Source organism: Achroia grisella, unplaced genomic scaffold, assembly GCF_030625045.1.
Source record: "Achroia grisella isolate CSIRO2021 unplaced genomic scaffold, CSIRO_AGI_Agris_v1 utg1239, whole genome shotgun sequence".
NCBI classification, from domain to species: domain Eukaryota; kingdom Metazoa; phylum Arthropoda; class Insecta; order Lepidoptera; family Pyralidae; genus Achroia; species Achroia grisella.
The window spans coordinates 436,053-508,141 of NW_026712602.1; the positions used below are offsets into that span (position 1 = coordinate 436,053).

Consider the following 72,089-nt stretch of genomic DNA (forward strand, 5'->3'; position numbering starts at 1 on the left):
TAAAGTATATAGTATTATATACATGTACATACATGTACACTTTTAGTAGGTATCTCACATACTTCTCAATTCACTTAATATTAATTCAAGTTAACATGACATGTTATGTTATTAAAATATCGAAGGACTAAGATAATGACATTCATTAAAGCTAAAAACTAAGACGACATATCATCATTGATGATATGTCGTCTTAGTTTTTAGCTTTCATACACTATAATTTTACCTCCTTACCTCAACTTTCAACTGCAGTGCAGCTGAAATAAGTGAGATACATTCTTCTTGTGATGTAACAGCTTTCCGAATGAGTGGTAGAATAAAAAAATAATTATAGCTACTTAAAAATGCTTTAATTTAAATTTATTTGAATAAAGAATTTTGTATTGTATTCTATTTCTTTCAGACAACTTTGAACAAAGTGACCCGCCAGCTTAAACCGTTAGCTCAGGCGGGTTCACCATATCATTGTGACCCATTATAAAACATTTCATTCGAGCATGTCTTAAAGTAAGTTTGTTTATTTTTAAATTAATCTATACACTTAATTGACTGTACTCGCTGACCGTACAAAATTTAAGTCGAAAATTACTTGACTAAACAGCAGAGGCGCTCCGAAGCCCCAAAAAAGAGCATTTCTTTTCGCAATTTGCCATTGCAATTATGGAAATCGGGAGGTCCTGCCCGCCATATTTTCTGAACATTTCCAATTTCTGACTGCGGAATAAATAACGCACAAATTATATACCATACCTACAAACATTACGTTATATGAAATTATGATAATTTCTGATTTACTTACTTGAAATAAACAAGGTACGACTGTTGGTTTACTTAAGTATTGAGAATTTAGCGAATAATATCTCTGATTGTACCATTTGAGATTATAATAATGACCATATTTATTTACTAATTAATAAATACAACAAAAACATGTCTATACATCTATACTAATATTATGTATGCTAAATTACGTATGTCTGTCTTTATGTTACATTTTTTACGACAAAACGAGAAATGTGGAGTTGCAGAATTTTCTCCCATGTAGATTGTCCAGATTTATTAATTCTTGTTTGTCACTCAATTATACTAAAGTACACTACACCACCGATTAAAATTTCAAACACAGATAGATCAAATTCGAGTAAAACATAGAATATAATTTATATTTACACATTTTAACTTAAAACTATAAAAGTAAAAAAGGCAACACGCAAATATCTTGCTCGTTCTCTTTACTTATTATTTGAAAAAAATATTTTCTATTTATATTAATACAACGACTAAAGCCACGGCCTACAGTTAGTTTTACAAATAATTATCCTATTAAAATGGGGTTCAATCACGTGCACACCTGAATTGTCCAAAGGCGGTACAAATGGGGCCCCAACCGAAAAATATTCGCTTGAACAATTTCAATTTTCTCAGATATCTTATTTAAGGGCGCGACTTATTTTTCATTCCCAAGTACATACGCCCCTCACGCTCTCGTGCCCTCCAACTTCAAAGAGGGAGGGAGGGAACCCCCCTTGTTAACAAACTTCTACCTATCTGCATTTTTATTTAAGTTTCGACAAAAATTCCACCCCTTAATTCAATTTTTTCCGTAGAAAATTAATTAGGGAACACGTTTCGTCTTGTTGATGATGCCCTCGTTAATTTAAAAGGGAATTAGTGGAGTAAATAATGTATTAGGTATGTATGGTGCATTTATTTTATTTAGAAGGAATTAATTATTATAATTTCTCTTATATATAAAGTAACAGTGGTACTTTGACAAACGAGTTTAAATAATTCCGTAACCTTGCTCGTATGTCAAAAAGCAATTTTCCCCATTGAATCTAACTGAAATTCCATTAATCTGTTCCAGATCTAAGAACATCATCTCAGTTGTTTTCTGTTGCTGCTCAGTTCTGCAGCTGGTGTTTATACCCTTTATTGGCTCCTTCTGTTTAAGCATAGTACGTATCATTGACGTGCTAACCCCGTACATCCTCGCCAAGTCAATTGCATACCTTGCTCATGTTTTTCTATGGTTTCACGCTTTAATTCAATAGACATCATCTTCTACAGACTAATGGTTTTAAAAATAAAAGTGATGATGTTTTGTAAATGTACAAAAAGCAAAAAACGCGAATCCAACTTATTAAAAATGATTTGAGCTAAAGAAGCACACAGACTGAGGTCTAGTCTGAGGTGGTAAAAACTGTTAGACGTTAGGTGTAGTGTCCGAATCTTGCTCATCTCAAAGCAAAATATTGCTTGCTCGACAAGTTCTCGAAACACTTGTAATTTCAGAAGAATTGTGAAACTGAAGTGGCAATGAGCAGACCAATGACCATCGTGCGGTAAAGTCCTCGAGTGCAAAATGTAGCGTAGGAAGGCCTCCAGCAAGGTGGACCGACGATCTAGTCAAGATCGCTGAAAAGCATTCGATGGGAGCAGCGCAGGACCGATCGTCATGGAGATTTTTGGAATAGGCCTTTCTGCAGCAGTGGACGACTTCCGGGTTGAAATTATGATGATGACTGTAATCACTTGGATCGTTTTACATCTACCTATAACGTACGACAATCCCCCGCGAGATGTATGATGACAAAATTTTGGCAAAAAATCTATAAGTTCCTATAGACATAATAAACTACATGGAAAAAATGGAAAATCAATTAATTTAAACTTTGTAACCAATTTCCCAATGTTTAATTTCAAAACCTTTGCTATTTATTCTATAATATTGTATAAACTTTAAAAAAGCTATAAAAACTATTCTCTCACAATTACAAATTCAATTCAAAAACCAAAACCGAAAGACTGATCCTCACACGTTTTTATATTTAAAAAACATAAAAAAAACGTAAAAGAGTTTATTTTAAATAAGTCTGTATCGCAAACATTAATTTGAAATTCATCTACCGTGAGCGAGTTAAGTGGCACTCTAAAAAAACAACCCCTAAATTAAAAAAGAAATGATCCCACAATTAAAAATTCAGTTCACACAAGAGATCAAGTACGATGCAATGTAACCATGTCATAAAAAATACAACAAAAAACGTCTTAGACACTAATAATTCCATAAAAAATTGCACGTCCCCTAACTTCCTTAGTTCACGGGTGTAGAGTGCAAAATCGCGTAAACATTGAACGACGATTTTTTACCTGGTTCTTTTTTATTCTTCTCAATCAATAGAAGAAAGGTGTTAATGCATTCAATAATGCAGCAATTTGAAGCACGAGCCAAACAATATGATCAATAGATCAGTTTATTGGGGATTATAAATAGTTTATTAAATGGTAGACATTTTGTGTAATCAGATTAAATACATTGTTATAATTTCATTCGATTCCTCGCACAGTCCAAACACTTGTATTCATGAGTATGATTGTTTGTATCGGTCTGGGTGTTTTCTATATATATTATGTATGTATTTACTAAAAAGTATTTGTGTGTGTATATCAGTTGTTTAGTACCCATTACACAAACTCTGCTTAGTTTGAGATTAGATGGCGCTGTACGCTGAATTGTCTAGGGTTATTATTGTTATAGTGAAGTTATAAACTGTTAGCTGTAGTTATAAAACTGTTTATGCTGTTATACTTACAACCGAAACTAATGAATTTTTAGTAATTACCACATTAGGAATACTATCTGTCAGGTTGACCTCCACGCGGTTCCACCTGGACACCATTATCATCAATTGCTGATTCATCACTATCATCCTGCACTGGTGATATCCTAACACATGTATTACTTCTCATTTGCCTATTAAATTATATGAATTTCATAACATATCTTCGGTTACTTTTGTAACATAAACATTTAATAAGAAATTATTTTTTATAATTATTATGATCTTTATATATTATCACGATCCTTGCCTTGCGTTTGTCCCACTAATAACGGACTGCACAATATATCAAGGAGAAGCAGCAGGTATAAGTTATTATGATTCCAAAAAATATAGTCATAAATATCTATCTATAAATACTTTGATATTTTTTTGTAAATACATACATAATATACATAGAAAACACCGAGATCGATACAAATCATACTCATGAATACAAATGTTTTCACCGTGCGAGGAATCAAACCCGCGACCATAGGAAGTTAGGAGGTAAAGCGATGGGCTATATACGAGTATGTATAGAACTGTAATATAAACATTTCCTACCATATTCGCATCTTCAAACTGTCTTATAGTATAAAAGACCTCAAAACAGGTCCAGCTAACAGCTCTCGAATACTTTGTGCAGTGTTTTTTTAACTGTGCTTTTATTTTACACTTTACAGTTCATGTTTAACTCCCGGTACTCCCGGTACTGTTCGTGAATGGAACGGGTTTTGTGCTGATTTCGCTTTTTATTTGTCAGTTATGCTAATTATAGAATGAGTTTACTGGAACGGTTTATGCGGAGAAAACGAGATATTGCTGAGAAGGATTTATTTCATCGATCATAATGGAATGGTGCACAGCCAGCGCTAACGGTTTACGCTTACGGGGCACCAGTGGAGGATGATAATATGAATATTACGCTGGCGGGGAGCCAGAGGACGATAACAAGATAAGCATGAGTTCAGACAGGTCAAATCAATCAGGTGGCAAATTCACCAGGAATTTATAAAGATAGTTTCCAGGGGGAACCACGTTGAGGTCAATCTAAGATGCTACATTGCTAGCAATCGAGTTACTAGTCCATATTACTAACAATCCTCTTCCCCTAGTAGAAGGATTGTAATTCCAGGATGTGGGCTATTTTTTATTCCAACAAAAATAGACATTGCCGAGAATAGAATAGAATAGAAAATCATTTATTCAAATAAACTTACATTGAAGCACTTTTGAATAGTCATAACATTTTTTTTTAATCTACCGCTCAATTGGAATGCTGTCTCATCACAAGAAAAACAAGCAAGAAACTTGTGTGTTGCTCTTTTAAATAATTTATTCTTACTTACAATTTAAGTTTAAGTGTGTGAATACAAACCACCGATTAGCACTAATTCAATAAAATAGAAAAAACATTCAATATACAACAACTGGTTAAACAATTAATAAGAGAAAATAAGTCATAGTGATTAGAGCAGACCAGTCCACACAAGCGTTCACGAGTATGACGGATGAGCCAGCCACCATTGCGCTCGACCATATTTTAGGGAGCCCAATGACCCGGCCCACCACGCTGCCACAAGTCTAGACATTTTAGTGAGCATGACTACTCAAAACACCAGGCAGAGAAACTAACAGAAAAATATAAAAATAATCATTTTATATCTATAAAGATTACTGTATTCAACTCTTCATTTCATCTGTCCGGAGTTTCACGATTCTTTGGCTCAAAAACTGGCGCATGCTCATACCTTTACCGGATGATCATACCTTTGCTTTTTACCATTCCACCGACCGTCGTAAAATGTTATGATCGCTCAAACATTTGGTATGCCATTCGATCATAACTGCTGTTAATCATCAATCAATTAAGTACCGAAATATCTCATGAATATTCATTTGAGAACATTAAATTTAAGATGCAGCTTTAATTAGATAAAAAGATCGTTTATTTATACTTTTATTATATTTATTAGCGATCCTTTCCCATCTTCGTACGAATGTTTTACAAATCTTTAAATTTCTCGGCTTCTTCTATACTAAACCTTCATATATAATATATATAAAACTTCCTCTTGAATCACTCTATCTATTGCTGAAAACTGCATTAAAATTCGTTGCGTAATTTAAAAGATATTAGTCAACAGACAGTAGCAACAACTTTGTCGCTACTATGTAAAAATTTATGTTTGTATTGAATAATACTTGTGACCGTGATTTTGTACGTGTGAACTTATACATATGTGTGGAGTACCGTCTATTGACAATAAATCATATCCTATTTAATATATTATAATAATAATTGAATAATATTAATATTTAGGATAACTCACACAGCCATCTAATCCCAAACTAAGCAGAACTCGTGTTATGGGTACTAGACAACTGATAGATATACGTAGATACATTTTTGTAAATACATATATATAATATACATAGAAAACACTCATACCAATACAAATATTTGCGTATTGCAAAGAATCGAACCGGCTACTATTGGAAGTGAGGCGGTGTGCTAAACCGCTAGACCACTAGAGGTAATCAAATATATATCGATATTATACATAACGAACTCAGCCCTAATACCGACGTTCATATTAGGTGCATTTATCAATACCTACATAGCAAAGAAAAAAAACTACATAGGGTGATCGACGGCCGGGAAAAAAACGCGAGGGTGGCGCGTTACCCCAAATTTTTCCATCATTTTTTCATCTGCAGGGGTGCCTAATCACAATGACGGTTTAATTCTATGTCTTTATATGTTTATTTATGAGGGCTGGGAGGTCCACCCTCATATTTTTTTATATCCTCTGTGGGATGTCCGATTAGACATTGTCTTTAGAAATCACGCTGTATATACATCATTGTATACATAGGGTGTTATTTAGTGGACAATATATATACTTATAAATATATATAACGTAGTCACTCATTTCGCCAGATTTACGTAATACACAATTTTTGGAACAAAAAATTTGTGGACTTTATACATATTATTATTATTATTATAAACGCGAAATTTTGTGAGTATAGATGAATGAATAGATTAGTAAAAATCACGTGATCTTACCACGTTTTATATTTATTTGCTGAGTTCCCGATATTTCGGTAGTGTTTCAACCGCCATGATCACGGGTGAGATCCCGTGATTTTTACTAATTATATGTATAAATAATGACCGCGTCAAGTTTAAAACAGTATATAGAATGAATAGATATTTGTTATCCCTTCACGTAGAAACTACAGACCACATGTTGAAAGTTTATAGTAATATCATGCTAGTGAAACCGCAGGCACAACTACTATATAGATAGATAGATAGATTTTTTTTTTTAATTCACGTTAAATATATATAATAAATCACGTTAAATATATATATATATATAATAATACAAGATTAAAAATTTTATAAGATCTAGCAAGAAAATATAATAGGTAAATTTTCTTGCTAGTTATTATCAAATGAAATAGCTAAGGAAAGCACAGGGATATCTAGTGATAAAACATGTCGAGGACGTATCTACATAGGTTATTTTAACCTCATAAAATGTACAAAAAGTCGCGCAAACGATTATAATTTATTATATTATAATTTTTCTTTCAAATTAAATGACAGGCTGTACCACGTGTCACCTATAAACATTAACATGGTGGCAGTTGCCACATTTACGCCATCGATTACTAACTACATAAATAGCAAATGAAATAGTTCAATGAGGCGTTAAGATACATATATTTACATATAAATTAAAAATATACGATTAAATGAAGCTCCAATTTACATATAGATAATATATAACATTCTCATGTTGCACCTTGACATTGGCTGTATGATTTGCATAACACCATCATTATCATCATCTTTATGGACTGGCTAAAATGGTAGCTGGTAATAATGATTACATTGTAACTATGACAGTCAAAGTTTTGACAATAACTTATTTTGTTCACCTTACACAGATAAGATAATACTTACTAATATTATAAATGTAAACAACTCTGCTTGTCTGTCTGTCTGTTTCGCTTTCACGTAAAAACTACTGAACGGATTTAAATGGTTAGAAATTTTGTACATAGATAGTCCAGACCCTGAGAAAGGATATTTTCATGCGAAGAAAGGGTTGCAAGAGGTTGAAAAGAGGGATGAAAGATTTAATGGAAGAATCTTCATTTTTGAAGCTAGAAGCTTGAAACTTATTTTTAAGGCTGTTGATTGATTTATGTGGGAATTTGTATCGTCATTTTTGAAGCTAAAACGATGAAACTTTTTTATTTGGCTTTTATTAGGTTAGGTCATTATATATTTTTTAATTATTTACACGGACGAACAGCTAGTATTATATACTTGTACCTACAATTACATAGTTATATGTTAGTATAAAACAGACGCCGGTGTCGGAGAGGTTGAAGAGTAATTGTCTGTCGTGGTGTAGACATGTAATGCGTAGGAATGAAGATAATATTTTAAGGATGGTATTATGAATGTCGATGGTTATAAGGGCAGAAGAATGCTGGAAGAAGAGATGGTTGGACTGTGTGAAAGATGATATGGTAAGAAGGAGAGTAAATAACGAGTTGACTAGGAACAGGGATGCATGGAAGAGAGAAACATACTACGTCGCTCACTAGTAAATATTCTGTTAGCAGACTTAAAAACTACCGTTTCGATGAACTCTTAATTTGAATAAATTCTTTAATTATTTAATTCTTTAACTTGAGAACCACTGGCGACACAGTAATTGTTTTACTAATTATTACATTGTTAGACAAAAAAGTACTGCTAAGTGTAAGCTATTGCATTCGTATGCCATGTATTTATATATAAATAAATATACTTCGATTACTTGTATTAGGTTATGTTGAACACAAAGATCTATATTAAATGGATAAGTTAACTTACAGAGCAGTTAATACTAATCGATTTTTTTAAATATAGAACAAGCTCCATAACTATCTACATAAAATGAAGAAATTTCCTTCTTCATACGTGAAGCAAACATTATGTACCCCTTTTTACAACATTTCGCGGATGGAGGAGTATGACATTTCTCTTAATAGTTTATATAGAAAAGAAGTGTAGAATGCCAGTATTTTTTTAAAAAATGCATAAAAAATACGTTACATCAATAAATAAAATATTACATACACTGCCTATAATGGCCCGCCTATATAACACGATAACAAAACGTCAATGTCAATATTGTTGATTGTCTAATCAGCGAATCGGGGTTTGTTTCTGTGCTGTTAACAAGTAATTTATATGAAGCAATTCTTTGACGATAAAACCTTAATAATGTTCAAACTTATAATATAATAACAATAATATCTTTATTGTCTAATATTTATGAAGTCCCTGAATTCTGAGGTAGGTATAGAGAATACCTGTGTTTCAGAAGTAAGTGTCCTCTTCCATATTGAGGTGTACTTTAAGTGAGTTTGTTATGATATATTACAATTTAAGTAGGTTGGTGTAATCGTAGGAGAGTGTGTGTGTGTGTGTGTGTGTCTTGAGAAATTAGTGATAATCTAGAAACGCCTATAGAAGTGCTATTACCGTATCAATAGTTCTGTCTGTTCATAATCTAGTGTTAATAACCATTTCTTAAGGTTGTTTTTGGCTATATGGTGTGTTTGACAATGAAAATTTATTTCTTTGTTAATTTTATTATATATATATACACACACATGAAAAATTGTTGGCGTCTTGTAAAGGCTGTACGATATTTCATAGGAACGCAAATATTAGTTACAGTGCGTTTTTTTTTTGTTGTCATTTGTATTGTATGGAGTTATGTTATACTGTTTTAAAGTCAGATGAAATATATATAGTTGTCTAATTGTTAGTATCTGACATTTTTCGTATAAGGCCTTTGTAGGGAATCTATAGTGACTGAATATAAATTAATAATGGTCGAATTTCGACTCCTGGGCGACCACTAGTATAAAGAAATGGGGAAACGTTAGTTTACAAGTAATACCCTTGAGAGTAAGTACTACATAATTCCACGAAGACAAAACTAGAAACGAAAATAGGTAAAGGAAAGTCGAAGCCATAAAAATTATGGAAATACAACATACCATAAAAGATGCTAAGAATGTTCACCACATTTCCATCAAACGAAAATCGACAGCGTGCGGGGGTGAACACAAAGATGGCCGCCGCATTTTATCACCCTATTTTTGTGTTCTTGCCCCCCTGCGTACCCCTGTTTATGCATTTCACCCTCCCCTTTTCGTGTAAGTGCAATGTGCCCTTGTTTTAGTTTGTAAGTCGTCGAATGTTCAGCAGTTAATTGGAACTTTTTTAACTTTTGTTTCGCGTCCCGTTATTCAAATATGGCTTTATTATTCATTTTGTTTTAGATTTTATAAATTCTAAATGAAAATGTGTATGTTTTTATATAAACTCCTATATGACGGCCTCGGTGGTCTAGCGGCTTAGTACACCGCTTTACTTCCGTTGGTCGCGGGTTCGATTCCCTGCAAGGTTCAAGCGTTTCTATTTATGAGTATTGTTGTTTGTATCGGTCTGAGTGTTTTCTATGTATATTACGTATGTATTACAAAAATAAAATCTAAGTATTTATATCAGTTGTCTAGTGCCCATAACACAAGCTCTGCTTATCGTGGGACTGGATAGCACTGTTTTAATTGTCCAGGGTTATTTATTTTATTTAAACTCATGATATAAATACTTAACCCTATCAATCATTTTTCAACTGACTTAGAAAACAAAGAAGTTAAACTAAGATTTTATTACTGCAAGTAACCGACATTAATCGTGGAAAGTAGTATGGGACTAACATGATCCTAAACGATAAAGAACATACTATTTACTGTAAAAACGATCATCAAAACCCATTCAGAAATAGATGTATAAATCATAACATATCAAACATGAACATAAAATCAAACTGTAAAATTCATATGCAAGAAAATGAATTTTACAGTAAAAAAAAACACTAGAATTGCATTTGAAAATTTCTATCAATCGACCTGAATTATGTTTAAAAAACACAAGATTCTTTTGAAGCATCGCAATGATTAAGCTAATAGGTTGGTTTAACAATATTGTAAAGGATTATAGACATTCAAGTATTCCATAAAAGATAATAATCAGACCCCGCACAATTACAACCATCATCTAATCCCAAGCTAAGTAGGGTCTAGAGTCGCAGTATGTACACGCCAGGTTGACCTCCACGCGGTTTCCCCTGAAAACCATCGTGGAAAATTGTCAATTGCCATCATCTTGGCAACTACATACATTTTTTATGGTAATGGAATGATCCACCCGCCTGCGCTAACGGTTTACGCTGGCGGGGCACCAATGGACGATGATAAGTTGAACATGAGGTCAGGTCAGTTAGCCCGTCCTGGTAAATTCATCAGGAATTTACCACTGTTACCAGGATGAACCGCGTGGAGGACAATATATGTTATACATTGCTAGCCATGGAGTTATAAGTACACATTACTAAGGATCCCCTTTCCCCCTCAAAAGTAGGGTAAGTAGATACTAGAGTAGAATACTAGCAAATATGAAAAGGATAATTATGAAATCAGGTCAGTTAGTCCATCATGCAAAATACACCAGAAATTAAGCCAAGTTAAGTATTTATTTATATAGACAGTTTTCACCATTAATTAACCTTGATAATTTCCAAACCAACAGTTCCCAATAGTAACCTCCTACCCTCTTTTCTAAAAGTATTATGTTAAAATCAAAAGATTGATGTGTCGAAGTCTCTTCGTTTTAACATTATTGTGCGTTCAAACGAGTATGCTCACTTGACGGGTTTAGTTCAATGAATAACTTAAAGAATTAATATATTATTTAAGCTCTCTATCTATACAAATAAATAAAATTCAAGTGTCCGTTTGTAATTTAAAATTAACAGCTTTTCATTAATTACTAACGTTAATTACATCAAAAAGTTATAAAAAAATTTTGACTGTCTATCTGTCTTATGTATAGGGTAGGTATGGTTTAACATAATAAAATGGATTTAAAAAAATGTTGCCTATCTTACTGTGTGTTTGGTCTTTGCTAATGTCTAAAACGTCTGGACCGATTTTGACGAGACTTTCACATGTCGATAACTAATATTATAAGAATAACTTAGGCTAATATTATTTTAACAAAATATTTAATTTAATAAAAAATGATAAATTCCACGCGGAGGAAGCCGGGAGTTCATGTATATGTATATATAAATATTTATATTGTTAAAATATTACTGATTTATTTGCTAACTTATTAAATAAAATTACAACATATTTTTTTAAATAACGTCAGTGTCTAAATATCCTTTTAACTGTAAATTTAAACAGTGAATTATACTCATGAACTAATCTTGCCCGCGGCTTCGCTTACATTAATTTATCCCCTTAGTGTTGGAATTAATCAAAATCCTTTCTTAGCGGATGCCTACGTCATAACATCTACCTGCATGCCAAATTTCAGCCCGATCCGTCCAGTGGTTTGGGCTGTGCGTTAATAGATCACTAAGTCAGTCACCTTTGAGTTATATATATATGAATACACCCCGCACCCCTAAAGTGCTGCCATTCCGGAATACTCAAGGATCAGGCTTCGATGTTGTATTTTCACTACCATATCTCAATAATCATTAGAAACACAGCTTGGCTTGACTTATAACCAAGCTTGACCATAGAAATAGGTCAGGTACTTGTACGCAGACGACTTTAAACAAAGTCTCTCATGGAAAAATTAAGTAATTTATTTAGTTTTATTTTAATAATAATTAATTTGTAGACAGACGACTTCGAACAAAGTCTCTCATGGAAAATTTTAATAATCTAATTAGTTTTCTTTTAAGAATAATTAATGTCTATATTTAACATTTATTCAACGTAAAAATAGCGAGGGGTAAAAGTGTTTGATTGTCAATCGTTGACTCCATTGCTAGCAATGTACCATGTGAGGGTTTGATGGAGATATTCAGAGGATTACAGATATACAGCAAATATAATTACTAAAAATATAATTACAGATATACAGTAAATATACTTTATTCTCGTTCCGATCAGTTGCACGTTACATATAAACTATTACTTAGTAACATGATTACTTATTTTAAATGTGATGGATTACACTTTTTCTTCTAAAGTCAATAAGCCTAATAGGGTTTCCTTGGAAACCATCTTGATTAATTCCTGGTGAATTTGCCACGATGGGCCTGACCTAACCTTACGCTTATCTTATCATCCTCTGCTCTTGTATACTATTAGCGGAAGTAGGTGCACCATTTGATATTCATATTTAAAGTTATATCTATAATTGTAAAGCTTTCTATAACTTACTAAAATTATAAACACGAAAGTTTGTATAGATGGACATTTGTTACTCTTCCACGCAAAAACTACTAAACGAATTTTGATGAAACTTTGTAGTGATAAAGTTTATACATCAGAATAAAATATAGGCTATATATTTCACGAAGGTTAAACGCGGGTACAGTTTGTACATGATAATATAAATGCGAAAATGTGTCAGTATTTTTGTTCACGACATAACGGATTAAAGAATCTTATTGATATTAAAATAAATGGTATAATGAGGACGGACATATATATACCACTAGCTGACCCGCAAAGCTGATGTAACTTCGTCAGCATAACACTTAATATTTATCATTATATTTCATCCAATTTACAACATTACTTTTTAAATTATAGCCTATATATATATACTACTACTGTACAGTTTTATCAAAATCCGTTCAGAAGTTTTTACGTGATAGAGTAAAAAACATCCATCCATCCATAGTTACAAACTACGTTTATAATATTACTAAGATATTAATTTATTTTTTGATATAATGTATAAAAACTATATTATATGTAAAAAAGAAGTAAGTAATAATATAATAAATTGCTTAATATTTTTGTTCATTTCCGTACAATATTGTAATTACAAATAATATAAAACATTTAACTTGCTCAATGCGAGTACACTGTTTCCAGTTACTGGCTCGTGTGAACGAGGCACAAGTTCATGTTGAGTCGCGTAGGGGATCGTTACCCCCACCGGGGGCGGCACCGACGGGGAAGACACACCCCCCGGCTCGGAGCACGGTAGAGGAGCAAGGGCTGTTCTATTTTTAAATCCATTGAATACGTTTAGTAATAATCGGTTTGTCTGTTTGTGTGTTTGTAGTTGTGTTCATGATGTGTTTTATATGAATTATGCTGTGTTTTTATTTATTTAATTAAAAAAATTTTGAAGTTTTATTCATGAGACGATCTAATAGAATAATAAACTAAGCAGATTTTATACTAAGAGTAACTGATAGTAATATTTAAATACATATAGTATGTGAATTTTGTGTACCCGCGGTTTCAGTCGCATGAAATTTATAGCCTATATATTATTTGATGTATAATCTATATTAGTGTAAGGTTTCATCAAAATCCGTTCAGTAGTTTTTACGTGAAAGAGTAACAAACTTCCATCCATACTCGCACATTTTCTCGTTTATAATATTAGTAACTTATTTAGGTACACACAATAAATAGAAAAACCATAAACCAATAGAAATAGAGCTTCAGGAATGACTTAGTAGTATAACCAAGATTTATATACAAATCGCAAACAGAATCTTGAAAATCAAAATTTAATTCATCATCAAAGAAAATTACAAGGCAAACCACGGGACTGTACTAGTATAACACCTCTACCACACCCCGAGCCTTCCTTTCTCTACAAACTGCGGGGGCGAACCCTATTTTTTATTTCCAACATTTTTCGGTCGCCATTTTTACCACGCACGCGCAACCCACCCTAAGAACATCGATTTATCCCAATGCGACGAGAGTAAATAAAATCGGGGGTGTGTAGGGTGCAATGTAGACTTGCGGTAGGTTATTTTTAATAAGTCACCTTTGTATTGATTTCTTGACGCCAATTTATGATGCAATCCCTACCTTACTAAAGTTATAAACGTGGGAGATTTTGAGTGTGGATGCATGATTGTTTGTTACTCTTTCACGCGAAAACTACTGAATGTATTTTAATGAAACTTTACAATAATATAGGTTATACATTAGAAAAACACATAGGCTATAAATTTCATAGCTATTTAATAAAATATTGTGAAAATAAGTTTGTTTCTTATTTATTAATTTGATGTATAGTTGTGTTATTTAGTTACTAGGTAAAAATTTAGATTAATTTTTATGCTGATAATGAATGTGCCGTAATCACGTGGACAATGTCGCAGTTACATTTATTATATGTTTTTGTTACACCATTTTACCAAACTAGGTAAAATAACTGTTTACATAGTCATTACATACAGTTAGATGAAGTGTATTTTATAATAAATTTAAATCTAATGAAGAATATTTAATTTAAAACACAGCTTTAGTTAATTAATTCAAGTATGGTAGAACAGTTAATTTAAGTTTTTTTATATGACTTTTGTAAGTTACTTTGCCATGTTTACCTACAAATAATTGTATATTTAGATCATAAACTATCACATGTAAATAAATAAATTTGTATGATTTTATCAGCTGTTGGTGCTGCTAAAAAAATAAAAAAAAAACAAACACTTTTACAAAGAAGAATAATCGTATTTCGAATACTTACGTAGAGAGAAATATTCGAATTTCAAACAAATCAAGCAAAAGATTCAAATTTAGAATATTTTTTTGATTTAAAAAAATATGAACTGTCCGTTCATATTATTCGTATTTTAAACTATGGAAAATGCAAAACGTCATTCTAAAACGAACATATAATAGACTAGACAGATGCAGAGACATCTTAAAAGATATGCCATAGACCAATATTAATAGACTAAATATATTACAACTGTAGTTTTATTGTTGTAATTTGTATTCTTGTCAATTCGTATCAGATGGTCTCTATTTATTAATACATTTCAAACTTCTTTTTAATATTAAGTTTATTTAGTGTACTTTTATCATATGATAATGCCAGTCCTACCACCCTATGGGACTGGCATAAAATGATATAAAATCTTATTCCAAATCTTATCTCCTGCAATGAAAATAAAAATTTTGCTGGCGATGATACAGGGTGTGATAATTTCAAGCTTTTAATTTTGTTCTTTTCTTTAGTTTTAATTCAGTTTATAATAATCTAGAATAATAATAATAATTACCTCAGGATAATTTACACAGCAACATCTAGACCCAACATAAGCTAGCTAAAGCTATGGGTACTAGATAACTGATACAAATACATAGATATATTTCTTCGTAAATGAATACATATTATACATAGAAAATACCCAGATCGATACAAATAATCATACTCATGAATACAAATGTTTGTACCGTGCGAAGAATCGAACCCGCGACCATCGGAAATAAGGCTAGACCACCGAGGCCGTCAAATTTATTAGTAGAAAAGAGTAGAATAATATGTGTGTGTGCCAGCCCTAAAGGTCAGGGTTGGGCACAGAACGTTAGGTTCGTAACACGCAGTGTTAAACTTTCAGGTTACGAATACAAATACGTTTATTATCATCCCTTACAGAGGGTAAAATGTGAAATATATACACGCTATAAATAATCTTATATATAAAATTCTCGTGTCACAATGTTAGTTAGAAATTCTATATGCATATTCAGTAGGTCTGAGAATCGGTTACTATCTATTTTTCATACCCCTAAGTGGTAAGGGATAGCCACCTCTAAATATATATTTTTCATTTTTCGACGTAATATTTTATTTTCATTTTATTATTATTTAGGATCGAAAAATACATACAACCCTAAATTTTCACCTTTCTAGCATCAAGTTTTCATCCTTCTAGCGTCAACCCCTATTTTTGAATAGCGATTTTAATTTATATGACAACACAACGTTTGCCGGGACTGCTAGTATTATGTATTTATAAATATGATTGAATAAATAAAAAGACTTTTACAAATTACAAAATTGATTTAACACCAAAAAAATATTTCTGATAATTAAAGAAAAGACATATTTTGAACTATTTTTTTTTTCTTTTTACGGTTTGGTAATGAAGAAATCCTACAAATTTATGTTTTCTTTTTCTTTGTTGATATTACAACTGTATCATTTTTAAACATTAAAATTAATATAGGTACAGGCAGCAAATATATTCAACATAATTTTTTTAACAATCCTAAAACTATAAAGGGCATTAATTGATTATTTTTGTTTGTTTATATTTGTAATAGACAAACTCAAAAAGTTAATAAATAATCACACTTGTAGACAAAAACGTCATCAGCGAGTATTGTAGACTGTTATTCCAAGCATCGCCGCGAGATCCAACTAGTGCAATCCATTCGTTAAAAGTTTGTTTTTGAGTATTCATATTTATAAAATACTCGCGACTTCCCCCGCGTAGTATTAAACTATATTAAATTTCTAAAATCACTAGACTAAGTTACTTACTCGTATTTATCATCACCTATCTGTGAGTGGTAACAGGAACACAAAGGTAGATAGACAGACATTTTTTTTTAATTTGGATGTAATTAGCGTATGTTAATTTCATATGCATTTAATGTAAAGCTATTATTTTTAAATTACAAACAGACACTTGAATTTTATTTATTTGTATAGATAGAGAGCTTAAATAATATATTAATTCTTTAAGTTATTCATTGAACTAAACCCGTCAAGTGAGTAAACTCGTTTGAACGCACAATAATATTAAAACGAAGAGACTTCGACACGTCAATCTTTTGATTTTAACATCATACTTTTAGAAAAGAGGGTAGAAGTGCTTGTGACTATAAGAATAAAGTATTTATCCTTGATAATTTTTTTTTCATTGCACAGACACAAAGTCCGTGCTCTTATTATGTTAATCTTTTACATTTCTGTTTAACTTAAACTTTAAATTTTTTTACTTAATTTTAATAAATATTTATTATTGTTTTATTTTTTATTTGTATATAAAAAATAAAACAATAATAAACACAATTAAATAATAAATCAGCCATATAATAAATTAACTTACAATTAAAATTAAATAATAAATTAAGTTGCAATTATAATCAAAATAAATACTAAATTATACTGTTTTTCAGGTTTGAGTGAATATATACTTGGCAACAACTTCGTGTTGTACCAGGGCCATCCTGCTCTTTGATAATATTATAAATGCGAAAATAAATCTATCTGTCTGTCTCGCTTTCACGTCAAAACTATTTAACTGACTTTAGTGCCCAAACACAAGCTTTAGCCAGCTTAACTTGGGTTTAGATGACGCTGTGTGAGTTCTCATGAGAGATTATTATTATTATTATGTAACATTTGGTACAGAAATACTCTAGACCCTGAATAATGACATTGGCTACTTTTTAATGCGAAAAATGACCTGTAAGGGTAAGGGGTCGAAAGGGGAGATGAAAGGTTGGAAGTATAGTCATTTTTAAGGCTAACTTAAAACTTATTTTTTTAACCTGTTGATTAAATATAAATATATTCAAAGATTGTAAAAATTTTAAACTTAAGGAGTTAAAATAAATTAGGGTTTTCATAGAAATTCATCATTGTTGAAGCTAGAATGGTGAAACTTTTTCCTTTGACTTTTTTGAAATAATTTTCTTTTTTTATTCAGTTGGTTAAAGTCACTACTCAACACATATACCCCAAACAATTACAATGAAAATTTAATACAGTAATAAAGATTTCATTTAGATTTTTTTAATTTATAGTGTGAATTGACAAACTTACAGATATTTTGGCTTATAATATGAGTCCATCAGACGTCGGCAGGGGTGCCAACTGACAATATCCGGTGCGCGGGCCCGGCGGCAATGCTGCCGACATACACTTCCGCTCCAACTTAATTGCTATTGGTATTTCCCATTAACATTTTGCCAAAAGAGACTATTGCGATTTATTAGCAATATCAATGTAGAGACGTGAAATTGTTTTTAACCGACTTCATAAAAGGAGGTTTATAAAAATTACCTTTTTTTTTCTATCGTAATGGCACTAATCTGTTTTATAATATTATTACATTAAAAAATTTGATCACAAATTTCTCGCCTTCAAAAATTTTATGTTTTTAAATGTCTTAATATAACCTGAGTCCTAATATAATTGGAGTATTTAGTGTTATAATAAAATTGTGAGTAATGTCTAAATATTCATTTTAAAGATTAAAGAAAGAGCGTTTCTGAATTTAATGACATTTAATAGTTAATTAAACAAATCTTTTACATATAATATGAATACATATAATACATGTTATAGTATGAACTGAATACCTAAATACATATGTAATATGCTCATGAATACAAATCTTCGCAATATCCGAGGAATCGAACCCGCGACCATAGGAAGTATAGCGGTGTGTTAAACTAGATCATCGCCTCCAAATAGACCATATAGACGGTTCCAATTCACCATCAAGTAAGCCTTCTTACATCTACGGTTACATAAAAATAGAACTGAAAAATAGCAACTTTACTTATTACTTAATAATATTTTCTGCCGTCCGCTCAGTTTCTTTCCAAGGTAATATCATTTCCGCAGGTTCAAAAGGCCTGTAGCACAAAACAGGTTACACGTTAACTAATTGGGTAACTTGACCCTACGTACCTTACGGCCGGGCGGAAATTTGTCACTAATTAATTCTATTAAACGAGAGGACAGCACCTACATATAACTTTCATTTTATGTACTTGGCTACACTATAAATACTTATCCCGTGTTTTGCCTCCTTAGAGGTGAAATTTCTAATATGCAATGATCCATGACACGCTTGACCTCCACTTTCTTTCTTTGACCTCCACGCGGCTCCCTGGAGAACGTTGATAAATTCCTGGTGAATTTGTAAGGAGAGGCTAACTGATCTGACCTCGTTCTTCAATTTCTTATTGACTTCTTCTTATTTATATATATATATATATTACTAGTTAGGTCCGCGGTTTCACCCGCGTTAAATTTTAATAGATAAATTTCAATGAAAAATATAGCGTACCTATGTATTATTCTGATGCATAAGCTATATTACTATAAAATTTCATCAAAATCCGTTTAGTAGTTTGTGCGTGAAAGACTAACAGACATCCATACTTGCAAACTTTTGCGTTTATTAAGATTAAGATTTTAATAGGTGATGATGATGGACCCTGCACTAACGCTATAAACTGGGGTACTAGTGGAGTAACAACATGGCGAATTAACTACGATAGAACGCAGTGGGCCCACGTGAAATCAACCTCTCTTGGTACATGACTAGCAACGGGCCACTAACCCCCATTACTCAAAACCCTATGACCGGAAAGTAAAAAAAATATATATACAAAATTGTTAGATATCGACCACATTCGAACTCAGACTCTTTTGTTCGAATCGGAGCAGTAAACCACTACGCCACGACGCTCTCACACACGTCCACACATTAGTTACGCACAAGTAATAGTTACAAGGAATCCCAGAACCCCTTCTCGAAATTAAAACCCTTCAAAATGGACCCCATTATAAATACTCGAATGAACACTGAAAGAACCACTTGAACCATTTCTTTTCACATAAGGCCAATATTCTTAGAGAATTCGTTAATTTCCACACGAAATACCCCTTTTCTAGACCGAAAGTTCCCTCGGACCTTATTAATTTTCACTATAGACCAATGACTTGAGAATATGGGGTTCATTTAACACGAAATGCTCATTATGTACCTATTATTATTTTCTTTAACGTGCACCTAAAGGAAAATTTCGAGGGTACATTTATATAACAGGCAGTATTTAAACACTGGTTATGTTTACGTAGTTTAAATTATATTCTATTCTGAGAATATTGGGTGATAACATATATTTATTCATTCAGTTTTTTTTAAGAGGTTAATAATTAATCAATGTTTCCCCTTTAGTATTTATAACTTCCACCCACCTTTTTACCAATTTATTGATCCCGTTCTGCCAAAAATCGCTCGGTCTGGTATCTAAGACGTGGTTGAGCCAGTTTTTAGGTCATCTTCATTGGCGAAGGTAACATCTCTCATATAGTTTGACATGGAGTGGAAAAGATGATAAAAGGTTGACACAAGGTTCGGAGAGTATGGAGTTCAGCACTCGGTTGAAGAATATCCCATTAAACTCTTGGATGGCTGTTTTGATGAATAATGAAGAATAATGAATAATAATAAAATTAAAAAAACAAATTCTCATAGTACCACATTTAAGAACATTTCAATTAATATGCATATTAACCATAATATCTCAGTACAACTCACAAAACGCTATCTAATCCCACACTAAGCAGAGCTTCTGTTATGATTACTAGACAACTGATATAAATATACATATTCATTTTTTTAAACATACATAATATATATATACAAAATACTCGGATTGATCATACATCAAACAAACAATCATACTCATGAATATAATTTTTTGTACCGTGACAGGAATCGAACCCGCTACCATCAGAAGTAAGGCGGTGTGCTAAACCGCTACACTACCGAGACCATCATTATTGTTATATATACCTAAAATCTAACAGAAAGCTCTCAGTTTTTATGGAAAAACTGTTTGTTTATCACTTCATTTGAATATTCAAGGCGACGTCTACGCCTATTTGCCAAAAACTCACCCAAAAAGAAAATCCCAGTAGTATCCAACACCCCTGCAAAGATCCCCAGTGTACTCCACACTTTTCCTTATTAACAGGATTGCATACTCCGATCAATCAATTTTGATACATCGCATGCTTTATATAAAAAATATTAACTCTAAAATTACATACATTGGAAAAAGGACTTTAATGTTTTGTATTATAGTGGAATTTCCAAAATTTATAATTTTTGAGTTAATGTAATTTACTACTAAGTATACAATGTGTCAAATTATGATGCATCTATAATGCCTCTATTTTTTTCATTTGACTTATTGACAAACAATTTACGGCATTAGACAATATATCTGTTGTCAATACATCTAATGAAAGATTTTCAAATTACCGGCTTACAGGATGATGATTTGAACAAAAATATTAATGGTAACTTTGATAGTTAGCTATATTTTGTTGTATTAATAGATACAACAATTATTCGGTTAAAACACTTCAGAAGCATACAATACATGGAATGGCAGAAGACTTAATATTCACACAGAGATTAAATCATAAAATATAATTCATTGTATCTTTTTATTTTCCTATTTGTTCTCGTACTTAGTTAAGCTTTGTGTCTAGTGACTTACGCCACTGTTTTCAATATACAAGCGTCAGGCGTATTAATTTCTTTAATACTAATAATATAGCGATATTGTAAATTGTAACTGCCTGTAGGTATCCTACATTATGCTAAACAGATCGTAATAAAAATGGCCGTAGAGTATATTTTCTGATTAGAGATTAATAAAAGAATTCCAAGTTATATTATTTATAATTTCAATTTATTCTTGTACTAATATATTGTTTATACTTTATTTATTTTTCTAGCGACTTATAAACGCCACTGGTTTCGTAATATTAATGATACAAAAGCGAAACTGTAACTGCCTGTTTATATCCTTTATCAAGCTAAAACTATCTTAATGCAAATGGCCATAGAGTATATTTTCTGCTTAGTGATTTAAAAATTCAAGTTATAATATAAAATATCAAAACTCTTCAGTTGCGGTACACAGACGCCCCATATGGTAGGCTTGTTTCTTTTTGGCAGTTCGCCGTCCGTACATAATGTAGCTAAGTGTGCAGAACGGTGCAAGTTTGATGTCGTTTCATCATCGTCTAGTCTCAACGATACATCCACCACCGCCATCTGCAAATGCAAAGATATTTAGTGCTTTATACAATAGTATATGTTACATATATGTGATGTGAATGGCAAATGAGCTGATCGGTCACCTGATAGTAAGAGACCTATATACTTACATGAACCGCAAAGGACATTACATTATCATGTAACGTGATAAGATGTCATGCCTCTTATCCTGATATTTCACTGCTTCATATTGCTCAACCGAAACACAGCTTAGTTAGAGTAAGTTACTTAGCATCCTAAATAGGTGAGACTGAGGTACCTATCCTTACAGACGACTTTTTAATAAGTCCTCCAGTAATTTTTTTTTTCACTATTTCATTGTCAGACTATTAAGTATATGGTGTTTTTTATATATGTATTTCTGTATGTATATGCATGTACTTACTTTTAGTATATACTTTTTAGGACATATTGTTTCAAACCTTCCTCTTGAATCACTCTATCTATTGCTAAAACTGCATTAATCCGTCCGTATCATAGTTTAAAAGATCTAAGCAAATAGACAGCGGTATCGACTTCACGATTCACGATACTACATCAAGTTTCCACAACTCAGGAACAGGTACTCGTTATTTTTAATAACAGTTGCAATAATTACACGCGTGAGTCAAATTGTATGGAAGCGTCTTTTTTTATATCCACAAAATTATTTATATTTACCATGTCGTATATTTTTACTTTAATTACGTACTTACACAATAATTTATGTCTTATTTCATTTTTTAACATATTGAAGTGAATATAATTATATTATATGATTTTCGTGTTTTACTGTTTACAGGCATGTTCGTTACTCATTACCTGTTTGGAAAGTTGGTTCATGATATAGTGATGTCAATATTAATGTGAAAGTAAGTTACTTTCTGACTCAGTTTTATGAAGAAATACTATTTTTTATTTCCTATTATACTAAATAAATTATTGGTAATCGTGCTTAACTTACAAAAATAAATTATAAATAATTAAGAAACATTTTCTATTCAACCTTTATGCATAATTATGCATAACTTTCTGAATTGGACATATATAAAATGAAATTATTTGCAAACACTTCGAATCCCAACTCGAAATTCTAACTAAGGGGATGTGAATTGTTAGTAATATATATTTGTTAGTTATAGACTGATGACCCCATTCCTGGTAAAGAACCATGTCAAGTTGACCTCCACGAGGTTTCATTATATTAAATTCCTGGTAATTTGCTACAATGGGCTAACTGACTTGATGTTCATCTTATCCTTCACTGGTGCCCGCCAGCGAAAACCGTTAACACAGGTGAGAGAACAATTCCACTACTTTTCACCTCGAAAAAAAAGCAGACGACGAATAATAGAATCTAATTTACAATATCTATTAAAGTTTAAAAAGAAAACACCAACAATACCTTCATATAATGTCGTCATGATCTCAGCCAGGAAGACGTCCACTGCTGGACAAAGGGCGCTCCCAAAGATCTCCACGTCGATCTGTCCTGCGCTTCTCGCATCCATCGCCTTCCAGCGATCTTGATCAGATCGTCGGTCCAACTTGCTGGAGGCCTTTCCACGCTGCGTCTTCCAGTCCGTGGTCGCCACTCGAGGACTTTACTGCCCTAACGGCCATCTGTCCTATGAGCTATGTGCCCTGCCTTTTGAAACTTCAGTTTCGCAATTCTTCGGGCTATATCGGTCACTCTGGTTCTTCTGCGGATCTCCTCATTATATATTCATATAATGTACCACCGTTTAATTTAACTCGACTTCTCGAGTGACTCGAGACAAAAGTGTAATAAAGTTTCAAACGTCTCAGTTACCTCCTCAAAGGTACTTGAAGCGCGTGTCTGGACCCGGAGTGGACCTTTATCTGCCACTTAATCACGTCAAAGATTACCTTTATCCTTTTAAAGTGCACAGTATATTGTCTAGCCTTTCACGTACTACAAATTTGCAGTGAAATATCTAGAAACGCCTTGTTAGGGTTTCTTGTTTAAGGTTTGCTGTATTTATTATATGAATGCATTTCTATGCTTTGACTCAAGTTGTACTAACAATGTAATTACATTAATTATTTGCTTTATTTATGTCTTCATGCCACATCTCTTATTGTATAGACAGAGAGACAGTGTCATTTGTAAGGATAAATATGGAATGGTATACACCAGTCTGTTTTAGTGGTATACCCATACGGTTTACTATTAGAGGACAAGCGTCAAAATCATTGTAGTTGAAATAATAGAGCGTTGGTTTCCAAGGAGGAATTCGTGGATATATTATTATCTACAGGTTTACCAAATTACAGAGCATGAATGCATGGCATTTTAGTTCTTCAGAATAGCAACCAATAAGTTGGGCATGTGATAACATGATATTGTGGTGTTGTTGATGTATATAGGTGACGGTTTCCATCAAATAGGCCATTTAGCTTGTCATCCAGTTACTTAAAAAATGCAAGTTTAAACAAATAATAATAATATCGTTCGACAATTCAAGCAAAGCACCATCAAGTCCCATGCTAAGTAGAGCTTGTGATATGGGTAGTATACAACGGATATATGCAAGTATTTATATCATACACACCTTTTTTTATAAATACATACACAATATAAGCATAGAAAACACCCAGACCGACACAAATAATCTGACTCGTGAATACAAATGTTTGTACCATGCGAGGAATCAAACCCGCGACCATCGGAATTAAGGCAGTATGCTAAACGGTTCGACTACCGAGACCGTTATAAAGTTTTTAAGAAAAAAAAATGAAATAACATCAAGTAGTTACTTAGTTATAGACAAAGTTATAACAACCTTTGACTAATTGGAATATTTTTTATAACGGAATGTATTTCACAATATTTCATGATTAAATTGAAAGAAGAAGTTGGCTCGCTGTTTATATCGAGTAACACCGGTAGGTTTATAATAGTTTCTATGTTAACTACCAGTAAATATACACTTTAAGTGTCATTCTTGGAAATAAATTGATATCAACTAGAGCTGGTTCACTGAGTAGAAAAGTAACGGGTTCTGAACTCGTAACTTTAGTTTTTATACTTTAGTTACGTTGTCGTTACTTTGGCATTATTGTAGTTACTTTGGGACTGTAATTACACTATGACTGTATCTTTGTTATTAATAGTTTATCATTACTTAGTTACAATAGGTACCTAGTTACTGTACGTATTTAGTTACTTAAACCAAATCAGATAAGACTTAATAACTGCTGGCGACATGAATAAAAAGATTATCGGTTTCGAAATCCAAAATAATAACAAATGAAATCAGACAGTACCCAAAAAATTCGGAACGCAAATAACCTGAATTGACATAGGAACTTAATAAGTAATTAGTAACTTACCGTAACGAAACCGTAGTAACGACTACTAAATCGATCAGTCACTGACGTGTAGTTATATGTCGTTACTTTTACAGCTCTAACATCAACTAATCTAGTATTCATGGTACTCACCTGCTCTTTTGTGTCGTAACAACGAGTTTTATTAACAAGTGACGTAGTACTTGTCATGCGTTATCGCCGACATTTGTCTCAATAAATTGAACAGAAATAGTTGTTGCAGTTTTTTTCTTTGTAATAATAACACGTAACTAAATAATAGATTACCATTAGTGTCTATCAGAAACGTATTATGATATTATTTTTAAGGCTGTGCATTCACTTGGTCTTCGGGTAAAATATATTTTTTATAGGTACTACTAGCTATATATTTTATAGGTTACTAACTAGCTGTACCCGCGATTTCGTCCGCGTGGAATAGTGACTTTAGACAGCATAAAATATTTAATAATCTAACTCCATAAAAGCCAAAGAAAAAAGTTTCATGGTTCTAGCTTCAAAAATGACTAATTTCTACACAAAAGTTTTATACCCTATCTTATTTTACCCCTTAAGGGTAAAGTTTTTACAAACTTTGAATGTCTTACTTATGAATATATAATTATTTAATTAACAGCCTATAAAATAAGTTTCAAGCTTATAGCTTTAATAAAAGACGATATTTCTATACAACCTTTCATCCCTCCTTTTAACACCTCACAACCCTTTGTTCGCATTATAAAATAGCCTATGTCCTTTCTCAGACTAGACTATCTGAGTACCAAATTTAATTTATATCGGATCAGTAGTTGCGTTAAAGCGCGACAGACAGACGGACAGATAGCGTTACTTTCGCGTATATAATATTAGTAAGGATTCCAAACAAAGCTGATGTTTTTTTTGTCCTAATCATAGGTATCTAAAATACTAATTCATGCTCAATGCATCCTTTATGATAGGATTGAAAGATCACCCCAAAACGGTCAGCAGAATAATGATTGCATTCAAATGAGACCAGGTGCCCTGTAGTTACAACAAAAAAATTCAATGGAACATTGTCAGAAAGATTTCTTCGCTGACCCTACTTTATCCAACCAGTAGTGAAATAACTATTATTCCATTGTAATAACGACCTTGTTCGATGAGATTAAGATTGATTTTTGATATTCAATGTAGGTATAAGGGGGTTTCGCTTGTCCATTGTGAAGTCCTGACCCTTTCAGTTAATATTGACACTAATAATAATAAGTTTGTACACTTAAAACAGTTGTGCGACGAGAAAAGCATTCAGGTCAACAGCTGCTCGATCTCTATTTGTTTTTATTAACATTCTGACCTTAGTTTAGTTTCTATTGCGGAATAAAGTTTTCACTTAAAATAATTAACAATACACATCGTTTAGGAGTATTATTAAGAAGTAGCTTTGGGCGGTTTCACCGACGTGAAATATATAGCCTATGTATTATTCTGATATATAATCTATATTACTGTAAAGTTTCATCAAAATTCGTTCAGTAATTCCTGCGTGATAGAATAATAAACATCCATATTTGCATTATACAGAAAGAGTAAATTATCTCTTTATATGTATTATATTAAATTATCACTGAAATATTTATAACGGCACGGAATCTATCGATATAGTTCTAAAATACTTGAAAACTACAATAATAAGGAAAGATAAATTATTTTTTCTATATGTGTATATACAGATAATAATAACATCTTATTGGTGGTGGTTTACGTTGTGGATTGAACCTGTTTTTCCTTCAAGACACCATTCTGCTGCATAAAATGTATCCGTACGTTTTTTATTTACTTTACACAAATCTATAATCGAAAATTCTGGACTAGTCTAACTAATAATTAGTATTAAAGAAGGAAATCCATAATTATATTTTAAGTTATAAAACTTGGTAATTAATACAATTTACTATAAATTATAAACAAAAGAAAAGGTTTTTTGGACTGATAATTACAAAATTTTAATTATTATGACATAATTATATTTTTTGAAAGAATTACTAATGCCATCTACATTATAGTTGTGTGTAATTAAAAATGAACACCGCCATCTAGCGAAGCATTGCTCCAACTTGTCATGTAACAAAAATAAGCACGCATAAGCATAGTATAAGTAGTTATAATAATTATGTGTTGCAAAAGATGGCGCTACCTATCTCTTATTGGAATAATATACTTAAACAGTTACGATGTTAGCAAACCATTATAATAAAATAAGTATTTAAAGATAAGTGTAATCAATACCTAATTTTCAAAGTCCCTGACTTATTTAATCAATTTAAACATAATTATGGGCTTATTATATGATATGTCCCCATTTCAAAAAGTCTAATGTAATAGAAATGTCTTTCATAAATAATGCCATAGCTTAATTCTATGGTAATTTGTAAAAAATATAATATTTATATATTATAAATTGTATATTCTTAAATTGTATTATAATATATATCTACAGTAATGAGAAATTACATAAATCGATATTTTTTTTTGTACACCACAATTCTAGAAACTACTATATACTTTCCGTACATTAATGTACTAGTTTTTACCTGAGATTACGCCTGCTTTTTAGTCAAAACATTCACATGTTTGTTGTTGTCACACTGTCTTCACTGTAAATAAAGAACAGATTTTGATGAAACTTTACAGTAATACGCTTATGCATTAGAATAATACATAGGCTATATTTTATATTGAAATTTATGAAGTATATTGAAAAGTAGAAGTATATTGAAGTTTAACGCGGGTGAAACGGCGGGCACAGCTAGTGTATTTGTTTCAGTTGATATACTTCCTAGTTGGGATATATGATCAGGTCAGATCTGCTTTTTTAGTCACAATAAACCATTTATATACAATAATTCAAAAATTTAATATTCTGTTATGCATAATTAAACAAAAAGACAATTAAAAACAAAACAAACAAAAAACATTTACGATTAAACAACAATAACATCTTCCTTATTCATTTGCTTTAACAGATTTGAAACCGGTTCAAATTCTCTCTTCAAACCCTTCTCACCCATATAATAAGGATAATTATAGTCTGCAGCCAAATAGAATATGCCATGCTTCGTCTGATCAACGTTGGGTCCGAGTAGATTGGTGACCATTGGTGTCCTGTCGTAACAATTCATATCCCGCGCCTGCTGTACTGAATCACATTGCATTGCTATAAAGCTGTTTGGATTCCGCAGTGCTGAATACCATATTGTATACACCTTAACATGGCTACAGAGTAATTCACAAGGTATCCAATAAAGATCAGATAGTTGATATTCCCCTCCATTGATGTAAAAATTAACATGGCCCACTGGAGCAGCCATTCCTAAACCATCTATGTTAGTGCTTACCACTTCCACGTAATCGGCATCACTCTGGTCCAGTCTTTGATCAGGACCTAAATTTCTAAAGCACGGCCCCGTTGGGTCTAATGCAGTAAGTTTGCTTAACTTAGTACCCGATAATTCCTTGAAGGATTTAGCTATGAAGCTGATGGTTTCACCACCGAGACTCAGACCTACAATTTCGAGGTTTTTAGGGTTGAACCCGACGTTTTCAAGAGTCAGGTTGTATAACATTTCACCAACACGTCTTCCAGCGGAAGGGACAAAACGTGCGACTCTGAAATAAAAATTTAGGATAACATTTTGGTACCTAGTATTATTTTTCTATTTATGTTGCATAAAGCATTGATACAAAAGAACACATCAGATGTCGTCCTGCCCGGAACAGCAGATCTACCTAGATATATATCACATTTAATTGTGTTTACAATCCACCCAGAAATCTATTGTATGTGTATAATACACACAAAAATGCATCTAAATGTATCAAGTCGATTAGGAGCATTTAGGAGAAGATGTTCTAGATTTTGCTAAATCATTTTGTAAAGAAGTAACATTTAGTTAGATTTTCAATATTTATAATGGATAGATATTTTATGTAACATTGAAAATAATAACAAATTACACATTTATTAAACGTTATTGATTTTCTGGAGAACAAACGTAATAATAATATGTGCTCACTTTTGGGAGTAAAAATTTTTGCAATTTACACTCTTCGATATTGATGTCCTCTATAAAACTGTAGTACCTCACTTTAGACGTACATTAGAATTATGTATTATTATAATTTATATAGATAATACTTACTCTGGAAATTGATAATTTACAAATTGATAAATATCTATCAACCAGACATTATAACCTAAATTCCGGTAACTACTCTCCAAGATCCTGGAAGGGGGTAAATCTGGATTATCAAAGTAACCACTTATGAATATTACTGTTTTCCGACTGTAATCCATTGTGGGGTCTTTAGCCATCTGCTTTATTTGATAATATGTGTACTTCCTCCTTACTGAACGTGGTGTTGCTTTAGCTCCTATGACTTTAATACGAATATTCTTCAAAGATTCTTTCGATATCAATATTGGATTCTCTTTACCAGGACCTGTAAATGTTAACTAATAAATAAAGTTCAAGAACGGTAGACTTTTTTTACGTAATCGTAATGGCAAACAAAGTAAGGGCTCACCTGATGGTAAACGGTAATCATCGACAAGAACAGCACTGCGGATATCAAGTTATCGTATGCAGAGGGCTAAGCATACCTCGTATCCTGTAATTTTACTGTCTAGTCGTATTCTATATCGTAGACTAAAACACAGCTTACTGTTTGGCAGCCAAAATAAGTGAGACTAGTTCTGGCAGTAGGGTGGAAAGAGGATTGTTAGGTCATATCAGGTTGACCTCCACGCGATTCCCCCTGTAAACCATCGTCATAAACTCTTGGTGAATTTGTCACGATGGGCTGACTTGCCCTCATGTTCATCTTATCATCCTCCACTGGTGCCCCGCCAGCGTAGACCGTTAGCGCAGGCGGGTGCACCATTTCATTATCATCCATAAAAAAAAAGTTCTGGTACAAGGTACTACTTTTTGAGATGTATTGTGAGTGTGTTTTGGTTGAAGAAGATACGGTAGTGGATTTTCAGAATACGAGGGCATAAAGTCTTCAAGAATGACAACATATGGGTGTATCTATGGACGTTAAGTGAAGACGTGATGGCCGTAGTAACGTTAATATCAGCAGGTGACGATGACCATTTTCTATCAGGCATTGTTCACTGTACATTGTTACGATAACATCATTTCATATGCTTTGTTTTGTTAAGTTATAGCTGTCTTTGAATTGGTTTAGTTTATTATTATTGTATACTTTATCACAACTGAACATACTCAACTTAAAACAAATCCATTATCTGCCTAAAAATTACTTTGATTAGTTATACATGTATAGCTTAATAATATAGAAATGTATATACATATTCATAATTAGAACATATTAAAAAATATGTAAATATTGTTGTAGTACTTACAGTCTGAAAGGAAGCCAGAATGATATCCTTTCACTAATTTTGTATCCTGCACAGGTCCTGTATTCACAAAGCTAAATAATATTGGCGCGCAAATCAAATAAAGAACGACCTCCATCTTTTTAGACTAGCTATGTTTGCAAATTTAATTATAACTGTATATATTTTTAGTCTTTACATTGTCTTCTAAAATGGACGTCACGCGCATACTAAATTTTTTAACGATATGACATTATATTTAAAAGATCTCTATTTTATTACACGTATCTAGAATTCATTGAGTGATCTGTGTACCCTTTGGATGACCTCATGAGAATTTTAAGTTGGCGAATGAATGACGAATTGTTAAAATCTTAAATATATAACCTGAAAATCATTGCATGTTATATGAACACACGAAACACATAAATATAATCTGAGTCCTCTCTACCTGATTGTCTTGATGATGTATAATAAAATTTAGTTTAGTTATTTTTAAAAAAATTAATAATAAATAAAATCATTGTAATTTAATTAAGTTAATTTGTGATCACCAGTCGGAATGGTATGTTACATTTATTGATTGATCTACTTCAAATTACAGATTAAAAATTCTTAAATGAATTCTGTTTAGGGAGATCATTAGGAGGATTTTATTGACCACTGTGACACGTACATAAAATGTATATTTATACTTTTACAAATTTCTCTTTGTGTTTTTTTATTTATTGTTCGTTCTTCGTTGGTCACTTACTTCATTTTGATCTTAATTTCTGGTTTTGAACGGTTTGGTTTTGGCATTTGGATTGGATTGTGTTTCTTATACGTATCTATGATTATTTTTTGTTATTACTCGTTGTATATTAAGTCTCTTGTTTTTGTGTTTCGCGTAAGTACATGTTTATTTTTTTTATATTTTTCATTTTTACAATTACTGCTAAATATAGAGACAATATTTAGCAGTAATTAGGTAAAAATAGAATATAGTAACATTTATTACTATAAATATAAAAAATTGTGGTAGATATTTCAGTGCATCCTGCCTTTTTTCTAAGTTCATTCATTCAGCGCTCACACGTGCTGAATTCAGATTGTTCATAAAAGTTTTCAATTAAATTGACATTTAAATGAAGCTGATTTCCTAACATTAGGTAATGAAGTCGTTGTTGAGGTTAGAGAGCACAAACCCACTGACAAAACATATTATTGGTATTGGCTTGGTATATCCATTATAACTAATCTCTGAATAAGTCGTATTTACTTATCCAATAATAAAATAATTTTGAATTGCATGTTACGATTATTGCGCTAGGTACATATTTATGAATTAATCAAAATCGGTTGAAGGGTTAAAAAAATTATCTAATATTACTAATAAACGATAACATAAAATATTTTATTTATAATTAGAAGTTAACAATTTAATTTATACAACAATAACGTCATCTTTATGCAATTGTTTGAAGAAATTAGCAAAAGGTTCCAATTCTTTTTTCAGTCCATTCTCGCCCATATAATAAGGATATTTATAATCTGTTGCTAAATAAAATAAACCGTGTTTTGTTTTATCTACGTTCAGGCCAACCAGATTTGTAACCATTGGTTGTCTATCGTAGCATTTTCTATCTCTGGCTTGCTGTACAGAATCACATTGCATTGCGATAAAGCTGTTTGGATTCCTTAACGCCGAAAACCATATCGTATACACTTTTATATGACTGCAAAGTAACTCACAAGGCATCCAGTAAATATCTGATATTTGGTACTCCCCACCGTTTATATAAAAATTAACATGGCCGACTGGTGTGCCTATGCCTAAACCATCCATATTAGTGTTTAAAACCTCCACGTAATCTGCATCACTCTGGTCCAGTCTTTCGTCTGGCCCCAAGTTTCTAAAGCAAGGTCCTGTTGGGTCCAATGCTGTGAGCTTGCTAAGTTTAGTACCCGATAGTTCTTTGAAGGCCTTGGCTATGAAGCTGATGATCTCACCGCCAAGACTCAAGCCAAGGATCTCAAGTTTCTTAGGATCGAAACCAACGTTTTCAAGTGTGATGTTATAAATCATTTCACCGATACGTCTTCCAACAGTAGGCACGTGTCTGGTGACTCTGAAATTAAATGGCAGATTTTAAATATACACTAACTGGTATAAGTAAAGATAAAGAAGTAATAGGATATTGTCACTACAATATTGTAACTAATGCGGTTAATCCGAGTTGCTTATTGCTAATTAAAATAGGATTATTGCCATATTATCATGGCCAATGAGAGATAACATGACTAATCGAGCGATTTACTGTATGAAGAGTCGTGACTCATTAAGAGAGAAATTCAAAGAGGCAAATATTCTCACCGTTGCTTCTCAATTTATATATTCAAATATCCTATATGTTCATAAAAATCTTGACTTATTTCCAAAAAACAGCAATATTCATAATATTAATACTAGATTTAAAGACAAACTTGCTGTCTCCAAGTATCGTTTAGAAAAAGTCAATAGGTCTTTTATGGGAACAGGTATAAAATTTTACATTAAGATACCAAAGGATTATTTGGTATCTTATTGTAAAAATAAATTCTTAATATATCTTCTTAAATAAATTCAAAACATCTGTTAAATTATATTTACTGAGCAAGGCCTATTACTCACTAAACGATTACTTGAATGACGAGCGTGCATGGCAATAGTTTTTATGTTCGGGATTTTCATTTAATGTTAGACATGACCTATATAAATACCTATGCATTGTAAATAAACTAGATTTAAAAAAAAAGTAATTCAATTGAGTTTCTTGCCAGTTCTTCTCAATTGGATCTATGTACCGAACTGGACGGTAGGAAAAAAAAATTATAATGTAAAACTTGACGTTCATAAGCGGCTAAAATATCCTACATGAATAAATGATTTTTGAATTTGAATTTGAATGCAACACTCGTTATCTCCACATCTTGCAGACTATTTTTGAATCGAACGATGCGGGAAGCGGTGTTATAGTTTAACTTGTTTTTGATGTTTCTATTACCGAAGAGTTTGTTCGAAATGTAACAAAAGTTTTTATAAAAATCTTTGAGTGGAATTGCAAAATGGAACTCACGCCTTTTGGAGTTCATGACCCAGGTTAACAAAGTCCTACGAGTATAATTCATATATAATAGATGTTTTTTTATTCTACTTCACAATATCTGATACCTACATCCTGTTATATACATTACATCTATCGAAATATATATAACTCAAAGGTGACTGACATAGTGATATATCAACGCACAGCGCAAACCACTAGACGGATCGGGCTGAAATTTGGCATGCAGGTAGATATTATGACGTAGGCATTCGATAAGAAAGGATTTTAAATAATTCTACCTCCAATGGGATAAAATAGGGGATGAAAATTTGTATAAAACTTTGTGAATTTTAAACCGATCTGGCTGAGACTTTGCGTGCATAAAGCTATTATGACGTAGGCATCCCCTTAGAAAGGATTTTGATAAATACCACCCCTAAGAGGATAAATTAACGCGAGCGAAGCCGCGAGCAAAAGCTAGTTATTCCATAAAATTTGTAGCTTATGTGTTATTCTAATGTATAAGCTATATTACTGTAAAGTTTCATCAAATCCGTTTAGTAGTTTTTGCGTGAAAAAGTAACAAACAGCCATCCATCCATACTCACAAACTTTCGCGTTTATAATGTATGTAAAAAGTAAGATATAAACGAAATATTTATTAGGATACTATTATTTAAGAACTCCGTCCGATACAATCAAAGAATGATGAAAGAAGCAATTAATATTTATAAATATCAAAATTTCAATAGATGTTTCAATTTCTCCAATACATCATTTCAAGGATCAGTGTTAAACTTAAAGTCAATGTGTTTTGTCGTGGCTATCAAGTGTTTTCCAGTAGAAATCGTGACGATAAAGACTATGAAAGACTGGATGAAAGGAGGTAACTGTTCGTCATAATTGTTTACATCCTCCACCATCTACAGTCGTGCCATGACCTAGACTTTTGTAACAGCATCGAACTATCGGAAACTGTTGACTAATAGTATCTTAGTAATCATTTCGTTTATATAATAACTACAATTGTAAACATTGTTAAAAGGGTTAAAACACTATATCTTTTATAAGTAATAGATGTAGTGTTTTAAAGAATTGTAAGCAATTGTAGTAAGTCCATATTCTGGAATAGGATTGTTTTGAGCAATTACTGAATCTTTATTATAATTTATTGTTACAAATATAATGTTATTTACTTTTGGTATATTTTTGGCTGATTAACTCCAGTTATATTTCTAACTTGTTAATGCATGTTAAATGTATTTTGGAATGTACATGACATTTTCAGTTAGCGACATTAATGAACTTTCAATAACATTCGAAAAAGTACATCAACAATCGTACAGTATGCAGAAAAACAGATTTTTTTTCTCTGTTTAAAATTTTGCTAGAATTTTTAATGTATGTTCAAAAAAATACATTAAAATTCAAGTTATAAATAGCCATTGCAAAATTTCAAACTAATAAGTTTTAGTAGGAAAGGAACCCTAAATGTACTGTCATATCCATACGTATAAATAAAATTGAAGTGTCTGTTTGTAATATTGAAATAACCGTTTTATAGTACATGCATATGTACATTCAACAAAATAACATGTTTTACAATTTTTGTCTGTCTGTTTGTTCCGGCTAATCTCTGAAATAGCTGGACCGCTTTTGGCGGGACTATATTTGGCAGATAGCTAATGTAATAAGGAGTAACTTGGCTACTTTTATTTTAGAACAATAAAGTTGAATTCAACGCGGACAAAGACGCGGGCATAGCTAGTAAAATATAAATCTACGAATCCGACAATACAATTTTTTAAGTCACGCATTACTCTCAAATGGTATTTACCAAAAGTATACAAAAAATATTACCTACAGTTGATGTGACCTGGGATTTACGTCAAAGAAACGTGTCATTGTTTTACCAAAAGAATAATAAAAAATAATATTAACATAAAAAGTGTTATTACAAAAATTCTTTTTCTTCATTCGTATTTTTGTAATAACACTATTACCTGCTGCTTTTCACGTTTGCTAAGAAATAATAAATATTATTTATTTATTTACTTGCTATATGGTACAGTATTGGATTATACAAAATATTTTAAGTACATGCCATGCAGCACCCCGTAGTGGTGTGCAAATAGTGAAAATGACATCATAATTAATTCAATATAAAATTATATCATTACATTTCTAAATATCACTTTACTACAAATACTCACAAAATACATGCATTTTAATAATAATACTAATAATAATCTCAGGACAATTCACACAGCGCCATCTAGTCCCAAGTTAAGCTAGCTAAAGCTTGTGTTATGAGCACGAGATAACTGATAGAAATATATAGATAACATCCAGACCGATACAAACAATCATACTCATGAGTACAGTTTGTGCCGTGCGAGAATTCGAACTCGCGACTATCGGAAGTAAGGCGGTGTGTTAACCCGTTAGACCACCCAGGCCGTCATTTAATATTTATATTAATTAATTAAAAATTATAATGAAGATAATAATAAAAGTAGCCTAAGTTACTCCTTATTACATTAGCCACCTGCCAAAAAAAGTCCCGTCACAATCGGTCCAGCCATTTCAAAGGACATGGACAGGAACAAACAAACAGACAGTCAGACAGACAAAAATTGTAAAAAATGTTATTTTGTTGTATGTACCGTATTTATGTTCAAATGCATGTAATATAAAATGGTTATTTCAATATTATAAACAGACACTCCAATTTTATTTATATGTATAGATAACAATTTATAGATAGACAAATATATATTTGTCCTCCATTTTGCATATAAAATAATCTTTCAATGAATAAAAACATTTATTTATCAGCCATTTCATTAGTTTGTCTTTGAACCATTTTAAACAGAGATTTGTAATTTATTATGGATATTTATATAGAAAAAACCTTTTAAGTTTTTATCTAAGCTATACAATTAAAAATTAAGTTCATTTCTTAGCAAATGGATCTTCGTACGTATGAAATTACAGGATAAGAGACATGACATTTTAGTCCTCCATTAGCAAAGTATAAGTGGTATCACGGTTGTCACATGATAACGTGATGTCCGTAGTACAGTCCATGTATTAAGGCAACGATAGGTTATTATAACGCTTTGACTATAGATAGATAGAAATAGAATAGAGATAATTAATTCTTTTTGGGAGATTTATATTTTATGAACTAATAAGTTGAAGCAAGTTATCACTTCATTAGTACCACCTGTAACCCTTCTTTTCTCGTTTTAGTAGCTAATGTTATATTATTTAAATATATATATCCTGGGAGAAAGGCAGTGTTAGGAATGTGGATTAATATCTCCATTGCTAGCCATGTACCATGTCAGTTTAACCACCACGCGGTTCCCCCTAGATACCATCATGATAAATTCCTAGTAAATTTGTCAGGATGGGCTAACTGTCCTGACTTCATATCATCTTATCATACTCCACTGGTGCCCCGCCAGCGTAAACTGATAGCGCAAGCGAGTGCACCATACCATTATCATCCCTTGAAAAAAAATATCTACATCTTACTTACATTGGAAATGGGTCGTTGACAAAATTTTGAACATCCACCAACCAAACATTATAGCCCAACGTTCTGTAACTGCTCTCAATAATTCTGGATGGTGGGAAATCTGCATGGTCGAAGTAACCACTTATGAATAGTATGGTCTTCCTAGCGTAGTCCATGGTGGGATCGTGTGCCATGTCTCTCGATTGGTGGTAAGAGTACTTCTTTCTTACCGAGCGTTTTGTTGCTTTGTATCCAATGACTTTCAAGCGGATTTTTTTCAATGTTTCCTTCGTGATTAATAAAGGGTTGTCTCTGCCAGGACCTGTAAATAAGAGTATGACTGTTATCAAATCTGGGATATATTTTATCGAATCAAGCAATTTTGCGGGAGTCTATTTCATTATTTATATTATTTTGTTTATTTCTACTACCGCATGCTAAGGCATGTGTGAGATCATAAATATTTTGGGCGGAAGTCTGACCACCGGAAGCGTTACAACCTTCTCTATTGGTGCTCAAATTCCGATCGTTATTGAATCTACGCCCAAACAGCGACAGTTTGGTTACCAAATAGTCTCTATATATTCCCTAATGATGCTATATTCTAATTCAAATTCAAATATCTTTATTCATGTAGGTCTATTATAAACACTTATGTCAAATCTACCGTGAGTTCGGAGTGATTTCGGCTGAGTTGAAAGGCGAAATACTTGTCGCGGTATAGCTATAGATTCAAAAAAGGTCGGAATTTGATCACCAATAGAGAAAGGCTCGTCTAGCGGTGGTCAGATTTCCACACTATATAATTGTGATCTCATACACACAATGGTAGCGGAATTAAACAAAATAATATAAATTTAATAAGCCATCTGGGATAGTCAAAAATCGACATTTGATTTGCGAACTGAGTCTATTTGAATGACTTTGACAGGGGGAAGGTAATCATTAGCAACAAGGCATTATGAGCTTATTGTTGGAAATATATTAGGTGTAACGCAGTCACTCCTGGAGACCATTGTGTTTACTTCCTGAACCACCTTCAGTAGGGTTTATTAAATTTAATACATGTATATAGGTTACCTCTGTCGTATGCTTTGTTCAGCTCTGTGAAATCGTGGATCGCTAGTAACTTTACGTAGTATAAAACAAAGTCGCAACAGATTGTATGCTGTTCAGCAATATATAGTGATGCAAGATGAAGATTTATATGTAATACATGCATCTTATAGTGTAGAACAAGCCGAGAAATTCAAAGATTTGTAATGCATCCATGCGAAGTTGGGAGGGGTCGCTAGTGTAGTATATAAAATAGTCTATTGTCACTTACACTCTGAGAGAAATCCAGAATTGTATGATTTCACTGAATTTGTATCATTTATTGGTACATTTGTCACCAAGCCAAATAGGATTGGCGCGCAAAGCAAGTACAATACAGACAACATTATTTTATTTATACTGGACGATTTAAATTTAACTTTTTATTTATTTTTTAATAACTTAATATGGACGTCCCACATGCGTTGGATTTTTTACTAATCTAATATTTTTTTGAAACGGATATACATATATTTCATTTGAATAAATAGAATTCATAGAATCTTGTACTACATTCCCGTCAAGTGACCTTACAAGTTTATGTTACCGAACAAGTTACAAGTAAGTAAAAATGATCAAGTCATGTTAATTTTTACATGGCAATGAAAAATTTCCGAAAAGAAGAACGAAATCATGTAAGTAAGGAATATTTCAGTTATAAGGTAATTCCTTCTATGACTGTATATAATTAATAAAATTCCTTTTCTGACTGTATATATTGGATAATTATCACATTTTCACTAATTGAGCTAGCTAGTGAAAACACTGTAATTTTCTTTTATTGACTCAAAGTGACAAACCATCTAGCAGTTTATTTGATGACGAATGATTAGCTCTTTTCTTCTTAATATAGTATAATGGTATGGTGCACCAATATGGGCTCACGGAATTCTAGTGGAAAGTAGGTCAATTAGCCCATCATCATTTAATATCTAGGAACCCATGATGATGGGTTCCTGGTTTATGCATTACCAGATATTTACTTTTTTAGAGTTAGTAAACCTACTATTATGTAATAGTCATTGTCGCCTTTATGGTAATTTTTTGTCAAGCCCATGTACTTGTAATACTAGGGCAATATAAGTGTTACTGAATATTAGGACGTAGGTAGGTTCAGGAGATAAAGTTTAAGAAAAGAGAGAGCAGATTGCATATCTAGATTTTCACAGCATGCGAAATGTCCATAGCCCAAACCATGAGCTTCATAATTGCTATAAAACCGATAGTTTTAGCTCATCAATACATACACTATGAATACACTAACATCGCTAGAAGAAACAGGTTTCTTACCGAGGTAGACTTTGAAAAAGTAGTCTGCGTGGGTACTTTAGTATTTTCAGGTATGTAGATTTCAGGTTGGCTTGGTTTATTTCAGTTGATGATAAGGCATTGAAATTACAGGATCAGAGTCATGGTATCTTAGTGCTCTAGATCGACAACGCTTGAGTCGTAAAACGCGTGTAACTTGATAACGCAACGGTTACCATTTCTATGTCTGTGGACCTTCGATATGTTTGCTTTTCAGTCATTATTTTACGATTTTAAGTCACTGGAACGGCAGACGAGCTAATGATTATATCTGTTTATGCAATATGTACAAATTGTAAATAACTTCAAAATTGTTTTTTTAAGTTAAGTAACTACCAAATAAGTTCTAACAAGTTTTTTCCCCAACCCCTAAAGGAGTTATTCATTAACTTCTAATGGGATCGCATATTTAATGTGCAGCCAAGGTATTTAAAATATGTACCAAGGCATAACAAAATTTAATTATAACAATGCACTAAATTGAATAAATTAAAGTTGTTAAATAAAGAACGTGATGGAATTTCTAATTACGTATTTAATTTAGACTTAATAATATATGCCATAAGGTACATTTTCACACAATAAAAGATTTAAGACAAAAGCTATAGTGTGATAAACATAACTAGGTAAAGGAATAATATTAGAACTACTTGTTTTAATATTGTTCCTTTACCATTACATAATCGTTTATAAGTACAGAGTTTTATAGCAAGAATGCATAATACATTATTGTTATTCAAAATAAAAAAAAACAATAACCTTTATAACAGCTACGATGTGGGATTAAATAGAAATAATCTACCAAATTGTTTACTAATTTAACATTTCTTATTAGATTTAAATGAAATAAAAATCAAAATATTAAAAAAGTAAACAAGATAAATGTAGTATTAAGAAATTCTTATTAAAGGTTGTTCCCAAATTTAGGACTTTGTAGCAGGTTTACACGAAAGTATATATTTTATTCACAATAAATACAACTACAATTAGAAAATACAAAAGCAAAAACGTAAAAATATGTAATAATTAAAGAAATAATGTAATGTAAATTTTAAGCAAAACAAAATTTTAGTTTATTGACGTTAAGAATTATATTAAAAACTATATCACAAAATATAACTATTGCATATCAATATAATATAAAAATCTGTTTACATAAAATCTTGCCTAAATATACAGAAAATAATATGTTTTAAAGTAGCAAGTATTCGGGATTTATATTCCTTTATCACTCTAGGGAATGATAGAAAAAACTGACAGTCTACCTGTAAGAAAGTGATTGAAGTCGGGTGGAATATCTTATTACTGTACATCACTCAGTTTTTAAACTACTAATGGAAAGAGAGGAGCGAATTCATGGTAATTTGTTCGCTATAGAGGCGCCATAACGCACAAATTACCATGATTTAAATTATTTTAATGAATGAATACAGAAATTATTGTAACTTAGCATAAAAATCACTTATGCATTATATAAACTAGATGTTTATCGTATTAATATTATTTATAAGCTTATTTATGTACCAATACAGTGAAGGAAAGGCACATAATCAACTAGATTTCTATAAAAAGGGCCTTCCCAACTGAACTTGGTATGTTGATTTCAGTATTACAATAAGTTCTACGTAAACTGAACTATTCAGGCAAGAATCAAATCAGACCGATTTACTTTAAAAATATTAAATTCTATCTAGTTATTACTTAAAACTAATGATTTATTTAAAACTACATACAGAACTTCATACTACAATAACATCCCGTTTATTAGATTCACCTAATATACTAGCAACAGGTTCATTTTCCCTCTTCAATCCCTTCTCACCCATATAGTATGGATAATTATAAGTTGTCGCTAAATAAAATATACCATGTTTCGTCTTATCCACTTTGGGACCGAGCACATTAGTAACTAATGGTTGTTCATCATAACAATTCTTGTCCCTAATCTTCTGCATAGAATTACATTGCATCGCGATGAAAGAATCTTGATTCCGTAGCGCTGAATACCAAATCATAAACACCTTGACATGGCTACAGAACATTTCACAGGGCACCCAGTAGAAATCAGATAGTTGATATTCTCCTCCGTTGATGTAAAAATTAACATGGGCGACTGGTGTAGCTAAACCTAATCCATCTATGTTAGTACCTATTAGTTCTACATAATCAGCGTCAGTTTTGTCTAATCTATGTTCTGGCCCAAGATTTCTGAAACAAGGTCCTGATGGATCCAAAGCCGTAATTCTGCTAATTTTTACACCTGATAACGCTTTGTAATACTTGGCTATAAAGCTAATAGCTTCTCCTCCAAGACTTAAACCCAACAGTTCAAGTTTCTTAGGATCAAACCCTACATTATGAAGAGTCAAATTGTACAACATTTCAGCAGTATGTTTCCCAATAGCTGGAAGATTCCGAGTCACCCTGAAACAAAAATATTAGAAATTAGTAAAATTTATCATTAGTTTATTTACAAGTAGTTTAAAATAAGTCGTAAAAGAATGTGCGGCTATTTGATTTTTAAGCATGTAAGGTTTGGACATATATTTGGAAATAGAATATTATTTGAGCACACTTTTCAAGTTAAATCTGAGCATAACTGTGATACTTGCACAAGTCCTGTAATAAGTAATATGAGCGTAAATGTTTAGAAAATATGTCTATCAGGAACATATTTAAGAAAGGTATTTCAGCTTGATCTTGTTGTGACAAAACTTAAAAGTAAATTGATTATTCCTAATGCTACGCTAATAGACTAAGCTATTCTAAATTGGCACCATTGCTTTAATGGTGCCAATTTAGAATAGCTTAGTCAGTCAAGTCAAAAACAGATTCAAGAAATTATATGGTCATTGAAATACTTACGATGGATATTCATGCTCAACAAATTTGTGCATATCTAACAACCAAACGTTATAACCCATTGTTCTGTATGTGTATTCCAAGATTCTAGAAGCTACAAAATCTGGATTGTCAAAATATCCAGATACAAAAAGTAATGTTGTTCGATTGTAGTCCATTGTGGGATCCTTCGCCATCTCGTTCACTTGGAAATACGAGTACTTCCTTCTTATCCAACCCGATTTGGTGTTAGCTCCAATGACTTTGATGCGTAGTTTTCTCAAACTTTCCTTTGTCATCACTACAGGTTTTTCGCTACCAGGACCTGTGAATAAAGTAATAAAATACTATACATTAAAAATTCTTACACATGATACTGTTACTATCTTATAACCCTTATTATTATATATTTAGCACCCCGCATAAACAGATGCACATTTTGTGTTTTATTATATTCTAGCGACCCGTTTAGGACTTCGTACATGTGCATTATGATATTTATGATCTATAATTTAGATTTTTATATTAATCTCTTTTTTCTTTATGTCTTTAGGATATTTATATACTAAGTCAATAAATTAGTTATATACTAGTTGAGTATAACATATGAACATAAAGTACATTAATTCAAATATCTATTTTTAGTAACTAACTACGTATTGTATAATGTAATAATTTCCAACGCCCTACCAAGGTTCAGAACTTGATATATTATATAACATATTTTGTAAATTCTTGATGCAATACATAAACATACAATCATAAACGTTCATTATAATGATGATATTCTAAAAATTGTATTCCAAGTCTATTGCTTTTTCTGCTTAAATTTAAAAAATTGAAAAGTTTTAATTATTATAAATGTATTGAAATCGAAAATAGTGTGAAGAACACTCTTAACCACAAAGCAAATAAAGTATGACGAAATGGACAATTAAACTAACTATATATTAATTCAAGGTCCTTTTTTTGCAATTTAAGAACTTCTCACTAAATATTCATCCTGTAAAAAAAATTACAGAATTGTTATTTGCAAATTCTGCATAATGTATATTTAGTAGAAACAATGTGTAGGGTGATTACATGCCTCCAGAATTTTATTTTGTTTTTTAATAAAATGTGTCATTTTATTGTCTGCTTGCAAGTTCTTTGAGCCCCACAATTTATTTTATTTTCATCTAGCGTTATCAGATTCACATTGTACTTGAGTAAATGTGGACCTAATAATACTACATGAAGTTTAATTTTTAGTATTTTCCTTATCTTACATTTTATTGTTTTATTTTTTGGTATTAGACCAAGTAAAATGGAGTGGATTAAAGTTATTGTTTTTAAAATCTATATATTATTATATAAGTATATATTTATATACCTACTATAAAGATTGAATGGGTCACTGGCTATGATGGCTATGAAATAGTAATAAATTTAAATTCGTTTTCTTCTATAATTTTTATAATTAATAGAACATTTCTTATTTTTCAGATCTTGAGGGATCGAATATTCCGTACTTAAATGAATTTATTAATATTCAATATGCTGAATTAATTACTTTTAGAATCAATGTCTATTTATTTGCAGTCATGACGACAAACTTTCGTGATATTGTAGAATTTTGCAAGTATTAGATCAATTACATATTTCTGATAATTTTTTCATCAAGCAGCAATCAATCGCTTGATGAAAAAATGAAATAAATAACCCCTGTACTTTTCGAAATTGGAGAGAAATCCCAGAGGCCTTTGTCTATTGAGTAGACAAACTATCTAAAGAAATATGAGTTGTTGCAAAGGCTTCCTGATTCATGTAATTTTACTAAACAGTAGAAAAATATAAAAGTTATTAAAGTGGGTACAAAATAGATTCGCGCGAGCAATGCCGCGTGAAAAAGTTGGTTATAAATATGTAAGAGTTTTTACTTACAGTCGGAAATAAAGCCAGACACGTATCCAGCCACAGATCTCGGATGCTCTTCTGCCACAGAAATCACAATGCTAAGTAGAATTGGCGCGAAAAACAAATAAATCACTGACACCATTTTGTTTTCAATTCTATTATTTTTGAATTTCGAATCAAAAGCGTTCTTGATATTAATTAAATGGTTCAATATATTCTCGGACACAACACAAATTTGTTATTTTTTAATCCGTTTGGATTTATGTGATCTCGACTTGTACAATTCGTGGAATGAGCTGAAATAAAAAATTAAATTTAAATGATTTGTAATCGACGTGCCCGTGTCGTATTGTTGATCGAAGTACCTACTTGAACTTATGGGCTTCTTTTGTTATTTTTATACATAATATTTTGGCTTTGTACTGATTGGCGACGTCATAATTATTTTATTGTTTAATTATTAAATTGTTCATTCGAATAATTTATTTATTATAAAGGAGCATGTATACTTGTTTTACGTACGGTACGAATTGTCGGCATTTTGTAAATTGTAATTTGTACAAATGTATGTTCTCCTTTATTTACTCAAATTATTCGATCTATCTTAAATGTCAAATCTAATTTATACACAAATGTCAATACTTTTGACATTAATTAGAGTAGTGATATTAGAAGGTAATATAATTTTTGTTTCATCATTGCATATATGAAACTCATTCGCAATACTGAACTTACAAATTTGGACCATAGTAATTTTCCACTCTAATAAGAGAATAAAATATTTTATTTCAATAAAATGACTACCTAAAACCTAAACTATTTAAATTTTTATATGTCCAACAATGTTCTAAGTTTGTCTGCCTTTTTGGTATTTGTCGACTAGATGCGTTAATCAATTCTACATCGATTACGATGATTGTTTATGCAATAACATATAAAATGGCATGTGTGCCTTACTTATTTCTTTGTGTGCTGTATAGTTTTTGTACTACTATATTTCATATAATGATTATAATAACATAAATATTATCATATATAGTTTTATTTTACGCTACGGTTAATAACAAACTTAATTACCTCAAATAAGCAAATTTTGGAAAATCGACTTTAAACTTAAAACCATTGAAGTCCAATTCTCTAAATTTGTAACTTTGGACTTAATACATTTTAGTATTCTCCGTGCTATATGTAGGATTACTGTCATGTATCTCTTAAAATTATTACTTGAAATTGCCTCCGATCGATCCCTCGACTAATTCAAACGAGGATCGAAATTATGACGGCCTGATCCGAGGTTCGAACCCCTAGTTGTGTCCTGAGACTAAAGTCGTATACGTCTGGCGGGTATTGGCCTTCAGCCGCTTCATAAGTCCTTCCGCGGGTTAGAAGTGCCATCTGCACTCGCCCCCTATCATCTGGTGAAACTGTAAAGGCCAACAGTGACCAATAGCACCAATAGAGTCGTCCGAAAAAAAAACTTAAACTTAAAATTACATCTTTATTGTACAACACCTTTAATAACTGTGAATATGTTTACATTATTAAATCTATAAACAGATTCGAAATTTGATATAAGTAGTACATATAAATAATGCATGTTTTGAAATAAATAAACATACGCAGATAAATCCGCGGGTACAACTAATACTTTCAGAAAATTGAGAATGATAGTATCAATGGTATATAATAGTTCTGTTATGCCAAGTCAAAAGCCAAGAAGCTAAGTTACTACCGCTTGGTGCTTGAATGACACATCAAGGAGACCAAAGGACAAAATTCCATTAAAAAAATAACTAATTACTATTCTCATATGCGAAGAAACTCGCAAGTTACAAGTAGTAAAGAATAATCACTTAGAATTATATGCAAAAAAATATTCGAATATTATTTTAATTCTTTGACGTCAAAATATTAAAAAATAGACGAATAAGTATTGACGGTCGAACAATGCAAATCTACGTAACAATAAACAAAAACGTCAATGTCAAAAAGTATAAAATACAATAGATTATATAAGATTTGTGTACTGACGAAATATTATTATTCAATATCCGACATATTGTCGATTTAAAAAATAACAACACAAAAACGTCTAGCCATAAATCCTAAAAAAATATCTACACACCTTCTAAGACATAGTCTATTATTTGTTTGAAACTTGAATGGCAAACAAGTTGACAGTAAATTAAATCAAATCAAGTCAAATCGAAATTTTTATTCATGTAGTACATTTTAGCCACTTACGAAAGTCAAGATTTTTGTACTAATATTTTTTCCCTACCATCCAGTTCAGTATACAGATTCTATTGAAAAGAGCTGACTAGAAACTCAACTGAATTTCTTTTATTTTAAAAGCCAGTTTATTTATATGATCTTAATAATATTATAAACGCAATAGTTTGTGAGTATGAATGAATGTTTGTTACTCTTTCACTCAAAAACTACCAAACGGATTTGGATGTAACTTTAAAGTGATATAGCTTACACATCAGAATAACACATAGGCTATAATTTACAAATATATTATGTAAATTGGGCGAAATAAATGTCAAGTATGTGTGACGCAGACGAAGTTGCGCGAGTCAGCTAGTCGTGTAGCTACTCATGTAGGTGTCTATGTCTAACATTAAATGAAAATCCCGTTCATGAACAACTATTGCCATTTACGTGGTATACCACGTGTAGGTGACAATTGCCACTTACCATCAGGTATACCTGATGGTAGGTGACAATTGCCACTTACCATCAGGTATACCTGATGGTAAGTGGCAATTGTCACCTACATACATGAACTGCACCACATCGCCTATATACATGTCACGTGACGCCTCTCACATCAAGCTATCTCACTGCTCAATTGCTTGGTTTCAGAGAGACAAGAGATCTATATTTTCTCGATAGCATTCATAAGTTTATTGAGTACTAGAATTACACCCACATGAAATTTATAGCATGTGTTATTCTGATGTACAAGCTACATCAGAGTAAAGTTTTAACAAAATCTGTTCAGTAGTTTTTGCATGAAAAAGTAACAAACATCCATCTTATAGTCACAAACTTTTGCGTATATAATATTAGTCATCATCATCATTGCCTTGTCTTTATCCCATTATTTGGGGTCGGCGCAGTATGTCATTCTCTTCCACTGCTCTCTGTCGGTCGTCATATCGAATATGATAATACGTTTATAATATTAGTAAGTTTGTTTATTGTTTGTTATGTAATTACGCTATTTGTTATTAAATTATGTCATTGGCTTATTATACGCTTTGGATTAACTGTAAGTATGATGAGAAAATCTTAAATAAATAACCAATATGTATTTGCAGGTGACGAGACACTGATATTTGTATAAAAAAATGTTAATACTGTAACCCATGTAGTTAAAGGCGAAGAAACGAAGGGGCTGCGAGAGACTACAAAAGTATGAGATTGATCGTACGCCGCATATTCAGTCATTCTCCTTCCGGCTACGTATTTGAGAGGAGATCGGTCTCCGATAGACTTACATTGAACACACTTACAGACTTACAGCAAAATTACAGTAAAGTACAAGGTTTACAGTAAAGTTTGTGTAAAATCAGTCTGCGGCCCCATATATAGTAGTCTGTAGTGGGTTCGATTCCATGCACGGTACAAACATTTGTATTGCTGAGTATGATTGTTTATTTCAGTCTAGGTGTTCTCTATATATGTATTTACAAAATAAATGCATCTTTGTACTCATATCAGTTGTCTAGAACCAATAAGACAAGCTCTGCTAAATATGGAACTAGATGGCGATGTGTAAAATGTCCACAGATATTATTGTTATTGTATACAAACAAAATACCTATACTGTTAACTTTTTTTCCGAACTACTGTAGTGCTCTTGGTCGCAGCTGGCCTTTACAGCTTCACTGGACGATAGGGTAGCCCCCTATGTGTAGGTGGCACTCCAAACCCGTAGAAATTATGGAACGGCTGAAGCCCAACACCCGCCTGATGGATACGATTTTAGTCTGAGTGTACTGCTAGAGTTTCAATTTGACCCAAGCCTCCGTAATTTCGATCCCCGTTTACATTGGACAGGAGTTCGATCGAAGAAACTTAACATTTATTCTATGGCTTTGTCCGTTTGTGTTTTTGCGGGTTTCAGATAAATATTAGGCACGATACTTTAGTCTCAATAAAAAGGTTTGGCAACGCACGAAGAGTATCATTCTGCAATAGATCCAAAAAAAATATTACAGCATAGTTGCACTGAGTAATTATACGGCCTATCGAACTACACATGCTGTGATGACCATAATATACATAAAGCGAGCATAATAAAATTGACTTTACCGTACTACACATTGGAGATAATCACATTTGTTCGTAAAAATGTATCGTATTTTAATTTTAAAACTAATATAACAGACTTAAGCCAACTAACTAACTGTGGTCGCTAACTATGGGCCCCATCAACAAGCTCAGAGTCGCTCAGAGTCACTCAGAGGGCAATGGAGAGGGCTATGCTCGGAGTTACTCTGCGTGATCAAATCAGAAATGAGGAGATCCGCAGAAGAACCAGAGTGACCGACATAGCCCGAAGAATTGCGACTTTGAAGTGGCAATGGGCAGGGCACATAGCTCGTAGGACGGATGGCCGTTGGGGCAGTAAAGTCCTCGAATGGCGACCACGGACCGGAAGACGCAGCGTGGGAAGGCCTCCAGCAAGGTGGACCGACGATCTGGTCAAGATCGCTGGAAGGCATTGGATGCGAGCAGCGCAGGACCGATCGTCGTGGAGATCTTTGGGGCAGGCCTATGTTCAGCAGTGGACGTCTTCCGGGCTGCGATGATGATGATGATGATGAAGCCAACTAACACTCTTAAAACCCAAAATAGATATGTTTATGTTAAGTATCTACTACTGATCAACTTTAGTATATAACAAAACCCCCAAAAGCACAAAACGAGAAGAAGTTATTTAAAAATGACTTATAGAATTATTCCCTATAAAGATTTGTTATATTGTAAAAGAATTTTTAGAATAAGTACTGTACGAGCTAAGCAGATGCTACAGCAGACTTAAATTTCATTTAGTCGTAACAAATTGACAGACGTTCGGACGCTTATGGCTACTTTAAAATATGGAAGACTCATCTACGAAATTTCTACACTCTTTAAGCATCGTTATTTCATATGTTTAATGTGTATTGTTAATTTATTATGTTGTAAATTTATTGTATATACATGTGCAATTTTAAATAAAACACCTGCATAGAGTCAACATTTGAATTTCTCTTACCATGCACTCAGTTTCTTTATTTGAAATCAATTGTTTATCGAAAATTTACTTACTAAATATTTTTTTTGTCCTTCCGCCAGCGGTTCAATAACCAGCGTCACAATATAGTTTCAAAAACGGTGATAGTTGCCACTTTCCACCATCAACTTGTTCATGGCTGCAGTAACATAAATATATTGTAACATTCAACATATACATGAACTGGAAAAACTCACTTTTTTATATGTAATACAATCAAAAACACTTTCATATAAGTATTAAAATATAAGGAATATGGTCAAGCCTCGCATGGCAAATGAATAGTAAAAAGTTTAGTGATTCACACGCAAATATGGTGTTTTTTTTTAATTTATTACTGAAGCGCAAATTTATCTGTTCTTAGCAATTGTACACACAATTGACATATTTAAATTAGGAGACTAAATTGTAAATTTATAATTATATTCTGATACTTGTTACTTACACAAAAATTAAATATTACTTTAAAATTTGATATAAATAGATATTCACATTAAATTAATGTAATATTGTCAGTATGTACAAAAAAATATGAAATAACCCAGAACAATTCACACAGCGCACTCTAGTCCTAACGGAAGCATGGCTTGTGTTATGGGTACTAAACAACTAATAGAAATATTTTGGATGTACATGGAAACACCCAGTCATGAATATTGTCTGTATATGGCGTGGAATCGAACCCGCGAACATCGGCAGTAATGCGGTATGCTAATCCACGAGATCACCGGGGCCGTCGTATTATAAATGTAGAGTTTTTGCAAATATTTGTCCATGTTAGTTGCTACGATTTAAGATTATCCTCAAATAGGGAACATAAAACATTATCTACATTCATAAGTAAAATTATTTCCTTTCCTGTACGGAAAATTATATTTTAAAATTTATTTCAAACGATATATAAAACACTAATCTTTGCACGTGCTTCCGCTTTCTGGAAACACAAACATACTAACTGACTGCATTAAAAAAATAACTTACGAAATAATTATCAGGTCTCCAATTACATATCGCCCAAGAAATAAAGTGGAAGTTTGAAAACAGTTTTTAAAACCTGCTCTGTTCTGTGATCAATTAGATATGTAATATTGACAATTAATTTTTTAAATTTCAACATTGTTTCTTGGAGGGTTTAGTTACATTAGTACCTATATTACCTGGTTTCTCTTTATGCCATATAAAATAACTACCAAATATTGCCTTCATTTGTTTTCATAATTACTGTTACTCTATTATTATTACTAATCATTGAATTAAAACAAAATGGCGCCTATTTTCATTGTATATTTTTCTTTTTGCTTAGCTCCTAGTCGTGCTTTTTAGTAATCGATAAGTCCTAAAGTAGAGGTCTAAACATATTTTTATAGCCAATTAGTAGTTACAAAGATTAGTGCTTTCAAATAAATAACTAAACTATTTTATTTAATATAGATTTTTTGTAGACCTTATTTACATCATTCAGATATTACAGTTTATAGACCTATATGCCTATAATGCTCCGTTATAGTAATTTATAGTATAATACACTATTGACAACCCCAATATAATAAGTATAATTAGTTCTTAGATATATAATTGTGTCCATGTATAAACTTATTTATAATTATAAGATGTGTTATCTACACTTATTGTAAACGGCGAATTTTGTGAGTTTTAATGTTCGGTGTAATCAACGGTACCGGTTATCAATTTTGAAAATTCTTCCGTTATGTGTCGTATTTATCAAGGAAGGCTCTAAGCTAAATAACACTACAACTAATAGAAGCGAGGCTGCAATGAAACATTTTTCAAAAACGGGGAAATATGACGCAAACAAAGTGGCGCTGGTCGGCTAGTTTGAGATAAAAGCATAATCTCTCTACGTAAGAGGAGAATTTTAGTCTACTATCACACTAGTGACTTGATATAGGATTATATTTCAAATTTCTCCTACTCTAAACTGATATACGTAGTTATCGTGATCACTTTTTATTATATCGTAACCAAAAAAAATGTATGGATTATTAAATATTACATTTCAATTTGAGACTCCAACCATTTATTTTTTAAATTTTTTTTCATTATTTTATTAAACAAACATTTCTTCTAACCTTCTGTGGCCATTAAGATGCTATATGTTTAGTATTGTTTAGGGTAAATGAAAGAAAAATGAAACATCAAACGGTTTGATATATTTTTTATTGTATAAAAAAAAGTGGCAACACTTATTATTTACAAATCTCTTAAAGATAAATTCAGGAAGAGGAGAGCACTCAGGGAAAGGAATTCTGGAGAATTAAAATATGGTTGGTAGTTAATTATTATTTTTTATAATATTACACATACTATTAGAAATATCAAAAGGTATCCCTCAATGATATTCTTGAAGTATTTGTAGAAGATTATTAAACAGCACTACATATTAATCACATGGGGGGAAAGTATGAGATTAGGAGAACACCGAACAACGCAAAGTAACATGTATGAAATGATATTGAATTAGAAGTAGATGGTGTATAATTTTATTAAGAATTAAAGTAGATGGTACAAAAATCAATAAAGAAATATATCCTTCATAGAAACTCAGAAAAATTTTGACATATTGATTGCTTGTACTATTTATTCTACTTAGTTATCTATAGATAGCCGTTCAATTTCACAAATCTCTTTTCAAAAATTGATCGATGAAGTTTTATTACTGTTTCACGTTAATACTTCTTGACTGATTCTAATGAAGTTTCGTGCACAGATATATATTTTAGATTAAAACCTAATACATTTTACTCAATTTCTTAAGGGCCACACCTCCAACTGCTGTACTTACAATATTTTCAGACCTTCTGGATTCAGTGACTTTAAATCATTATAAATTGGTTCATATTTCCTCTTCACACCTTTTTCACCCATATAATAAGGATAAGTGTGAGTTGTCGCTAGATAGAATAGGCCGTGTTTCGTCTTATCAACATTGGGACCGAGTAAATTTGTAACTAAAGGTTTTCTGCTATAACAATCCTTGTCTCTCGCCTGCTGTACCGAATCACATTGCAACGCTATAAACGAATTTCGATTCTGCAATGCTGAGTACCATAAAGTAAAGGATCTCATATGGCTACAAATCATTTCGCAGGGCACGAAGAAAACATCGTGAGCTTGATGTTCTCCTCCATTAACGTAGAAATTTACATGACCTAATGGTTCTGCGATTCCATACCCATCTATATTAGTTCCTACAGTTTCTACAAAATCAGCATCTTCTTTGTCTAATCTATGTTCAGGTCCTAAATTCCTAAAGCAAGCACCTATTGGGTCTAAACCGGTGAGTCTGCCAATTTTAATGCCCGATAGTTCTTTATAAGATTTGGCTATAAAACTCATGGTCTGTGCGCCAAGACTCAAGCCCAATATCTCTAATTTCTTGGGGTCGAATCCAACGTTTAGGCGAGTCAAGTTGTATAACATTTCACCAACGTGCTTCCCAACAGCTGGTGCTACTCTAGCGACTCTGAAATGAAAAATCTACTATTATTATTAGGGTTTTATTAATAAACAATGTTACATGGACTCTTACTTATGACTATTTATATATTTTGGATTCTACCACTCATTCGGAACGCAAACTCATCTCAAGAAGAACGAATAACTAGTGTGATGCTCTTATCAAAAATTTTGTCAACAATACATTTTTAAGATTTTGTTTGAATTAAATTTGTCAAATAGCAAAATTGACATACATATTACAGCGCAGCTACTCCATAAAGTGTGATTATTAGCAGATCTATGAAACAAACATAGCAATAATAATACTAGGCAGGTATTTCGCTAATCCTTCGCAACTGAAGAATTACCTGAACTAAAAATTGAGATTGAAATCATCAACGCGACGATTGGCTGGTGCTATGCCATCAGGCAATAATTCCGCCATATATACAATTTTGTGTGCAATAGAATAAATAAATAAATTATTACTACATTAATTTATACTCACACAGTGTACTCCATGGTCACAAATTTATACATATCCAGCAACCAAACGTTGTAACCTAAATTTCTGTAACAGGTCTCTAAAATTCTTGCTGTAGGGAAGTTGGGGTTGTCTTGATATCCAGAGACAAATAGTACGGTCTTCCGACTATAGTTCATGGTAGGGTCTCGGGCCATAGATTTCATTTGGTAGTATGAATAAGTCTTCCGGGCCGACGTGGCCGTTGCTTTGGCTCCTATAACTTTAATACCGAGGTAATTCAAACTCTCCTTTGATATGATTGCTGGCTTAGTGGATCCAGGACCTGTGATCAGTAAATTTTCATTTATAAATAAAAACTTCAATTTTCAGATTCAAATATTAGAAACTATAGAAACGATTTTTATACGTGTTACAACAGACTGTGTTTAAGTGTATTCGTTAAGATTTTATGTACTTACATAAAACCTTACGAAACCGGGACGGGCCTACTACTCCTAAATTCTAAATAGATAAAAAAGATATGTACAATCTCTTAAAAGGTTTTTTAATAACTTAAACGGGAAAGAAATGTTCGAGCGTACTGATGACGAGTTCCTGCATAGCACTTCAATGTGAATTAATAAAAAAATATATGTAAGATTTGAAGCATTCGGTTCTTTCTGTCTACCCTGTATAGGATCTGATCTAAAATCTATACATAAATATATTATTGTAAAAGTTTAGTTTATTTAAATAAATAAGAATATATTGTATATCGTGTTTAGAATAGTACTTATTACTACTTCTTGTAAATCGGAACAGATATTGATATTGGTATCACCTTTTTTTTTGAAAATTACATAAATACTAATTATCTCGGAATTATGTTTATCCATACTTTATCCCAAAAAAAGCAGAAAAAAGCCCATTTCAATCTCGCCTAAAATGATTAAATATTCATCTACACTTAAGTTACCAATATGTACTAATATAATATAAAACTGCCAAAATAGAAAAATGTATTTATTACTTACAATCGGAATAAAAACCAGCTGAATATCCTTCATTAATTTGTGAACGTTCTACAGTTGATACAACACCTATTAGAATTGCCGCGAAAAGTACAGACGTCAGTCGCGCCATTGTTACTTTTTTTAAATTTAGTACATTAATTTTATTTTTTATTTTTTAAGCACGCGTCGTGCACTTGCCACTTTGTCTGTTATTCTGTTTATTTCTCCAGCCAGTCTTATATTTTTACACAATTAAGAACAATGTTCAATGATGACGGATACGCGAGACAAACAGTAAATATTTTTAATGTAATCTTTAATTTTTTATTTAATATATTTACTAGTCATCTGAGTCCTATAACTTTAATGTGAACAAAGTTATATTACATATTTGCATGATGGTTTTACCTAGTTTTCTTTATGGGGAAATTAGAACCAAATTTGAATCGATTGTTTTAAAATTGTAATCCTTAAATATTGCTCATACATAACTAACGACCCACCCCGGGATCGGATGGGCGTTATGTAACTTCACAAAAATATGTCTTGAAGTTTCTCGACTTTTCTATACTACAAGACTGTAGCAGTCGCCTAGACAAGACACAAAAAGAGTATATTATATATGCGTTTATCTGTAAAATACATGTTAATCTGTGTAAGGTTTTTTTATTGATTTAATGTATTTTTTATGCACAATTTTAGAAAAATATTACCTTTCAGCACGCCTTCTCGGCTTTTCTATGCTATAATATGCATTTATTAGACATAAAAACTTTGCTCTTAAATCTAAGATTAAAAATCTAGTACATATAGAGTTAACGGGAGCGACTTTGTTTTATCTTATATATAAAATTCTCGTGTCACAGTTTTCGTTCCCATACTCCTCCGAAAAGGCTTGACCGATTCTCATGAAATTTTGTTAGCGTATTGAGTAGGTCTGAGAATCGGCCAACATCTATTTTTCATCCCCCTAAATGTTAGGGGTAGTCCAACCCTCATTTTTTTTTTTATTTTAAGGCAAAACAACGTTTGCCGGGACAGCTAGTATTATATAAAAATGTCAATGTTATTTTGTATTATTGGCTTGGTTGGTTGTTTTGGTTTTTTGGTTGGTTTTTATTATTGGCTTGATACCTATTGGCACCTTAGCGATTTATTGAATTACATGACGGACAATTTATTTATAATAAACTATTCAATACAGAAATGGCAAGTTACAGCCATTGCGTCGCCTACATACAAGAATAGCACAAACATGACGTCATCATATGACGCACGATGTACCCCATGCGCTTCCTCTTCGGAAGACTAAGATCATACTTCTGTAAGATACATTATTATACATGTCTACAACGTTGTGACTCTGACCGTCACGTATTATGTGGTATAATTTCACTAAAGCCATCTATGTTTAAAAAATTTCAGAGTTGTATATGTGTTAGCTTCAATACATAAAGAACACTCAGTTGACTAGTTTGGTACTTACATTTCAAATTTGGAACAATAGTGAGTCACGTGATGTTGGTGGCGTCACGATCATGCCGCCACCAATAGTGGTAGATATAAAGAGGCCGGGAACAAGGAAGTAGGGGGCTGATCGCTCTCTTTTCGAGGCGACCGAGAAGACCACACGTGAATGTACAGCGACGCAATTTATATGGAGTGTAATATGAAAAAAAGGAATAAAATAAAAGTACTGCTGCATCGACGTATTATTTCTGAAACTTCCCAATATAAGAGATATTTTTAAATACTATAAATCAATGGAATGCACAACTTTTATACTATACTGTGACCCTATCCGTCATGTGTTATGTGGTATAATTTCACTAAAGCGGTCTATGCTTATAAAATTTCAAAACTATATAGGAGATATTTTTAAATGCTATTAATCAATCTTTTATACATTAACAACTTTTATACAACATTAGAACCCTATCCGTCATGCGATATGTGGTATACATAATCACTAAGGCGGTCTATCCTTATAAAATTTCAGAATTTGGGATATTTTTATATACTCTAAAAACAAAGGAATGAAATACTTTTAATAAAATAATTTTACATTCTTTGCAAGTTAAAGTCGCCACTTGAAGTACCAATAAAAGTTTTTTTTTATTAGCACAGTTTTCTATATGTTGGAAAATGTATATTAATTAATAAAACATTTTTAAAAATCATCTTCCTTATTTTATTATATAATGTTTATTTAAATGCTACAAAAGCAAAATAAATTGCTAATTACATTTTTAAATAGATGTGCTATTGTTATTCAATTTAGATGTTTATTATTTTATTAATATTTTTTTTGTTATTTATTTATGGGTAATAGATGGCGTTGTATATATGCTTTATTTCTTTTCACCATTTAATGATCGGTAATAGATAGCGTTGTATAAATACTTTATTTATTTTTGCCCCTTGAATATCGTAATAGATGGCGTTGTATATATGCTTTATTTCTTTTCACCATTTGATGATCGGTAATAGATAGCGTTGTATAAATACTTTATTTATTTTTACCCCTTGAATATCGTAATAGATGGCGTTGTATAACTGGTTTAGTTATTTTTGCCATTTGATTATCAGTAATAGATGGCGTTGTATAACTGCTTTAGTTATTTTTGCCATTTGATTATCAGTAATAGATGGCGTTGTATAACTGCTTTAGTTATTTTTGCCATTTGATTATCAGTAATAGATGGCATTGTATAACTGCTTTAGTTATTTTTGCCATTTGATTATCAGTAATAGATGGCATTGTATAACTGCTTTAGTTATTTTTGCCATTTGATTATCAGTAATAGATGGCGTTATATATCTGCTTTAGTTATTTATATCATTTGATTATCGGCAATAGATGGCGTTGTATAAGTGCTATGTTTATTTTTCCATTATTCGGCATATCTCTATCATATATATATTAATATAGAGTCGATTAATGCAGTTGCAGGAGAAGTTGCTGACAGCACTAGTTGTCAAATAAATATAAGATATTAGATACTACCTATTATCCGGGGTTTCGTCTGCTTTTTTGAAATTTGAATCTTGGACGGCCTCTGTAGTCTAGCAATATAGCATCCGATTGTCGCGGGATTCTATTAAGACTTATACAGCCGATTATTTTTGAAAAGTAACAAACAACAGATTCTTACATTTATGATGTTAGTATTAATTTCTCCTAATCATCCTCTTCTTCTGTATATCTTCTTCTTTCTTCCATATAAATTGACCTATAGAAGAATGTAAAACCGAGAGTAAATGAAAGTGCTTTAGCCCGACTTAAAACGATAGATAAGTTAAATAATGGCAGATGACCAAAAAAACTCTGTATGTCAATTTATCTATCTATCTATATCATACATATCTATATTATATCTGTATCTCCTATGATGATAAAACAAACCACATTAATCCGAGAGACTTTAAAATGCATGGTACATTAAATATAAATACAAAATTAAGTAGCTTCGTCATTGACGAAGTATATGTATGTAGTAATATGTATGTATATTATTGTTTGCTTTATTTGAAATATATTTATAATATCATTTATTACCTGTTTCCTGTTTACTAATTTTCAAATTAGATAAATCATAGTCGTAATCAACTTATGTTACTTGGAAACAAGTTTGCTCAGACAATTAATAATAAAATAATGTACTGTAAAAATAAAAATTTTATGCGTTATTTAAAAAAAAAGTCACATCTTATAAATGTGAAATGCATTTATAAGATGTGACTTTTTTTTTACAACTACAAAGAAGATTTTTTTTCTATTTATTTTGACTTAGTCTTTATAAATAATATAAAAGCTATATCTCATCCATTTTTTCGCCAGCCTTTAACAATAAATTAATGAGCTCTTTTAGACATTTCTCTGTAGCTCGAGCCCTGTATTATATACACATAGAACCTACACATCTTTATTGAGTTCATTATAAAAAGTTATTTTATAAAATAATTGTGTGCTCATTGACTGAAATAAAATTACAACTCTTTTCAACAATGTTAGAAACGATGTAATTTTATTACTACAATAGAATTTACATATCCTTTCATTTTATTTTCTGTATCCTTGTAAGTCATATATTTCCATATTTAAAAGTAAAAAAAAACATTAACAATTTTTTTTTTAATATGTATTAATATTCTTTACGTATTGCATTTTTAAAGACATGTACATTATAGCTTTATGTATACATGTATATATTTTTATATGTGTGTTATTTAAAGAACTATTCTAATGCTTCTAATGGTCAACTTTATTGAACGAAAATGTAGAAGGCACTCCAAATCCGTGGAAGGACTTGTCTGAATGACAACTTCTCCCTCACGGATATGACTTTAGTTTGAATGCACCTCTAGGGGTACATACTTTGGATCTAACCAACATAATTTCTATCCTCGTAGATATAGAACATGATAACGGGTGTAGGAGAAATTTAATTTCGTTTACATTCATTTAAATCGAGTACAATAAATAAAATAGACACGATATTATAGACTTTCGATCTGAGAACAGACATGTACATTTTTCTTAGCGGATTATACTAAATGCAATCGTAATGCGATTATTTTAAAGCGGATTTTATCTTCTTTATTTTAATGAAACTATTATCATATTACAAAATGTATCCTTCAGGTTGATATATGTAGAGTAACATTAACATAGGCATAAATTGAAATATTATTGAAAATAGATGGGGGAAATGTTGGTATATTCAATATGGCACAGTGAGGTTATGATCATTATTAGAATTTATTGTAGGAAAATAGGAGGTAGGAAGAGAATAGAAGAATAAGAAGAAGAATACATACATAATTCTATGATGGAGATTAAGTATAAAATTGGAGTCATGTCATATCAACAATTAAAGAGAATGACGGAAGAGTCCACGAGGAAAGTGGCAATAAGTGACCTGATAAGAAAGAAGAAACAAATTCTTGTCTGTTTTTAATATCAAATGAACTACTTGCCGAAGTTTTCTCGAGAGACTATAGTACGTGGTTTTTCAAGAAGGGTATATTAAGCTTTCTTAAGGGTCAGTAACGCGCACGAGACATTTTTCAGGCGTCATACTTGTTTGCCACTTACGTAGTATAAAAAAAACAGCTTTACCCTAAATGCATATGAATGTATTACAATACTCATATGACAAAGATAATTTAAAAAAATTTCATCTATCTGTCTGTTCGTTCTGGCTAATCTCTAAAACGGTTGGACCGATTTTGACGGGACTTTCACTCGCAGATAGTTAATGTTATAAGGAGAGACTTGGCTACATTTCTTTTAGAAATTTTATTTATTTTATAACAGCTAGTACTTAATATAATAGTTACACTACCATTACAGGATCGGCATTCATTTCCTCTAACACAGTGAAATATGGATCGTATTTCCTTTGCAATCCCTTCTCGCCCATATGATATGGATAATAGTATGTGGCCGGCAAATAAAAAATGCCTTCTTTTGATTTATCAACGTTGAGTCCAAGTAGATTAGTTACTAACGGTTTCCGATCGTAACAGTCCCGGTCTCTCGCCTGCTGTATTGAATCGCATTGCATTGCTATAAAGGAGTTTGGACTCTCCAATGCTGAGTACCAAAATATGAACACTTTCAAGTGGCTGCACAGCATATCGCAGAAAGACCAAACCAAATCCCCATGTTGGTATTCACCACCGTTGATATAGAAATTCACGTGACCGATCGGCGCAGCTATCCCAAAACCATCGATATTTGTGGCTACTATTTCTACGTAGTCAGCATCAGTTTTGTCTAGTCTTTGGTCGGGACCTAGGTTCCTGAAGCAGGGGCCAGCTGGGTCCAATCCCGTAAGCTTGGCTATCTTCATGCCTGTCAAAGCTGTGTATGTCTTCGCCATATAACTCATGGTTTGCGAGCCAAGACTCAAACCCACTATCTCTAGTTTCTTCGGATCGAAATTACTGTTATGTCGAGTTATATTGTGTAACATTTCACCAGCGTGCCTGCCCGCAGTCCGTATCAGCCGCGAAGCACTGGAACATATAAAATCAAAGTTTATTTATGAAGTTCTAGAAAACTCTTATAATATATTTTTTAACATTTTTAATATTATAATATAGGAACTAATAATAATAAATAATATCAGTGACATGTTTGCGAATTTACTCGCGTATTCATATAAAAATTTACCTCACAGACGATTTCAATGAAAACTATGATATTAGTGATATGATGAAATGACCTGCGTTATACGCGAGTATACTGACGTTTACAGTGTATTTAAGATAAATACTTTTGAATAGTCACTTTTTTGTTCTACCTTTGTCCTTTGTAAGTATCCACATCTTATGTGGTTGTACCCTACACATGCATAAACGAAATATCTCCTTTGAAAAGTACACACTCTATCATGAGGAGATAAAAACCATTTCTCCTAAGAATATACTTCAATTCTTTTCTTTCACGCATCTAGATAACTTTGAAAAAGGGCGAGCACAATAGATCTATGCAAGAAAAATATAATAAATAGCAAATGGACAATTAACATAGACTGATACTGAACTGATATAAATAGATATTTTTATTTTGTAAATACATATATAATATACATATAAAACACCCAGACCGATGAAAACAATCGATGACCGATGAGTTGCTCATCTTATCATCTACCACTGGTGCCCTGCCAGCGTAAACCGTTAGCGCAGGCGGGTGCACCATTCCATTATGATATACAAAAAAAAAAAAAAGTCGCAGTGTTGCAGGTGTTAATACCTGACAATAGCCCAAAATACCCACTACAAAGAAAACAATTATCTAAATTAAAAAAATATTTCGTTGTAAAATAAAGTCGTTTTGACGTAAAATATAATGCACTTTAGTCCTCATTATATTCGCTTTTTTAAATAATAAATTAAAACGAATACTATCTTAAGTGACGTATTTTTTATAAATGCGTCAAACCATCTTAAATGTTATGCCAAATATATATGTATTATGTATATTTGACGACCTTTGTGATGTAGGTTTTTACCACGGTGCCTCACCTTCCGATGTTCGCGAATTCGATCCCCGTGTAATACAAACATTTTGTATTCATGAGTTTGAATGTTTATATTTTAGTAATATTATTTGTCTATGGCTTGTTTTAGGGGTTATCTTAAAGGAACTTCACAATTTATAACATTTCTTCTTGGAAAAACAAGATAATGTCAACTATATAGTTGGTACTCATTTTTCGTATTTTAAGGTTAGGTTCCATTAAGTAGCGGTACCAGAAATATAAATAATAATAATAATAATATCCCTGGAATTGTCCAGGGTATTACTGTGGTGATGGAATTGTCCAGACTAAATGGTACTGTGTACTAATTGACACAGCACCATTTAGTCCCAAATTAAACAGAGCTTATGTTACGGGTAACTAATAAATAAAATAATATACACAGAAAACACTCACATTAATACCAACAATTATACTCATGAAACGTTTGTACCGTGTGAGGAATCGAACCTTCAACCACTGAAGGAAAGCGGACTGCTTTCGATTAGGGTCGCTAGTTATTAGTTAGTCGCTAGATTCCTTGTATGATGTAAACATTTGTATTCTCAAGTATGATTGTTTGTATAGGTCTAGGTGATTTCTATTGTATTATATATTTAAAATCTCAGTATGTGTTTCAGTTGTCTAGTATCCATAACACAAGCACTTACCTTGGGACTAAATCGCGACTGTTATTATTATAATTTCTATTTGTCTGGTACCGCCATTTAGAAAGTCTTCTATCTTAAAATACGAATTAGGTATACCAACTAGATGACGTTGTGTGAATTGTCCTGGGTTAAAAAAACTTATATTATATATTATACTTACATTGGATATGATACAGTGACAAATCTGTTGGTATCCATTAACCAAACGTTGTACCCCAATCTCTTGTAGGTAGATTCCAATAGTTTTGCCAATATAAACGTTGGGAAATCAAGGAATCCACCTACGTACAGCATGGTTTTCTTGCTAAAATCCATAGTGGGATCGTTTGCCAACTCTCTCATTTGGTAATATGTGTATTTCTTCCTTTTTGCATTTGGTGAACTTTTTGCTCCCAATGCTAAGATGCTTAAATGTTGGAGGCTCTCTCGTGATATAATGGAAGGCTTTTCTGAACCAGGACCTGTAGCAGAAAGCGTTTTTATATATATAATTCTTCTGTTCCTATGTTTATGACGACTGAATCGTTTTGTGTGAAATTTTGTATCCATATTACAATAGGTTCCTAGATGGTTTGAAATCATAATTATATCCATTCAATACATATTAAAAATATTATAATTAGTATATAATGTGGTTATTTCATAATGTTTATAAATGTTAACGCATAAGATAAATTAAAATTATAAACAAATTTGAAGTGAAAGTGAAGTGGTCTTTTTTTATTTATATTTAAGAAAGAATTATTAAATTATGTTCCTCTATCTATATTAATTAATTAAGTATTGAAGCTACCAATCATAAACATTAAATTGAAATTGAACGTGAAATAACATCTTACATTAGGCATATAGTAAAGTAATATAATAATAAAATTATATACTTGTAAGGGCAGAGATCCATATCGCATGCTAATATAACAACTGGTATTATAACTATGTAAGTTCGTTTGTCACACTTTCACACATAAACCCCCGATTCGGTTATGATTAATTTTGTAACAGAGCTAGATGCGACACTGAACTCTATTATAAACTAATTTTGGTCTCGAACGTAAAACTTGATGGGGTGAAATAGGGGATACAAGTCTGTACAGAGAGTTAACAATTTCTCAATTAAATGATTTAACACTAACAGTAATCTGACAATAGTATATTAATAAATATAGATACAAAGTTCCGAGAATATCCAGTGAAATATAAACTTACAATCTGAAAGAAAGCCCGTATAGTATCCTTCGTCATATCCCGCATTGTTCCTGGTTGCCTCTGTACCAAATAATACTGACGCGCCTATCAAAACCACCATAAGCACCATTGTCACACTGTTTTATTTAATATTAACATATATATATGTTACAAGTATTTGTACATGCATGAGTCTCGACATGAACGTTTCACAGACGTTAGCGAAATTTTGACAAACACTCACAAGTGTATTCTACTATTTATGTATATATATGTCCTTTATATGCATAAGTAATGCCTCTAAAAATGTTCTAGTTGAGCTCCTTGCCAGTTCTTCTCAACTGAAGTAGTTAGATATACTGGATTGTTGGGATTGATAAAACATTTTGAATCAACTTTTTTTGCTACATTCAGCTATTAGTAAAAATGTATATATGTATGTATGTATGCAGATTTACTACTACTGTCAGTATTATTAGAAATGGAAATAAGCTCTAATAATAATTTGATTGGCAATTTATTATTCTACCGTCATAATCACAATACAGATTTACCCAAATTGAACGGGTTATTTGAAACTCTATTTAAAATATTTATTTTAATGTAAACGTATCTGTAATTATAAAGTACCAAATATTAAGTTACATGAAATTTCGGGAAAATGTAAGTGTTTGTTTATTGAAACAAAAGGTGTACATTCCTTTGCTATATGTTATATTTCAGATCTTGATATCTTGTACATTACATTAACAAATACTTGCTTATTTTTCCTTATAGTACTAAAAAGATATAATTAATAAACGAAGAACAGACATTTAATTTTTCATAACAATATTTTTATGTGACTGGAATAACAAAATACGGCTCCCTCGATAAAAAGTGCAATATAATTTTATCCGGTTCAAAGATTTCTCTAGCAATATCGGGACAATTTTACTTCATAATTGTCTTATCATTTATAATATTTTATCGTATAATTGTAATTTAATTAATTATTTGATATTTATCACTATATATACTTATTAAGATCTCACGGTACTCATGCGTTATTATTTATGACCTCCCGATATTCCGATGCACTAACAAACGTCTTGGTCTAGAACTGGTGATGGCGTTTAATAGGAGCAGACTTTATCTACCTTCTTTTTTAATCTTTTATTAGATACAACTAGTGTCACCAAATTTCCACATCTACTCATAGGCAGAATATAGAGAAACTATTAAACTTACCTGTTATTATATTAAATGTATCCTGTGCAACCCCTATGCTTAACAAAACCAACTAATAAGTACAGTGCACTTATCAGTGAACACTTGAAAGTCATGACAAAACACAGTCACCGTATCGTTCAGATTTTAGAGCCTATGTAGCTTGCTTAACAGCTTCGAAATATGAGGACCTTATGGATAAAATTATCATGAAATCAATCCTGTTTATATAATGGATAAATCAGTGATTCTAACTCCTAGCAGTGCCCTCAAACTATAGTCGTATGCCCTCAGACTATAGTCGTATACATCAGGCAGGAGTTGGCCGTCAGCCGCTCCATAAGTCCTTCCGCGGATTTAGAGTGTCATCTGTACTCGTCTTCTATCATTCGGTGAAGCTGTATAAGCCAGCTGCTGCCAATATTATTAGAGTATTATATAATCCATAAATTCGGATTTCGAACAAATGATATCAGTGCCATCAGCAAAGTAGTATGGTAGTTAAGTCCTTCCTTTGGTTTGGAGTGCCATCTGCACTCGTCCCCCATCGTTCGGTGAAGCTGTAAAATCCACCTGCATCTATCTGCATTAAAGTAGTTCGAAAAATAATCCCATGTTAGGTTTCACTGCCATAATATTGTACGGACAAAACCGGGGGAAATAGCCAGTGTTTCCTAACATTGTGAACTATTACACTTTACATGTAAGACACGACGACTGAAGTGAAGGGCATTATTACATAAAGTAATGTAACATTAACATATTATAATACAATACATTTATGTCGATTGTGTCGACATTTTAAACGACTAGTGTCTATGATATGTGACATTTTGAGTTTACAGTGTATATGTATACATATATAAAAATTTCGTGAAATTTCTAAACGGATTTTGATGAAATTTTATATGTATACTCGGTAAGTCTAAAAATAGGGTGTTATCTATTTTTATATCTCTAAGTGATAGGATTGGGCCTATCCAAAAAATTGTTCTTTATTTTTTGACATATTTTTTTTTTCTATGTGTCCTGGCTGCTTGTGTTAATGGAACGTATCAAAGTTCTATTATAAGTATAATATAAAGATATAACAGGTTTTATACTATAAAAGAAAATTATGAAGTAGTATTATACAAAAGTACGTTGTTTACTTAAAGGTATTTTTTATTATTTTTGTTAGTAATGAAAATGTATATTTTTTCCATTGTGATATACATATATATGACATAGTATCAAATATTCTTTAGTCGAAAATCAGTTGACCAATAGATATCGAATCGGAATCGGGTAAATTATTTGAGGTTATTACGGTTGATCATAACGATAAGGTGGCTTTTTGATGTTGGTGTCAGTATTTTACAGTACCTTTTTGACGAATATAGTAAATTCTCCAAATTAAGAGGATATAGGGTAATGGAGAATATAGAGTAAGTAAAATCTCCTATCCTCATACATCTCGCTCTAATTTAACTTTGCTTAAGTTATTACGATGACAATGAGTACTTTAGAAATTAATTTAAAAATAAACCCAAAATACACGCCTATTCCTTTTAGAGCATCGGGATCGGGGCACCTAAAGTATACATTTTTAGAGTATGGTGGAATAAGTTTGGTTTTAAATTAAAAAGAAAAAGAAACAGATTAAGTTTTATATCTCATTGAGAAGATATTTTATCATATGGAATAAAAAAATAGACATATATCAAATAAAATAAAATAAAATAATTAATAATATACGTATATTATCCAACAAAATGTTAGAAACATTACAAGTAACGTTTCGTTCAATCTTAACTTCCGCTTGTATTGTCAAGTCTCTACGTGACTACGAATATCTCCGAACCCCAACGCTAAACATATGTTCAACTGTTTGAGCCAATATTTGCAAACCTTTCAACACGTATTGGTAAACATGTTGGTATAATCTATACTAATATTATAAAAAGCTAATGTTTGTGAGTTTGTAGAGGATAACCTCTGGATCTATTGAAACTTTCAAAAATATTTAAAAAAAATTTTTTAATTAACAATTTCATCTATCTCAATATTAATATTTTTTCTTAATCATCCACTTTCAATAGGAATTTTAATTTTAACTCAAACTTTATTAATTTACTTATTATCTGGAATAATAATCAAAACTTATTGATTCTCATATATTTTATTTTTAACTTTTATAGGAGGATTATTAGTCTTATTTATTTATGTATCAAGAATTGCATCTAATGAAATATTTAAATCCTCATTTATACATAAATTTATATTAATAATTATATTAACTTTAAATTTAATTCTATCTTACTATCTATTTTTTAACCTAAATTGATTAAACATATCAATTAATTTGGAAGAAATAAGAGATTAATTAAGTTGAAAGTTTCAATAATTGAATTAAATGAAAGTTTCAATAATTAAATATTCATAAATGAATACCTTACGTAGCTTTATAGATCTTTAACTGACTACATATCAAATTCAAAAGTTGGAAAGAAGTAGCGAAATATTATAGCTGTCAAAAGAGCGGCTAAAATAAAAAAGAACATGCATAGTATCAATATCAAATATATTAGGTCCTTACATATGAAATTGACGTTTTGTCGTACTGGCCACTTTGATCTCAAATATGTCATCTTTGCTTAGAAATTCCAATTTCAAATTTATACAGCTATTTACTCATGCATTTGTTTTCGAAAACCGTGACACATATGTTTTTTCCATATTTGTTAATTTTTGCGTTTACAAAATATAAAACTGAAAATATCGCGTTATTTACGAGTACCTACGAGTTCCATCTTGGCACTAGTGCTGCAAAAACGGCTCGAAAGATTAATATGTGTATGGCGGTGCTGTCTCAAAAGAAAACACAGTTCGTTTATGGTACCAATGTTTTCATTCCCCCGTATCGGCCGGGGTCCAAGTTTGATAATGTAGAATTGAAGGCTATTGTCAAAGCAGATCTATCACAATTCATGTCCGAATTAGTTGCAGACTGCGGAGTTAGTGACAACACTGTTCAAGCAAATTGGGAGCGTGAAAAAGCTTGAAAGGTGGGTATCTCATGAATTGTGTGGAGCAATTCGACAAGCGCGCGTAGACTGCTACGTTACATTAGTCAACCGGCATAATAATGAAAGAATTTTAATTGGAATCATTATCTGTCATGAACAGTGGATCTTGTACGATAGTCGGAAATGGTCATCGCAATGGCTGAACCCTGGTGAACCAGCCTAATCCGGCCGCGAGCAAAAATTGACTCAAAAAATTTTACTTGAGCGTTTGGTGGACTAGAATCGATTTTGCTCACTTCAGCTTTCTTAAATCTAACAGCAGCAGATGTGTATTGTTAGCAATTGCAAACCATGATGGAAAAGTTAGCTGCTAAACAACCAAGGCTGGTCAATCGCCATAGGCCACGGCTGCTTCAGGACAACGCTAGACCACATACTACACAACAGACAGTTACTATATTAGAAGATCTTCAATTGGAATGTCTAACATCATCATGAATGACATCTACTGTACTCCCCGGACTTAGCTCCAACCATTTACCATTTTTTTTCGAAATTTGGACTTCTTGCAAGGGAAAAAATACAATTTCGATGTTTAAAGCGCCTTCAAAGATTTTATTGATTCCCGTTCGAATGGTTTTTTTAGTAAAGAGATCAATGAACTGTCTATGAGATGCCAAAATTGCACAAATAGCAATGGTGCGTATTTTGATTACAGAAATACATTTCATTTTGAAAAAATCGACTTTAGGTTACTCCCTTAGTAAACGCCAATTTCATATGTCAGGACCTAATATAATAATTATAATTAATAATGCCAAGACGATTACTACTCGCTGTACCTATTATAATATAAGCACACATATTACCCATCTGTCTGCTATTAGATATGCCACGCGTAGAAAATATTTGAATGTTAAGTAACATTCAAATATTTTCTACGCGTATCCAAGTGGACATAGTTACTTGTACATACATCATTTACCATCGAATAATTTGTATTAAGACCTAATCTACTACTACTATTGAACATACTTTTTTTTTTATATACTACGATGGTGGCAATCAAGCATACGGCCCATCTGATGGTAAATGGTTACCGTAGCCTATGAGCGCCTGAAACACCAGGGGTATCACTTGCGCGTTGCCGACCCTTAATACTCGTATGATGACATACTTATTGAAAATTTACAATTACTGGTCTATGATATATATTTAAATCAAATGAATAGTTTCAAAATAAAAAATACAAAACAAATTAAATAAAATGTACAAACGCTGATAGAAATTACTACGGCCTGAGTCTAGTGTCCTCAGATTAAAGTCGTACTCATCAGGGAATAGTTACCCTTCAGCAGCTCCATAAGTCCTTCCGCGGGCTTGGAGTGCCATCTGCACTCTCCCCTATCATATCATCATCATCCTGCGACCAACGAGATTAGAATAATTCGATAAAAAAATTCCTTAATTGCAGTTTCGCAATAAAAATACTTCTAATAATCTAATTCGAAAAAAAAATCATTAATGGCAGTTGCGCTATGAAAATATGGTCTTACAGTCTGAAAGGTATCCAGTATAGTATCCATGTTTATGTTTCATATAATATCCTTCATCAGCAGTACTGGGCAGCATCATCATGGCATTTATTAAAAACGACACACAAATCAAAATTTTTAAAATTAATGTCATTTTATTTTTTATAAAAACTAAATACTGTTAAGTAACGATCTATGCTGAATGTCTAACGACAGTTTGTCTACTAAACTATGTTTTTCCTTAACCATGGTAACTGTTAATTTTTATTAAGGTTCAAATTCTGAACAATGGTAGTTAATAATTTGAAGACCTGTCAGCGGATATGAAGATTATATTAGGTGTAGTTATTTCTAGATGTGGCAATTTTACATTTGTTCAATCCATAATACTTCATTGATATTTATTAGGATTATTTATACTATATACTTTATTTATTTCATAGAGATTACCCACGCAAATTACTTAGTACCTGATTTGACTTTGATTCCAGACGGAAATTATTGAGAAATATTTATTTATTTGAAGATTTTTAATATAAGATTTTCTAAGCAGAATTATATAATTTTATTAAACACTGGATTATATACTTATTCAACATGATATATTTCAATTTCAAGGAATAGTAGATTTAGATATTAAGGTTTACAAAAATATCTTCCACTTTCTTTAGAACAGACGTTGTTTAATATCTATTAAAATAAATATATCAGTACAATTTTTAAAATACTCAATACAATTATAATTTACGAACACATCACTTCTAGTTTTTTACATAAATACACATATAAGGCTTTGTGAATTACATTGAAGTTGTTGAACAACGTACTTTTAGTTCTTTGTAAGACCAACAGTACTGAAATTATTGACAAGGCCACTACCTAACTACGCTTTAAAAAACCATCTATATACAGATATTTAGTGTAAACAAACCAAATCAAAATCATACCAAAAATCATTTATTCTTTGCTTATGAACGTCAAGTTTCTTGTATTATTTTTTTCCTACCGTCCAGTCCAATTTCAACCGAATGTGAAAGCTGAAAGAAAAGAAATGAGATTTTTGTGTAATATTCTACTTGATATACATATCTTATTACAATGTCTCAAACAAAAGTGCCACAACTGAACAAATTTGCAATGTTTTTATATTGATTCCATATATGTAAGTAATACAGATGATTTTTTTTGTACAAGAAAAACTTACATTGTAATTGAACAACGATAATTGCGCCTTATTGAAAACACTTTACAATGATTTTGTACATAAATTTTGCTTTATACACTCAAGTAGGCGTTACAGAAGTATTTATTCAATATTATTATTACTTTATGTATTTACTAATTCGTAATTATAATTGATATAAACATTCAATAAATGCAGTATAATATATATGCTGCTGGTCACAATATTCTCCCTAATTTTATTTTAAAACGAATCTATATTTCTGAAATCATGTACAAATTTCTGGCAACACCGCCAGTTTAACAGTGAATCGGTTCCCGCGAAAAAATTAACAGTCAGAGTTGTTATAGTACTTATAGTCGAGAAGTTTGAGCAGCCGTAAAAAAGTGTTCATTAACTATTGTTATCGTAAGAACCACTAATTATACTGTATGATTGATGAATATATATTGGTTACAAGAGTTTTTCTGCTGTCTGGCTATTGACGACTTCCAATCCACAATCACAATCACAATTATGTGTATGTAATATAGATGGATAAGGGCTTTTGCATCGGCAAGGAATGAGGCATGTCCTAACTCCAAAAACTCTTGAAAATAATAAGAGCAGTGTTTCTTATCAGTTCTTTTTAACTCCAATTAACACCGAACTGACAGTAGATTTGACATATCACAAGAGTCTCTAATAGATCTACATGAACAAAGATATTTTAGATTTATTTGATTAAAAAAATATGTTGTGACAAAGCTGAAATGCAATGTTTTACTAATCCTATTGAACGTAGAATCTTTTCTCTTTTTTTATCTTTTAAAAATATTTATCGTCAAATTTAATTTAAACGAATATACAAAACTGCCAGTGATTCTTATTGTAGGTCTAACAGTTTTCATGAAAATAAAACTGCAAATGATTATGTTATTTACATATAATTATAAAATATGTATTATATGATCAATACTATGTATATTCAAATTTTACATGTTTTGCTAATCATAAGTTCTTAAATTTTAACAATTTGGCTTTATCTCATTAGCTTAAACTTACTAATATAATACTAAAGTTTATAATAGTGGCATCATATATACACACGGTTTGTGTACACACTAATATATAAACTAAATATATGTACAGTAAATAAAATGTATTTATGTTTATTCTCATAAAAAATAATAAACCATACATTATTTTTTAAAATACTAAGGTTATGTTGAAATAGAATTTGCAATATA

General features: G+C 31.7%; 5 protein-coding genes across 5 annotated transcripts; all 5 read right to left on the minus strand.

The window, feature by feature from the left end:
* Positions 1–28,647: 28,647 nt before the first annotated feature.
* Positions 28,648–31,262, minus strand: LOC131854558 (pancreatic lipase-related protein 2-like). Its single transcript, XM_059205675.1, has 3 exons — positions 31,095–31,262; positions 29,866–30,166; positions 28,648–29,332 (listed from the first exon to the last, which is right to left on the minus strand). Exons 1-3 carry the CDS (start codon positions 31,207–31,209, stop codon positions 28,648–28,650), a joined length of 1,101 nt encoding a protein of 366 aa, XP_059061658.1. The 5' UTR covers positions 31,210–31,262.
* A 1,234-nt stretch (positions 31,263–32,496) lies between these two features.
* LOC131854566 (phospholipase A1 member A-like) lies at positions 32,497–39,106 on the minus strand. Its single transcript, XM_059205684.1, has 3 exons — positions 38,992–39,106; positions 37,686–37,986; positions 32,497–33,181 (listed from the first exon to the last, which is right to left on the minus strand). Exons 1-3 carry the CDS (start codon positions 39,104–39,106, stop codon positions 32,497–32,499), a joined length of 1,101 nt encoding a protein of 366 aa, XP_059061667.1.
* A 2,700-nt stretch (positions 39,107–41,806) lies between these two features.
* On the minus strand, positions 41,807–44,946 carry LOC131854565 (lipase member H-A-like). The gene is made up of 3 exons (XM_059205683.1): positions 44,832–44,946; positions 42,933–43,233; positions 41,807–42,491 (listed from the first exon to the last, which is right to left on the minus strand). The coding sequence occupies exons 1-3, from the start codon at positions 44,944–44,946 to the stop codon at positions 41,807–41,809; spliced, it is 1,101 nt and encodes a 366-aa protein (XP_059061666.1).
* A 7,950-nt stretch (positions 44,947–52,896) lies between these two features.
* LOC131854569 (lipase member H-A-like) lies at positions 52,897–55,165 on the minus strand. Its single transcript, XM_059205687.1, has 3 exons — positions 55,057–55,165; positions 54,065–54,365; positions 52,897–53,581 (listed from the first exon to the last, which is right to left on the minus strand). The coding sequence occupies exons 1-3, from the start codon at positions 55,163–55,165 to the stop codon at positions 52,897–52,899; spliced, it is 1,095 nt and encodes a 364-aa protein (XP_059061670.1).
* Positions 55,166–60,374: 5,209 nt separating this feature from the next.
* LOC131854571 (lipase member H-A-like) lies at positions 60,375–64,055 on the minus strand. The gene is made up of 3 exons (XM_059205688.1): positions 63,947–64,055; positions 62,901–63,201; positions 60,375–61,059 (listed from the first exon to the last, which is right to left on the minus strand). Exons 1-3 carry the CDS (start codon positions 64,053–64,055, stop codon positions 60,375–60,377), a joined length of 1,095 nt encoding a protein of 364 aa, XP_059061671.1.
* Positions 64,056–72,089: the final 8,034 nt, after the last annotated feature.

What these genes read in the sequence shown, in the direction of transcription:
- LOC131854558 (XM_059205675.1), bottom strand. Translation starts at nt 31,209, where the DNA reads ATGGAGGTCGTTCTTTATTTGATTTGCGCGCCAATATTATTTAGCTTT. An exon ending in TTCTGGCTTCCTTTCAGACT is followed by an intron (nt 30,167 to 31,094) that starts GTAAGTACTACA and finishes TAACATTTACAG; the next exon opens with GTCCTGGTAAAGAGAATCCA. An exon ending in GTAAATTATCAATTTCCAGA is followed by an intron (nt 29,333 to 29,865) that starts GTAAGTATTATC and finishes TTTTTATTTCAG; the next exon opens with AGTCGCACGTTTTGTCCCTT.
- LOC131854566 (XM_059205684.1), bottom strand. Translation starts at nt 39,106, where the DNA reads ATGTTGTCTGTATTGTACTTGCTTTGCGCGCCAATCCTATTTGGCTTG. An exon ending in TTCTGGATTTCTCTCAGAGT is followed by an intron (nt 37,987 to 38,991) that starts GTAAGTGACAAT and finishes TCTTATTTACAG; the next exon opens with GTCCTGGCAGAGACAACCCT. An exon ending in GTCAACGACCCATTTCCAAT is followed by an intron (nt 33,182 to 37,685) that starts GTAAGTAAGATG and finishes ATTTAATTTCAG; the next exon opens with AGTCACCAGACACGTGCCTA.
- LOC131854565 (XM_059205683.1), bottom strand. Translation starts at nt 44,946, where the DNA reads ATGGTGTCAGTGATTTATTTGTTTTTCGCGCCAATTCTACTTAGCATT. An exon ending in GTCTGGCTTTATTTCCGACT is followed by an intron (nt 43,234 to 44,831) that starts GTAAGTAAAAAC and finishes CTTTATTCACAG; the next exon opens with GTCCTGGTAGCGAAAAACCT. An exon ending in GTTGAGCATGAATATCCATC is followed by an intron (nt 42,492 to 42,932) that starts GTAAGTATTTCA and finishes TTTTTGTTTCAG; the next exon opens with GGTGACTCGGAATCTTCCAG.
- LOC131854569 (XM_059205687.1), bottom strand. Translation starts at nt 55,165, where the DNA reads ATGGCGCGACTGACGTCTGTACTTTTCGCGGCAATTCTAATAGGTGTT. An exon ending in AGCTGGTTTTTATTCCGATT is followed by an intron (nt 54,366 to 55,056) that starts GTAAGTAATAAA and finishes TACTGATCACAG; the next exon opens with GTCCTGGATCCACTAAGCCA. An exon ending in GTGACCATGGAGTACACTGT is followed by an intron (nt 53,582 to 54,064) that starts GTGAGTATAAAT and finishes TTTTCATTTCAG; the next exon opens with AGTCGCTAGAGTAGCACCAG.
- LOC131854571 (XM_059205688.1), bottom strand. Translation starts at nt 64,055, where the DNA reads ATGGTGCTTATGGTGGTTTTGATAGGCGCGTCAGTATTATTTGGTACA. An exon ending in TACGGGCTTTCTTTCAGATT is followed by an intron (nt 63,202 to 63,946) that starts GTAAGTTTATAT and finishes TTTCTGCTACAG; the next exon opens with GTCCTGGTTCAGAAAAGCCT. An exon ending in GTCACTGTATCATATCCAAT is followed by an intron (nt 61,060 to 62,900) that starts GTAAGTATAATA and finishes TATATGTTCCAG; the next exon opens with TGCTTCGCGGCTGATACGGA.